This window comes from Zingiber officinale, chromosome 5A (genome assembly GCF_018446385.1).
Source record: "Zingiber officinale cultivar Zhangliang chromosome 5A, Zo_v1.1, whole genome shotgun sequence".
Classification (NCBI taxonomy): domain Eukaryota; kingdom Viridiplantae; phylum Streptophyta; class Magnoliopsida; order Zingiberales; family Zingiberaceae; genus Zingiber; species Zingiber officinale.
Window position 1 is genome coordinate 149,026,671 of NC_055994.1, and position 71,300 is coordinate 149,097,970.

The window sequence follows — 71,300 nt, forward strand, 5'->3', positions numbered from 1 at the left end:
TAATTTTGAATAAATTATATAATATAAAAATACAGGAAGGTGAGTCAGTCAGCCAGCTTCATGCTCGCATACAAGATATACTGAATGACCTCCACACAATCGAACAGAAGGTGAAAAATCACGACGTCATCAGGTATGCACTAAAAGCATTTCCAAGGAACACTTTGTGGGCATCCATGGTAGATGTTTACAAAGTATCCAAAGACCTTTCTTTAATTAGACTAGACGAGTTATTTTCAGAGTTTGAATTACATGAGCAGATTAATGCATTGCCGGGTGAGAAACGTATTGCTTTGATTGCAGGTACAAGCAGAAGGAGAGAACAAAAAAATCAAGTGTCGAACCGAACTCGAGTCTGAAGATGAATCAGACTCAGAAGACGATGAAATTACCGCCAAGCTCATAAAATTGGTACGAAAAATGTGCAAAAAGTAGAAGGTGACTCAATCGAATACGAAGGTTAAGTCTAGAGTTACATGCTACGGCTGTAACCAGAAGGGACACTACAAGCCGGAGTGTCCGAACCAGAAGCAACGACGAAGGAAGCCCTTGAAAGCAACGTGGTCCAAGTCCTCTAAAGAGTCCGACGAAGAAGAACACAAGCAAGCAAGTTACCTTACTCTATCGGTACAAGCGTACATTGCCGAAACCGAGTCCGAGTCTGATATCGAGAGCAAATCGAAAATCGAGTCCGAGAGAAATCACAGATCTGTATCTGTTCCCGAAGGATCTAATCACATTGTAAGCTTTTTTAATTTCTATTGAACAGATCCGTATCTGTTCAAAATAGAAGTAACTCAAGTTCAAGAACTTAAAGACATGTTGGAACGGTTCATCTTGGGTCTGTGGAATATACAAACTTAAATTCAACTTATATGTTGAAATGACTTGTGCTGATAATCTCAGGCAAACGCAGTTTTCTTAAAACAAATTTGTGTCTCACCTCCGACTATGCTTCGAGACTTTCTTAGGTCATTAGCCTCTCCCCAAGCATTTGTTCACATTATCAAAGCATGTGAATTAATATAAATCAACCAATTTGTCAAGAAATTCTCAATGTAAGACTAAAGTCTCATTTACAATGAAGTTTCTATCTTCTTCCACCTCTTCTACATTCACTCATATTCAACGAGTGTGCCAATCTGATCTAGTTTTGGTAGTTTGAAAAATATAGGTTTCATCCAACCATCATCATCTATGCTCGATCCTGACTGAATCACAAGACATCTCCAGTTTGAATCCAGATTTCAGCCTCATTCAAATCCTTCATCATTTATATACTTTCTACTCTTGGATAATATTTTTCCACCTTTGTTCTTTATCGTGTATAGATTATTTATATTTCTAGTCGAGGAGATGTAGGTATCTTCCGTTTTCCTTTTCATCATTGTGTATATCGCTTACCTTCATATCGATCTATCCCTCAGGCGGCCATCGAAGGCAATCTCATAAGATAAAATTAAACTTCAAATTGTTAGATCTAAGCTCTTCATCTATCAACTCTCCCACACTCATAGTAGTTTGGCTGTGTTCTAAAATCCCCTCAGTTGATCTAAAGCCTTTTTGTAGCAGTAGTAGAACTTTAGATCCTGCTGCTTATCTCAGCAATAATCTAATTTCTCTCTGTCAGATATTTTCTTTTTCAGGAGTAAGATCTTAAGGTGTTGCAATCAATATGACTTATTTCTTAATTATGGTGAAATAAGTATAGTAGTCATTGAAGTTTGTAGCTTGATTTTGTTTTCAGTCAGATTGTTGGTACGTAGATCACTATCAATTAGGGTTTGGAGTATTAATTAGGTGGAATTCATTGTTTGTACTCTTAATTCTCAAACTAATAAGGTGTTTAGGTAAAGGCAACAAATGTTAGGTGGTTGGTCTTGTTTCATTTCATTTCATGAAAATGACATAATTAAGATTTGCACAATAAACATGCTAACCAAATTCTACACATTTTAGGTAGACTTGTATGGCTTCAAGTAAGAATATCTAAATATTAAAAATATTTTTTATGCATAACTTAATTAAATAATAATTATAATAATAACAATAATAACATGAGAGAAGGAAAATTACTTAAATCTATTTATGACGTTAATGCCGCCGGCGAATGTACTGGAGGAGGTCGCAGCCGTCGTCGGGGCCGGTGCCGGAGGAGGGCGTGGCGGACTCGTCGACGGCCTTCATCCGCATCTCTACCACCTTCTTGTGGGAGTTGGAGTGGAGGGCTGGTACGAAGGTGGGACTGGCCGCCGGCCGGTACTCGGGGAAGAGCCGCCCGGTCTTGTAGCGGACGCCGCAGGCGTTGCAGAGCGTCTTTGGCCCTGTCGGCCCAGCGCGCCATTGCGGCGTCTTTTGTATCCCGCAGTGCGTGCACTTCCTCACGGCCGCCGGCGGCGCCGATCTCGTTTCCTCCTCTGTCCCGGCCGCCAGGCTCTTCGTTGTGAATTTTATCTTCTTCTTCTTCTGCGGAGCAGGGGAGGACTCGGACTCGCAGAAACTCTCGTTTGTGGAATGAGAGCGGGGAGGAGGGAGGTGGAAGGCGGTGAGGCGACGGCGGCGCGGGTTGCTGCGCGCGCGGGCGGGGAACGACCGGCCGCCGGAGTGCGAAGCCGAGGTCGAAGAGTAAGACGAAGAAGAAGACGAAGAGTAAGACGATTCACCACTGCAATTGGCGGCCGGTGCGAGGATGGAGATCGGACTGGAGTCTCGGAAGAAAGCATCGATCTTGGCGGCGCCCGGGAGCTCAATCTCCGCCAGAAGGGCATCGCACTCGTCAAGGAACGCCGGCGTCCAGTAATCCAATTCCTCATCAAACTACATAATCAAAACAAATATCGGTACCTCAAACCGAGCTTCGAATGTAAGATTCAAGAACCGCACCTGTTTTTGGTTACCGGAGGACTCGAGCGTCTCGTCTCCGGCGTCGGCCGCGGAGGCGGACGCGGCCGGAGGAGGAGGAGGAATCAAGGGAGGGAGAAGGAAGGCCCCTGTTTCATTACAGGGCTTCTTCACCATTACCAACGCATTCTCCTCCTCCTCGTTGAGGAAATCAAGCAAATCGTCGATCTGATCGAAGAGATCGCTCATCTCCTCCGGATTCGTCGCCCTGATGGCACACACTGTGCGAGATCGATCCGCCGATCTATGGATTTACTTGAGGATCTTAAACTTGGATGAAGCAGCAAAAGCTGAGCAGAGCAGAAACAGGGGAGGCAATTAATAGCTGCTCGCTGTGTCGGGGACGAAGGGGAGGAGGAAGGTCGCTAGATTCGGCGTGGTGACGTGGAGCTCTCCCATTTGTTGTACTGAAAATATTACATTTCACCTACACAATAAACCATTTTTTAAAACTACCCCCTTAACTGTAAAAATGCACTCCGAGGCAAGTTGTGACGAATTTTAAATAATTGAATGGTCAAAATGTAACAATAGAGTTCTAAATTTGAAACTAAGAGGGGGAAATTTAAAAAATGAAAAAAAATCAATTTACCCATAAATTATCTCTCCGTTAATTACGGCGCCAGTCAAGAGCCGGGCTCGGTGGAACTCGGACCGGTCATTAGCCGCAGCTAAATAAATAATTAAGTTGATAATAATCAATAAATTATCATTAGTAAGAGAGCAGTCGTAGGCAAGGATTTTATTATAACCCAAATTAAAGGAAATGGGTTATTGATCCAATCCGAAAACGGGAAGATGATTAATTAGGGATGTGGTTGCTGTATTGACTTGATGTAGATCGTGTCCCACTCTATAGAACAAGTAATGTCAATGTCGAAACAGGGAAAGGGTTTCTAACGTTGGTCCTCCGACACTTAATTAAGTCAATTACCGGAGCTGTAAATGAATGTGGAGCAATAGTAGGACAAGTGCAAACAGTGAATAACGCGCGTACTTCTGTTGGTGTATGAACTCCATTTATATAAAACCCTAGTGGGTGACGTGCACACTCCTCGAGGCGTGGGCATGTTCTTGTCCTATGAAAGGACCTGTCAGGAAAGTGTCTCTGACACCATATCTTAACATGACATGCATATCCCTGACAAGACAATGAAAGTTTCCGTCGTACGATCTGCTTGTTGATCATACCTTGTGTCAGCGACACTATCTCCCAAAAGGATATTGAGAGATACGATGATGATCCCGCTACTCGGGTGAGCGAGGTAGCCGCTCGGCTAGGGACTTCCCGCTCGGTCGGCCTCAACTATTCTTCTTTGCGACGATTGGGTATAGTAGACTGTCGCCTCTCGATCGGACAAGCGCTGCGGTCTCCTGGTATTCTGCCGCTCCGTACTGAGCATTTGACGATCTTGTCATACTATTTCGAGCTAGACGGGTGGGCAGCTCAGCCAAGCCTGTTATCGATCGGGACATTGTATGTCCGACCGACCCTTGTAGCTGACCTCCGCTTGACCACCGTAGGCGAGCCCTTTGACACCCGTGTATTGATCATCTTGACTTTGACCTCCACTTTAGCAGTTGACCCATATCGGACGGCCCCTTTTTATCATCACATCAATTATTATTATTATTAATTGAGATTTTGCTCTTAATTTTGTCGAAAATTATTTTTATTGTTGTTATTATGGATTAATTAAATAATGTTTAGTGACGGAGAGCATGTCATGTGCACGGCACGGCACATGGAGGCATGCAGGATGAGGTTTGCCATGTGATGTGGGAGGGTGGACAGGTCCCACTAGTTCTACTGCCTCACATGACATAGCCATGCTTATGCATCAAGGTGCTCATTAATTCCTATTATATTATTATTATTAATTCCTTTAATTTCCTTTTTGCTGTCTTCAATCATTTCTTGTAGATCCATCCACCAACCATTTTGTTGGCACATACAACAAGAGAGAAATTTTGATCTACAATTTTTATTACATTTTAAAAATAAATTATATATTCTGGAAAAATACTAATATAATTAAAATATTTATTTTTATAATTACCTTTCCATATCAAAAAATTATAAAATATGTTCTTAGACAAATAAAATAAAAGCCCCTAAGTTTTTATGACCTACAAAGGATCCAAGATCCAATCTGAATTTAAAAAAACCTTAATTATATGTATTGAATTAAACAGTGTCTCCTATGAAAGCGTCGGTGACCGACATCACACCAAGGTGCTATTGTTCATGTTTATATTTATAAAATAAGTTACTGCAAAGTATAGGGATGGAAATGTAAAATTGAAGTTATATTTCCTCTAAAATGGATATTTCCATGCAATTAGAGTGAGGGAGGGAGCTCGATTGAGAATTTTTAAATATCGAGTGTGAATGTAAAATTTTCCAATAAGAAGGGCTCGATGGAGCCATTTGCCATGGCATGTGCTCACTGCTCGCTTTAATAAATGGAATGGACCATCACTAATCTCGCTATAAGAGGAAGAATAATAAAAAATAATAATAATAAAAAATAATGATTAATTAGATTGGATAACGTTGAGCTTGGGACGATCGATCTGGTTCCATGGAAATTTTTCACCGACCATCAGGATAAATCAAGAAGCGCACGTGGCGATCAGTCTAGAAGCCTAGCATCCTTTGATTACGTCCTCTATTTGGAAAAAAAATTTCTATAAATACATCATAATTAAGATTCAAACGATAAATATCTAGACAATCTAGATCTCTTACCATTACACCAGGGCACTATAAGAGGAAGAACAAGGACCTTGTACTCTTTGTCTTTTGTTTCATCTATCTACACGATCATAATTTATTATATTTTTGAATATATAAAATATAATTATGATAATGTTGACGATATTTTATACTATCGGCAAGTGGAGATCACAAGTTACGAGTGTGTGATATTGAATAACAAATATGACCCAAGCAGATGGTGCAAGTGTAAAATTTATTTTTTAAAAAAATGTGGAGGATGGATGGCAAAGAGAACTTTACAATTGAGTAAATTATAATTACTCGTAGATACTACAACTCGTCCAAATATCTAAATTAACCCAACGCGATAAATAGGCTCACGAACCGGGCTCATTTAAGTTGAGAATGGACAATTTTTAAAATATTAAAGGTATTGCTTAAAAATATGTAAAAATTAGGAGTGAAAGGAAACTTTCCCTCTGTTTTAAATTTTTTGTTTCTTTCTTCCTTTTTCATTTTACTTTATTATTATTTATTATTTTCTTGTCGGTCGCCGGCGGCTCTCGGGTTCTCACCCGCGTGCTCGGAATCGATCGGCTGAGTAGGGTTTTCCTCTTACGATTTCCACCTCCACCGCCGGAGTCGGGTCCATTTCACCGAGATTGAGAGCTGAACTGCGTCGCCGAGGCTTCGAATCGCGCGTTTTCCAGAAGGAGGTGGCGGCGGCGAGTGACGCTGATGATTTTTGGATCTCGCTCAGATGACGATGATCTGGAACTTGGCTTGAGCGAGATGTTCTTGAGCCGGCCGGCGGTGGGGGCCTCGGTCTGCGCCTGCTTCAGTTCGCGTTTGGAGTCGCTCCGCTTGGCGTCATGGTCTCCACCAACGATTTCTCCTCCGTTATTGCCTTCTGGTAACTAGCCCTTCCATTGATTTCTGTCAAGCTTCTTAAATTTTTAGTGAAATTAGTCGCCCTCATCCCTGCTTAATATTGCACACCAATCATATTTTGCTCCGCTTCACAATTGCATCGGCCATTGGTTATTTTGCTGAATGGAGTACATGATTGTCTGAAAAAGAATCTTGAAATGGAGTTCTAGTTCTTGATCCGAATAGTGATTACTGGAATAAACAGGAAAGTACTCAATCTCAAACTCAGGGAGGAGAGTAGTCCGGTTGAGAGTGTAATTCTACCTTACAAGAGAACAGATCATACATACAAGGTGATCTTTTTTTTTTTTTTTTTGGCCCCTAATCATTTACATTAAGTGTGTGGTTTCTGATGATGTTGTAGATGATGATAAGACGAACTGTGTTTTCTGTTTTTATTGAATACGACAACCTTCTCAATGAGCAGGGAAAACCTTTTCCATTGACCCATGGTCATTGTACACACATGAACACTAACCTTTCTCCTTCATTCATAATACAAGAATTTATTTCCTAACAAGTAAATTATGTTGATCAATTATTTGGTTTTCAGAAAAAGAACAGGAAAAAAATAATTCCTTAATCATGTGGTCGCAGAGTACCAAATCTACTCTTCGGTCGGTGGATCGACCCAGCGGCCGTGGTCCTTTATGAGCTGGATTAGAGCATCAGTTGCTCCCTCCATTGCGATGCCTCTCTTCAGCACAGTCTGATACAAAAATAAGAAGAAAGAAACATGATATGAGTTTTAGTCAGTCATTCCTAAACAGCATCAACAATGGCCAAGGAAAGTGAATTGAAAGGTAACAGCAAGCTTTGCATGTTTCTTCCTCTTTTTCCTTAAATTTGTTTGAACTAGTTTAGTTGGATAGCTGTAATTTCACAAAGCAAAGCAGTTTGGATGTGATGATATTGTGGAGAAGACAGGTATTACCTTCCCAACATAAAGATCGATCTTCCCTGGAGCACCACCAACATAACCAAAATCTGCATCAGCCATCTCTCCTGGTCCATTCACAATGCAACCCATGATCGCAATCTGCAAAGAAGTTGATGGAGTGTCAGTTCTGAAAATGTCTAATTGGAATGGTTGAACAAACAATGCCAGCAGTGGGAATGGAGTTTACCGAAACACCAGGAAGATGTGAAGTCTTTGTCCTGATCTCAGCGCTTATATCTTGAAGATCAAAGAGTGTCCGTCCACAAGATGGGCAAGAGACGTACTCCTGAAATATATTGCAGGAATAGATGAGAAATTACGAAATATGAAAATAAACTTTTCGCATTGCAATTCAAAGTAATAGAAGGTTTGTGTGGATTGCTTACAGTCTTTGTGTTGCGCATTCTGCAGCCTTGAAGCAAGTTAAAGGATGTATTCCTTAGGAACTCAAACTCCTGCTCAGGAGCCTCAAGTAGGATACCATCTCCAAGCCCATCGACTAAAAGAGAACCAGCATTGCTCCCAGCCGTGATCACCAGATCGTCTCTGTCAATTGCAGAACAACAATGTGAATGAACAGATATTTTCCGCTTACAACCTTCAATAGGTTGTTATCAAGATTGCAATCTCACCCGTCGATCCCTTTAGGAAATTGGATATGGTGGATAACGGGGAAGTTAAGTGAACTTTCTTCTAGATACTCAAACAACCTGATAGCAGTAAAGAAATTTGGATTCATGTCAAAGGATGTACTATTCGTCTTGATAATTTATAGTCGCTAGCATCACTTACCTCCTTGCTGCATGAACTCGGCTGAGCTTCTCTTCGCTCAATGGAACATCATGTAGTAACATTGTGATATTATCAACATTCTTGATGATGTCTAGCTCCTCATATGGTTCATCCCCGCGAATAGTTACAGCTAACCGAGTATCTAGAAAACAAGCACATCTTTGAATTAGAACAGCATTGTGACAAAGAAGCATGGAATTGAATGATAAAATATGTCACCTCTTGGCAAAAGCTTGTGAGCACCAGTTGAAAGTTCGTCGAGGTTTACAAGGACAATTGCATTAGGAAGTGGTTTCTCCAGCTGCTCGGATAACGGAACTATGACACCCATGCTTATATCGATCAACCTTTTGAGAGCCAACCTCTAATCAAAGGTAACAAACATGAGTTAGTCCCACAAGATCTTAATCATTTATCATATTCACATTTCGAGAAAGCAAATTTTTAGCAATTGAGTGTTGAAAAATATGCAACTTAAATCTTCAAGTTCTAATGTCTAACAATTTTTTGGAAGACAACTTACAGCTTCAACATCATCTAGAGGAGGAAGTTCTCTCAAAAGAATAGAGTCCACAGTTGCCAGGTCCTGAAAATCTCAAAAGGTTAAGGTGATTCTTTGGACTAGTTTCAAGCATAGCATTTGCAATTCAGAATCACAAACCTTGAAAGGCATTCCAACCACAAGCTTTGCAGCAAGAGACTTGTAAAGAAGCTCCGGAGTCTGACAAAAGAAATTAGCAACGCGTGACGAACGGCAAAATAGATGCAAATATAACAAATGGGGTTGTTAGATGTTCATGATATTAAGAGATGACAATGATAAACCAAACTAAGCATTGAATCTGCATGATGCTAATATGTGGTGTGAAGGTGGAGTGATGAGTATTCAGCTCATGGTTCAAACTTTGACGGATCAGGAAAACTGGAGACTAATTCAATTCATCAAGTTGTGTTTTTCAAAACCACAAGAAATCACTCAGAATTGTCGGGGCCAAGCGTAGACTGAATTTGACGATGCCGACATTGCCATTCATTTTCTTAATATTACCAAGTGCAACACTACTGTATAAGGTATCCGATTGGCTATCTACCTTGAGCAGGTCCAAGGACACTGGCATAAGAACAGAACCATCACGATGAAGAACTCCACGGTAATCCACTTCTTCACCCTATCAAAAGAAGTGGCAAATTTCAGAAACTTTTCTATGGATGTCGATGCAATGAACCAAAGACATAATACTAATAAAAGATTGCTAACCTCTATCTGCACTGGAAGTTGACCTGTTCTTCGCTGGAAGTCAAAATACCTTCTATGTTTCTCCTCAAAAGGTGCCTAAACATTTTTGGGAGTCACAAAGTTAGTTTTGAGCACAAAAACCATTAGACAATTGCGCTTAGTTGGAATGACACATACAGTTCCTTTCTGAAGATTTGAAGCTTGCATTCCAAGGTTAGCCAACCGCTTACAAGGATCAATCTCTTTCTCCGGTGGTTCTGTCAAAGACACCCTGATTGTATCGCCCAAACCATCCTGTTGAGCAATGCAACCGATGTTAGAGCATATTAGCTTCACAAAATACGCAGGCATTCTGGAAAATAAAGGACTTTGAAAATTACAGACCTGAAGAAGTGTGCCAATACCGATTGCGGATTTCATCCTTCCATCTTCTCCCTCTCCAGCTTCAGTAACTCCTAAGTGGAGAGGATAATCCCAACCTTGAGCATACATCTCAGTAACAAGCAACCGATAGGCTTGAACCATGATAACTGGGTTACTCGCTTTCATTGAGAATACAAAATTATGGAAGTCTAGCTTCCGGCATATCCTTGCAAATTCAAAGGCCGATTCAACCTATTGCAGAAATATAAAGTTTTTCAGCATAGATTTGTTTGAAGAACCATGTTCGATGTGTAGCTTATGAACAAGAATACTGACCATTCCTCTTGGAGAATCTCCATAGTAGCTCATGATTCGATCAGAAAGACTTCCATGGTTTGTCCCAATTCGGATTGCTCGTCCATATTGCTTGCATTTCTCAACCAATGGAGTGAAGACCTGACCAGGTAGATGAACATTTGATGAACTTCACAGGATAGTAGGGTTCAGTAATCTCAGAAGGATTTCACGAGAAATTCATAAGTTTCAACTTTGAATCAGATTCAAATGGGACTATAAGTGGCAATTATCTGAACCTTTTCGATGTGCTCAAGCTCTTTTTGATATTCATCATCACTATACTCTAACTGCTCAAACTGTGCTCGCCTATCAGCTGTAAAGAAAGTGTTTCAGTATCAATTCAAAGTCAACAGTAACTTTCTTCTTCAAAGTAAAAACACAATAACTGACCAAAATTTCCAGGATTGACTCGAATCTTGTCGAAACATTCAGCTACCCTCATCGCAATTGCAGGTGCGAAATGAATGTCCGCCACAAGAGGAATATTATAACTGGGTTCAACGGAAATGAGAATGAATATGCTAATACGAGAAGGTTTTCTGAAGTTTCTACATTTGCCACGTGAAGCAGCAAAGTTAAAAATACGAGACCTACTTGTTTTGGACGAGTTTGTTCTTAATTTCAAAACAAGAATCCGATTCTTTCCTCCCTTGAACTGTTATTCGAACTAAATCAGCTCCTCTATCTGCAATTCTCATTACCTGGCAAGAGAACATACTTAGTTTCAGAAACACTGTACACAGAATAGCATCTAGTCAAAAGGCTTAATCTCTCAATTTTGCAGCTTTGGGTCTCAGCAAAACATGTCCGAGTCATAAATGGTTCGACCCGTTTATAAACAGGTCATATATGTTGAAAATATTGATCGGTTTGGATTAAACAGTTCGTAGGTCAATGAGGCACGATGATTTTTTATCACTAGAGATGTTTATCGCATTAACACTATTTCGCATTGCATGGGAAGGTGCTAATTTCCGCTAAAACGAAAATGCACAAACTCCCTAGAACATCAGTGAAACAAGCTAAAGGATAAAGAAATCTAAAACCTATCGTTATTCCTTCGATTGTCAGTTTGAACTATCTACAGATAAACTTATCCTTAGAAAAGTTATGATCAGTAAACTGTAAGCAAACCTCCTCGACGGTCTTGTCAACATCTTTGGTATCGGAAGTGGTCATCGTCTGAACTCGAATGGGATGCTCGCTGCCAAGGGCCACAGTCCCTACCATCACGGTCCGAGTCTTTCTCCTGACAGTCTTGTGTATGGATTCACAATACTTCCGCCTGGGAACTAGATTAGATAAAAAAGAAAAGAAAAGTTCAAACTTTTTTCCGACTAAGCATTTTAACCGACATGTTTACACATCAGAGATGGATAATAGGTAATATTACTTATGGTAGCTAACAATCATCGAGCACTTTGCAATTCAATTCATAGATAGAACAGAAGGAATGAACTCACTGGAAAACAGCACAAATGAAACAATGGCGTTCCATGTATCGTTAAGACTTACGATCGACTAATAGAAGCAGGGATCATATTTGTACCTAGGAGAGGACTTCCTTCTGAGGCAGGTTCCAGCTCCACAATGTCAGAGCCAGATTTTGAAGAATTTTTTATCACAGAAACAATTCGTCTCCGAGTCTTCATTCTTTGTTGCTCAGGGGCAAAACCAATCCTTGTGAAGTCTACACTCTTCGCAAGGCCAAGGCTGCGAGTCACACCGGCCATGGATGAAGGAACTGTTCCAGTGGCCATGATCTTTTTTCCCACTTCAAACCTGTGAGGAGAATTCTATTAGTTATGTCGATAGAATTCGATGAGCAATGAGCTAACATAACATAAGCAAAGATTGAGCAATCTCTATAAATGCAAATGCTTTAGCAATCCAAAGAGCAAAACAAGTGAAGAAGAAGAAGAAGACGACGAAGAAGAAGAGAAGGAAACGCACCTCACCAATTCCAAGGAAGAAGGAAGCTTTTGGTGCGCTTGAGTTGCAGTTGGGTCGATTGTGGCGATCGCCGCATGTTTATCACACAGACGCCGTAGGGATTCTGGCGTGAGGCGCATTGGCGTTGACCGGAGAAAAACCATGCAGGTCAACCCATCAGTCAACGCCGCCCTCGCAGCAGCAGCCTGGTTACGGGACCTGCGTCCCGTGACTCACGTTGGATTGATCCAGCACGCGAAGTTTGACCCGCAACAGCAGTGGGATCCTCTGATCTGATGAAGCGAAGTGGCGTAGCTCTTCCGGCAACCGAAATAAAGAAATTGAATCGTGACGTCGGCAGAGAGCGACGGCCGGGAGTAGGATATACCCCGACGTTTGTCTTCTCCGATCCCTCCGAAATAGCTGGAACAGCGCTGGAGCTGCTCGAGACATGCGGCCGTTGCTGACGCTCAGTTCCACCGGTGCGGCTGCCGGGACTCCGGCATCAGCGTAGAGCAGAGCAAGTGTTCGACGTAAGTACTGAATGAAGATCTCAATTAGTATGCACCATCTTCTTCATCGATATCCATACTACAAAACTACCTATAATTGGTCGTACATATTTGCCATGAAAAATGTTTTGATTTTGTTGAAAAATAAATCATTTATATTTATTTTCTTGGTGGAGTCTTGAATCTACTCTTCAGCTTGTGGATCAACCCAGCGGCCATGGTCCTTTATCAGCTGAATTAGAGCATCAGTTGCATCCTCCATTGCAATACCTCTCTTCACCACATTCTGCCACACAAAAATCATAAACATCTTGGAGATTTTAGTCTAAGAAATTGCGTAAAGTTATGGAGAGGCGATGATGAGATTTCAGGAAAGCAAGAAAGTGAAAGAACTGAGATGTTACCTTTCCAACATAAAGATCAATCTTCCCCGGTGCGCCGCCGACGTATCCGAAGTCTGCATCGGCCATCTCTCCTGGTCCATTCACTATGCAACCCATGATGGCAATCTGCAAAGGAGTCAAGGAGAGTAGAGGATTTGCCAAAGCATCTAATTGGACTGGTAGTGCAATTCCAGAACCAGGAAGAGTTAAGGACTTTACCGACACACCGGGAAGATGTGAAGTCTTTGACCTGATCTCAGCACTGACATCTTGGAGATCAAAGAGTGTCCTTCCACAAGACGGGCAGGACACATACTCCTGAAACATAGTTTGCGAAATTCAAATCACAATGCAAAGTAATCGTTGATATGTATGTATCGCTTACAGTTTTCGTGTTGCGCATTCTGCAACCTTGAAGCAAGTTGAAGGATGTGTTCCTTAGGAACTCGAATTCCTGATCAGGAGCCTCGAGTAGTATACCATCTCCAAGCCCATCAACTAAAAGAGAACCAGCATTGCTCCCAGCAGTAATCACAAGATCATCTCTGTCAAATGGAGGAGCAGCAGAATGAGAAATAGGTAACAATTACAAGTTCCAAAAATCACTCTACTATCGTCGAAGTCGCAATTTAACCTATCAATTCCTTTAGGAAATTGGATGTGGTGGATAACAGGAAAGTTGAGAGAATTTTCTTCTAGATACTCAAACAACCTGAAATGAAAAAGAAAATTGCAAGACTGTCAAATTGTTGTGAAGCTAGATGGCTATTTCTATATTATGAACATTTACCTCCTTGCTGCATGAACTCTGCTGAGCTTATCTTCACTTAATGGAAGATCATGTAGCAACATTGTGATATCACTGACATTCTTGATGATATCTAATTCCTCATAAGGTTCATCACCACGTATGGTTACAGCTAATCGAGTGCCTACAAAAAAGTACATCAGAAAGTTAAGAACAGCCTTGAATGAAAGAAGCAAAAAGAGTTTATTGATGACATCCATATGTTACCTTCTGGCAAAAGCTTGTGAGCGCCAGTTGAAAGTTCATTGAGGTTCACAAGGACAATTGCATTAGGAAGCGGTTTCGTCAACTGTATGGATAATGGAACTACAACACCCATGCTTATATCGATCAATCTTTTGAGAGCTAACCTCTGACAAAGTTAAGGAATATGAGTCAGACCACTAGATCCTCAAAGACTTGAGAACACACACAAAATCAACTAACTGAGAGCTTACAGATTCAGCATCTTCAAAAGGAGGAAGATCTCTAAGAAGAATAGAGTCCACTGTCGCCAGATCCTGGAAATCACCAAAAGTTCAGCACAGTCCTTGTAGGTGTTCTGAGTGAACTTCAAGCATGTAAGTCGCAGTTGATAACTACAAACCTTGAAAGGCATTCCAACCACAAGCTTTGCTGCGAGAGACTTGTAAAAAAGTTCTGGTGTCTGTTGAAAGAAAATTGCAACATGAGATAAAGGAAAAGGTAGATGCAGTATGCAAATAAAATAGACAATGCATGAGATACTAATTTAGTATTTGCCAAATTCTCAGATCATTAGATTAGCATAATCATCAATGTAGGTGTTCTCTGAAACTTGGAATCGACATAGTTTCTGAAAATAGTCAGAAGCAAATTCAGGATCCAAGTAGGCAAAGTATGCTGGTGCAACAGTAGTATAGAAAATATACAACCATACATAAGTGTATGGAAGTGGCATTTATTATCTACCTTCAGCATATCCAACGACACTGACATAAGAACAGAACCATCACGATGAAGAACGCCTCGGTAGTCCACTTCCTCGCCCTATACAAAGTGGCAAATTCAGAAAGCTTTCTTCACATGTTGATGTAACGAACTGAGTAGAAGTTCTAACCTCTTTCTGTACTGGAAGTTGACCAGTTCTACGTTGAAAGTCAAAATATCGTCTATGTTTTTCCTCAAAAGGAACCTAGTTTAAATTTTGTGCAGTAGAAGTTAGGTTTCAAAGGCAAAGGTCCATAAGAACAGTTAGACATGACATAATATAATGATTGCTCTAGCAGTTAGCTTTTAACCAAGGACTGGTGGAAAATGATAGATGGAAATAGCCATACAGTTCCCTTTTGAAGATTTGAAGCTTGCATGCCAAGGTTAGCCAACTTTTTACAAGGGTCAATCTCTTTCTCTGGTGGTTCAGTCAGGGACACCCTGATTGTATCACCCAAACCATCCTGTTGAAAAATAAAGGAAAGATGTCCAAGAACATAACTTCACTATCAATACAAAAATGCATTGTAAGTAACTTTATTTGATCAAGTATAACTCTTCCATTTGAACTCTGAACTTATATTCCTAAATTATTCAAGCAAAAAAAATCGACAAAAGAATGAATGTTTTCCACTAAACAAAGCAGGAATTATGCTTCTTTGTGTGTGTGTGTGGGTGGGTGGGTGGGTGTGGTAGCAAGTCCATTAATTGTATTGTTGGAACAAATCTGCATCTATAATTAGATTATTTTCTTTATCTTTCTTTACAATTTCACTAGGATATGATTGAATTCATATTCAACAGCTATGACAGAGCAATTGGCTGAGCGAAGCATCTCTTCTTAGGGTCCACAACTCGACAATGATTTAGGCTATCCATTTAGCCAAACCAAAACCTCACTTGAAATATAGTTTGAATTCTTCATTGTGGAACATAAAGATTTATCCAAAAGTGGTTGGTTGAAAGAAGGAACCTGAAGAAGAGTCCCAATACCAATTGCAGATTTCATCCTCCCATCCTCTCCTTCTCCAGCTTCAGTAACCCCTAAGTGCAGGGGATAATCCCAACCTTGAACATACATCTCTGCCACTAGCAAACGATAAGCTTGAACCATGATGACTGGGTTACTTGATTTCATTGAGAAGACAAAATTATGGAAGTCAAGCTTCCGGCATATCCTTGCAAACTCAAAGGCAGACTCAACCTGTTGCAAAAACAGAAAGTCATTCAATTTTTAGCTTCTTCTAGAAAAATAGTCAATTTGAAGCTTACAAACTAAAGTACCAACCATTCCTCTTGGAGAATCTCCATAGTAGCTCATTATACGATCAGAAAGACTTCCATGATTTGTCCCAATTCGCATTGCTCGACCATACTTCTTGCATTTCTCAACCAATGGACTGAAGACCTGAGATGGAAGATGAACAAAAGATGAAGTAAATATTGGGTAATATGTCTGATACATGGGCACTATAAAACAAGAAAAACAATAAAATATTGCAGTAAGAAATAGAATCACTAAATGAAGTGGGAGTCTCATAAAGTCCTCTAAAAATGGTGATGTAAAGGGTTTCAAGTTCTCAGATAGTTTTATGATACACAATGCAGAATACGATTAAAAAAAATCAACTTTGATCTAGATTCCAAATATAATTATTCAATTTGTTCCTAGAAGTAAATCCATTGCTGGATAATAAAGGAAAATATTTAATTTGCAATCTCACTAATGAACTTTTAGTTATTCAAAAAGCAGGAAAAAATTGGGCAAACTAATTCTCACAACCTGCTCAATATGCTCAAGCTCCTTTTGATATTCTTCATCAGTATACTCTAACTGCTCGAATTGGGCTCGCCTATCAGCTGCAGAAAATTGTTTTAGCTACACTGTTGCATTGGTGGCAATTTATTCTTCTAGATGTAAGTTAACTGACCAAAATTTCCTGGGTTGACTCGAATCTTGTCAAAACACTCAGCTACTCTAAGTGCAACTGCTGGTGCAAAATGAATGTCCGCAACAATAGGGATGTTGTAACTGGATTCATGGGAAAGACGATCATTATACAAATAACAGAAGGATTTTTTTAATGCTATGCAATTGCCACAATTGTGGAAAAGAATAAAAAATGCAGGACCTACTTTTTCTGGACAAGTTTGTCCTTAATCTCAAAGCAAGCATCTGCTTCTTTCTTCCCTTGAACTGTTATCCGAACTAAATCTGCACCTGTATCTGCAATTCTCATTACCTGGCAAATGCCATGTAATTAAGAGAAAGAAATGCATCTACTGGAGAGCATTAAGAGAAAGAAATTAAGGATTGATATAGAAACTGATGAGATAATAAACATGAATTTTATTATATGAAAAATGATAAACTGTTGACATCATCATTTTCATGATTACAAGATAAGAAATTATGCACACATATAAGATAAATGGGATACTTTCACTCTCTTTTGGTCAGTTCAAGATTAAAGAGGCATGAGAATAAATAATGTCTGAAGATTGCTAGCTCTAGTTGGACCAACTGTACCTTTTAGGTTAATTGAAAGATTTTTAAAAAATGGAAAATACATGAAATGCTAATTATAGTGGCAAGCCTTGATGAAGAAGATAAAAGAGAAAACAAACTAAAAGCTATCTCCATTCAATCAACTTTCAGCTCAAATAATCTATTGATAAGCTTAGACTAGAAATTTAAGCATTCCAGATAGGACTCAGTGTTAATCAATAGCAAAGTTTGGTCTTAGACTTAAGCAGACCTCCTCAACAGTCTTGTCCACATCCTTGGTATCTGAAGTGGTCATAGTTTGAACTCGTATGGGGTGCTCACTGCCTAAAGCCACATTCCCTATCATCACAGTACGAGTCTTTCTCCTTACAGTCTTGTAAATCGATTCACAATACTTCTGCCTGGGAACTAGAGAGACGGAAAACAGGAGTTAGTTCCATTAATAATCAGCAATTGATTTACAATTCATTTATAAAATCAATTATTCAACCAAAGTTATAGATTATCAATGAACGAAAGAATCCATTCCTAAACCAAAATCGGAACCAAATGCTAGGCTGCATTCACACAAACATGAAAATGGTCTCCATTTATCGAGTTGCAAGGGTACCGGATTTGATCAGTGTATGTAAGATCAGGACTTATGATGGATAATTGGCAATATGGACGAGAGCCCAATCATCTAAAGGCTAGGAGAATCATATTATACCTAGGAGTGGACTTCCTTCTGATGTAGGCTCCAACTCCACAATGTCTGAGCTAGATTTGGAGGAATTCCTAATCATAGACACATTTCTTCTCCGAGGCATCAAATTTTGATTCTCAGGCAGACCAACAATCCTGGCAAAGTCTACGCTCTTTGCAAAATAGAAGTGGCGATCCCTAGTCCACAGACCAGCCATTGATGAAGGAACTGTCCCGGTAGCCATGATCCTCAACGCCTTCTCTGTGGAAATGAAATCGTATTGACACCTTTTTGCTTTCTGCGTTCAATTACATCAGATGGAAAACAGTCCACAAGTCACTTCAAAAAGGAACACAAAGTGCTGATTTTAGTCTCACAAACTAATTGCACATCAACGACCACTTATGAAAAGTACTGGAAAAAAAACACAAATCCAGCGCCCAAAAGATTTTACAGATGAAAACTACAGCCAAAATTATCGTTGGAAATAAAACTGGCAGTTTCTTAATCACACGGTCTTAATTTTATGAAGTTCAAGTTCTAGAGAAATACTCCACTTCAGGTCAAAAATCGAAAGCAAATCAGGGAACTCGCCGAAAAAAAAAATGTTAAAATGTTAATCGAAAATCCAAACACCTAAGCTTCCAACGAGCGTTTAGAAAGCTAAAGGTGAAATTATTGTTAGAAATGAAGCTCAACAACTACGCAGCGACGGGGAATTACTTTTCACCCAAACAAACATAACTTTCCCGTCAAAAATCGAAGCGAAATCAAAGCACTCGCCAAAAAATGCAAAATCTTTTTTTCAAATCCGAACACCTAGTCTTCGACCGAGCCTAAATCTCTTAGATCAACGAGTTCCAAACTAGCTACTTCCAAAATCACAGCTCAATCCCGGAGAAAAGGAAGACGTATAAGAGGCGATGGATCCAGAGGCGCTTCTCACCGACTCCAAAGGAGAAGGATCGCGCTACGGTGAGTAGTCCAGGACCAAGGAGCTTCCTCCTCGCCCTCTTCCTCCTTCCTTGCGCCGCTCGGCCGCAGGTGCCAGTGCACTCAGCGAGTCGGTTTTCGCCCCAACCGCCTTATCAACCAACCAAACTCACAAATAATTCTTTTTTTTTATATATTTATTAAACCAAAAAAAAAAAAATCACCCTTCTCCTACATTTATTTTTCCATTTTGGTCCCATTTTTCTGCACAATAAAATACATTCACAAAATTTTAAATTATTACCAATTTTTTTTCTAAAATTAAGTGAATAATTATTTTTTAAAAAAGAATATTTTGACTATTTTAAAATTTTAAAAGAATAGGTGAATTAAAAACGTGATGTGTCAAGAATATTCTATGCGGATGCTCATTGCAGAATGCCACAAATTATTGTTTTTTCTCCTGTGGACTAAAATGATTTTAAATGATTTTTTAAAAATACTTCTAGGCAGAAAATAATTTTAAATTCACAGAGTTCTCTGGACAAAATTTGGTTGATTATTAGAGACAGAGCCGGTTGATAGGATCTCTGGGTGTTTGAATAATTAAATATATATATATTATAATAAAATAATATATATTATTGTTAATTATTTTTATTTATAACCTACTATAATTAAACCAAATGTTTATTACGATTAAATGAAATTATTATATAAAAAAATTGATAAATTAGACTCGTTGGACTAGTCTCACGAGCAACTAAGAAGTCTAGTCTCTTTTGATTGTGTATCCCATTTAGAAAAAAAAAATCATATAAATTCATCATATTTAGGGATAAAACCATGAATATCCAGTTGACAACTTGGATACCCTACGCATCATAGCCCGAGGGCTAAATGAAGTTATTATATGGTAGCACAAATGGTGGAATCCACCATCCAACGGCTCCATACGGTGGGTCCCATAGAATTTTTTCACCGATTACCAAAGTAAATCGGGAAGCGCTCAAGGAAAGCGACCCAGAAGCCCAACATCTTTTGATTGCACGTCCCATTTGGAGGAAAAATTCTCGTAAATTTACCATAGTCGGGGATAAACTACGGATACTTGGATGACAACCTAAATACTCTGCCGTCGTACCATAGCCCCGGGGCTAAATGAAGTTATTATATGATAGCAAAATATGGAATCTGTCATCTCAGCGACCCCACATGGTCGATTTTACGACCATCTATGAGGAGGTAAATCAGGAAATTATAGTTGGCAGCACGGAGGTTGACTTTTTTTCCCTCGATTTTGTTGAAATTTGAACTCTTATCTTATAGTAGCAATTCTAGTCTGTATTAGTCAACTCAACCTTATCTGAGGGCTAAATGAAGTTATTATAGCTAAATATGGAAATGGTTGTTCTAGTTAATTTTTAAAAAACATACCTTTTTAAAAAAGGCGCATTAAACTAAATAAATGAATAAGTTTGATAAAATATATATTAAATTTATTAAATATCCATGAATAAAAATTATAAATCATATTTGTTAATAAATTATAAATAGATAAAGAAATTCTTGAAATAATGAAACAAACTTTTAATACCAAACTTACTAACCAAATAAAAAATTTTAAATAATCAAACCATTTCAAATTAAGAGATTGATAACAAGAACTAAATCAAGATAAGCTCAAACCAACTTCAAACTCATAGAAAAAAAAATCAGATACAACCATATCAATAACTTAATTCATTTTAGACTCAACATAGTTTAATTATTTTATCAAATAAGCATAAATAACACACACTTTAAATTGACTAGACTCATTTACACCTGAAATTTACAACAATTTAGTAAATATAAGAAAATCCATTTCCCATGATTTACATTTTAAAAAAAATTATAGTTCAAAATTTTGATATAATAGGATGATAATATAAATTTTAAATCAATAAAACTTTAATTCATACTCAAGTGTTATTGATATACAGCTTTTTGCGGAGTGGCTTAAGTAAATTTACCCATGTGTTACTTGAAAAGTTCAAAGCTAAGCGCATAGATATATCAATTATTACCTACAATGTTCAGCCCCTTGTCCTTAACTACTGACTACTGTAACTAATTTCCAATTTTAATAATGGAGGAGTGCCAAGTCTAATCATCAAAAGTATAAATAAATACGGTAGGAGAAATTTTCAATATTAGAATTTAGGATTTAGGATTTAGAGTTTAGGGTTTAGGATCTTTCTCCTTTCAATATTTACATAAAGGAGTTGAAGTAAATAAAATTTTACATGCAGGAAGTGGAAATAAAATTTTTTATGAGTGAGAATTGCATGTAAAATTTAAGTTGTAATTGAAGATTTTTCTATACTTTACTCATAAAATAATTATTGATATTAGAGGATTTAATTTTGGATTATGATGATTTAATGATAGAAATGAATCCAGTTGTCCTTAGGATCCCTAGACATACATACATTTCAAAAAATAATAATATCTATAGAAAAGATTTGGAATGTTTTAAAGGCTCTAAATCATTAAGCAATTTATTCAAATATTAATGGTTAAGATAACAATCAATTTATTTTTCCACATTTATCATATTTATTTAGAAATAAGCATATCTAATATTTCTAACCTAGCCATCAACAAACAAAAAAACATAACAAATTTTATCCAAATTAACAATAATTTAAAAGACATTGATAATTTATAAAATAAAATAATTTATAAAGTTTGACTAAATATGACAACTAACGAATTTGCAAATCAATCCCTAGGGCCATCTCCTATACTCTGTACAATACAATAACTATGAAAAATGTGATTAAAAAAAGAATGTAAATTTCATCATCACTTTGAAAATTTTCAATACAAATTATGCACTCTTCGGTTAATTCATTTGACTCATTTTCTATGTATATGAATACAAGAAATATCTCAATTATAGGTTATTGTAGCCTTGTTGATGATGATATATTTGTTGTTGTGTCGTTGCATTTGAAAATGTAGTTTGAAATTCATTATACAATCGAATGCACAGTCAACGCAATCGATAGTATATATAGGGGTGGGGAAAATATTAAAAAAATTTATATTCACACGTACCATACAGAAATCTACCGAATTATATCAAAAGTTTACTATACCGAAAATTTTGATATCATATCAGTATGAAATTTAATAGTTTGATATTCGATATACCGTAACGATACCAAAATTTGAGTGTAGCAGTATAGAATTTATAACATACCAAAATTTCAGTATACTGAAGTTTTGGTACACCCAAATTTTAATATGCTATCAATATAATTTTAATTTTTGATACGGTAAATGATATGAGATTTCAGTACTGATATAACATATCAAACTAGTTCTAACCACACATAAGCTATATATTGTTATAACCATAATTACTACAATAACTATAATATAGGTTAAAATAGAATAATGTTTGTTTATGTTTCCAAGATGAACAAAAACAACAATAAAATAAAATTAAAGAACACAAAAAAATATATCATAATTACTAAATGCATGAAAAAAGATAATAAGTTATTTTAATACTATGATCATATTTTAAAATAACATTAAACCTGAAAATTTTCTCATCTTTATCAAAGTTATTTTTAAGATAACTGCAGTTTATATCACTTCCTAGTTAAAGAAAAGAATAAATAATATTAAATTTATTTAGAAAATTAAACCAATCTAATTATTGGATTCAAAACAATTATAACAATTTCGTATCAGAAATTGATAAGCATTTTAACTATAAAAACAAAATAAGATACCTATGTAATCCTAATCCCATAGACCTCTTAGTCGTCGTTAGCTGACGGTGCAACCACGAGTAACCTTGTGATTGCGTGTGGCATGTACTAGAGCTAGTTCAATATGGTATACCGATATTGAAATTTCATATCATATTTTGTACCGAATATTTTGATATACAGAAGAATCATATTGATACTTTACTAAAATTTCGGTAAACCAAAATTTCGATATATCGATTTTCAATAAGGTATCAATTGTATACCATTTACACTCAAATTTCGGTATTGATACGGTATACCAAATATTACACTAAAATGTTTAGTAGATCGGGTTTTCCTTTTTCAAATTTAAGCATGAACATTATAGACTAGATTAGCAAAATGTCACAAGAGGAGGTATGTTGATGAACCAATATCAAATAATAATGACATCAATTTTTTCATTAGATACCTTGTACTGAAAATTTAGATTATTTTCTTTACAATTCCACTAGGATATGATTGAATTCATATTCAACAGCTATGATAGAGCAATTGGCTAAGACAAGCATATCTTCTTATGGTCCACAACTCGACCACGATTTAGGCTATCCATTTAGTCAAACCAAGACCTCACATGATGTATAGTTTATATTCTTCATTGTGGAGCATAAAGATTTCCTGAAGAAGGGTCCCAATACCAATTGCAGATTTCATCCTCCCATCCTCTCCTTCTCCAACTTCAGTGACCCCTAAGTGCAGAGGATAATTCCAACCTCCAACATACATCTCTGCCACTAGCAAACGATATGCTTGAACCATGATGATTGGGTTACTTGCTTTCATTGAGAAGATAAAATTATGGAAGTCAAGCTTCTGGCATATCCTAGCAAACTCAAAGGCTGACTCAACTTGTTGCAAAAACAAAAAAGTCATTCAGTTTTTAGCTTCTTCTAGAACAATAGTCAAGTTGAAGCTTACAAACAAAAGTACCAACCATTCCTCTTGGATAATCTCCATAATAGCTCATTATATGATCAGGAAGACTTCCATGATTTGTCTCAAGCATTGACCATACTTCTTGCATTTCTCAACCAATGGACCGAAGACCTGAGATGGAAGATGAACAAAAGATGAAGTAAAGCGTGCATTTCTCAACCAATGGACCGAAGCCAAATGATATATTCTTCCAAGATGAATCATTGATGATTTAAACTGAAATTACCTCAACTTTCAAATGTTGAAACTTAATCCAACAAATTTGAATCTGCTACTGCTGAGAAGTTGAGCTTTGAATCTGATTTTTGTATCTCTGAAACTCTTTGGTTGTTTAAATTTTTTACACTCTTGATGAATTCGAATTTCTGAAATGGATTTCTAGAGTTCTTGAATTCAGATAGAAAAAAAAGGAAGTACTCTTGATTTCCATGTGTTAACCCAATGTTCTTAGTTTATATGTGCTCCTATGAAGAAAAAACATCATTTGGATTTCTATGTTTTTGATATCGAGACTAAATTCTAAACAAATTCTGAATTTGCTGTAGTGCAATAAGGCGGTACAAAAGAGGCTGCAGCTGGACAATTTAATGGTTGCACTAATGGAAAATTGAAACATATTTCATACAACAATAATATGTAACATCACTCACAAAGTTTATGTGATCACCTTTATATACCATCAATACATATTACATCCAAATTCAGATGTCATCATAACATATCGCAAGCATCTTATAATAATAATAATAATAATAACTAAATTTTACCAACTTAATAATAATTTATAAATCACTAATAAACTATAAAATAAAGGGAAAAGTTAACTAAATATGCCAACTAAATAACTAAATATAACAACTCAGTAATATCTACAAACTTTCTTCTACATTGTGGACATATTCTATACTATCAAAGCCAAGAGTCAATACAATCAATATCAAAACTATGATTACAAGAAAGAGTGTGAAATTCTTGACCATTTTGAAAGTCTTCAATACAAATTATACACTCTTTGATAATTCATCCGACTGATCTTCTTTGTAAATAGATATAAAAAATATTTGTATCTCATATTGTTATAGTCCCGTTGAACAAGGTAGATTTGCAACTGCTACATTTGGAGTTGTAGCTTGAGGTGCATTATGTGATCAAATGCACTTCTAAAATAATGTCCCTATTACACTGAGTAAAAGTACAATGCAAGTAGCACCTCCAATAATGAATAATAATGGAAAATACTTAATTCATGGTCAAACAATAACCTGCCAGAAATTATAAGGCAATAAATAACTAGAAAAAACTACAAATTAAAATTAATATATAAGAATATATAAAAAATTATAACATTTAAAAAATTACTAGCATATAACAATAAAAAAAATAACAAGATGATTAACTATAACATGCAATTTTTAAATAGCATCTAACATAGAAAGTTCGTCATCTAAATTATCTTTAAAAATACCTGTAATTTTAATATGTTAAATAAAAGAATAACTAATATAAATTTATAACTAATAGACTTTATAACATACCGAATATTCAGTATATCAAAATTTTGAAACACTATCGATATGATTTTAGTTTTCAATACAGTATATGGTATATTTAATAGTTGCACTACTAGGAAGTTGAGACATATTTCATACAACGATAGTATGCAACATCACTCACAAAGTTTATATGATCACCTTTATTTACCATAAATAAATATCACATCTAAAATCAGAAGCCATCCATACAAATCACATGAATCTTATTATAATAATAATAATAATAATAATAACCAAAATTTTCCAACTTAATAAAAATTTATAAATCACTGAAAACTATAAAATAAAAGGGTTTACAAAGTTAACTAAATATGACAACTAAATAACTAAATATAATCATTAAGTAATATCTACAAACTCTCTTTTACATAGTGGAGATATTCTATGCTCTTTAAGCCAAGAGTCAAAACAATCAATATCAAAACTATGATTACAAAAAAGATTAAAATTCTTGACCATTTTGAAAGTCTTCAATACAAATTATATACTCTTCAGGTAATTCATCCGACTGATTTTTTGTGTAAATAGATATAGGAAACATCTGGATCTCATATTGTTGTAGCTAGCCTCGTTGAATAAGATAGATTTGCGACTCCTACATTTGGAGTTGTAACATGAGGTGAATTATGGGATTGAATGCACCTCTAAATAATGTCGTTATCATCCTGAGTAAAAGTACTATGCAAATAGCACCTTCAATAATGGGTAATAATGAAATATAGTTCCAAAAACTACAAAATCCGACAATAAATGTTTAGAAGAAACTACAAAATAAAATTAATGAATAAGAATATATAAAAAATTATAACATTTAGAAAATTAGTAGCATATAACAATTAAATAAATAACAAGACGATTAACTATAACATGCAATTTTTAAATAACATCTAACATGCAAAATTCATCATCCAAATTATCTTTAAAAGTACTTGTAATTTTTAATATGTTAAATAAAAGAATAACCAATATAAATTTATAACTAATAGAATGTATAACATACCAAAGTTTCAAAATACTAAGGGTGTGTTTGGTACGCGTATTTTTCATTTTTGTTCTGAGAAAAACAAGCGTTTTCTGAAAAACGCGCATTTTCTAAAAAACGCGCATTTTCTAGAAAACAGAAAATGACTTTTTATCATTCATTGTTTTTTTAGAAAACGCTATCTATTTTTTTAGAAAACATACACGAAAAATGCAAACCAAACACCATTTTTCAGAAAACGCGCGTTTTTCAAAAAATAGAAACGGAAAATGCGCGTACCAAACACACCCTAAAGTTTCGGTATACCAAAATTTTGATACACTATCGATATAATTTTAGTTTTCGATATGGTATACAATACACGTAGGCTACGTTTGGTTGGGTGTAATGTAATCTAACTTGTAATGTAATGTAATGTAATCTTGATTACATTACTACGTTTGATAATGTAATATATGTAATCTTTGATTACAAGGGTGATTACATTCTTTTGTTTGGTGTCCATTATTTTTTATAAGGAATATAATTCGTATTATTATAATGACAAAAATATCCTGCGACCTCTACCGACGGCCGTCGCACCTCTGTCGAAGCTTGCGGCAACCGGCGACCTTCGCAGCCGGCAACCATTGTCCGTCGCCGCCCTCGTCGGCAATCGGCGGCCCGCCAGCAATCGAAGGCCGCCGCCGACAACCGGCGATGGCGACGTCCGGCGGCAGGTGGGCGGCGGCGGCGGCGGCAGGTGGGCGGCGGCGGCGGCGGCAGGTGGGCGGCGGCGGCAGGTGGGCGGCGGCGGCGGCGGCAGCCGGCGGGCGGGCGGCGGCCGATGGGTGGCGACGGGCGATGGTCGGTGGCGATGGGCGACGGCCGGCCATGGACTAGGGGTATATTCGGCATTTAAATTTTGGTTAAATTGTGACCTCGTAATGTAATCGGATTACATAGTATTTACTTTGTAATCCAGATTACAAAACTTCACCCTTTTTTGTAATCCAGATTATATTGCATTACAAGTTTAAAATCAAATCAAACAAAATAATCAACCTTGTAATGTAATCCTGATTACATTACAAGACAGATTCATCCTACCAAACGTAGCTTAATGGTTATACTAATGGAAACTTGAGACATATTTCATACAACAATAGTATGCAACATCATTCACAAAGTCAATGTGATCACCTTTATATACCATCAATATATACCATATCCAAATTCAGATGACGTCCATTCAAATCACATGCATATAATAATAATAATAAAAATAATAATAACCAATTTTTTCCAACTTAATAATAATTTATAAATCACTAATAATCTATAAAATAAAAGGGTTTACAAAGTTACTTAAATAGGACAACTAAATATAATAATCTAATTAATAGCTAGAAACTCTCTTCTACAATAGATATATTCTATGCTATCTAAGCTCAGAGTCAATACAATCAGTATTAAAACTATTATTACAAAAAAAGAGTGCAAAATTCTTGACCATTTTGAAAGTCTTTAATACAAATTAGACACTCTTTGGTAATTCATCCAACTAATCTTATGTGTAAATAGATATAGAAAACATCTGTTGGTCCCGGTAGCGGTCGACTAGAGAGGGGAGAATAGCCTTGTAAAAAATGAACTTTCCTTGAACTTTTATAGCGTAATTTAATATAATATACTTGCATAAATAGAATTAAGAAATTAAATAAAAAAAAAGAGGCACAATCGATTTACTTGGTTACAACCAGGAAAATTGTTAATCTAAGGAAGTTAAAAGCGTACTAAAATTTTCTTTCAAGCGGAGAAGTCTCTTTACAGCAATTTACACACTCAATTATAGAACAGAACTCAAGAAGATTCAATTACAAGTTTTATGTTTTTTTAATTAACATCTAACATGTAAAGTTCGTCATCCAAATTATCTTTAAAAATATCTATAATTTTTAATATGTTAAATAAAAGATTAAATAATTTAAATTTATAAATAATAGAATTTATAACATATCAAAGTTTTAGCATACTGAATTTTCAGTATACTAAAATTTTGATACATTATCAATATGATTTTAGTTTTCGATACGGTATATGATATACTTAATGGTTACACCAACGGGAAGTTAAGACATTTTATACAACAATAGTATGCAATGTCACTCACAAAGTCAATGTGATCACTTTTATATATCATCAATACATATCACATCAAAATTCAGATGATATCAATTTCATGTTATTATAATAATAATAATAATAATAATAAATATAACTAATTTTTTTCTAACTTAATAATAATTTATAAATCACTGATAAACTATAAAATAAAAGGTTTACGAAGTTAACTAAATATGACAACTAAATTCAGACGCCATCCATACATATCACTTGCATCTAATAATAATAATAATAATCAAAATTTTCTAACTTAATAATAATTTCTAAATCACTGATAAACTATAAAATAAAAGGGTTTATAAAGTTAACTAAATATGACAACTAAATAACTAAATATAATCATAAAGTATTACGTACCTACAAACTCTCTTCTACACATTAGACGTATTTTATGTTATATAAACCGTGAGTCAATACAATAAGTATCAAAATTATTATTACAAGAAAGAGTGTGAAATTCTTAACTATTTTGAAAGTTTTAAATGTAAATTACACACTCTTCGGTAATTTATCCAACTGATTTTCTGTATAAATAGATATAAGAAACATCTAGATCTCATATTGTTGTAGTCCCGTTGAAGAAGGTATTTGTGGCTGCTATATTTGGAGTTATAGCTTGAGGTGCATTATGCGATCAAATGCACCTCTAAAATAATGTCACTATCAGACGGAGTAAAAGAACTATGCAAGTAGCACCTCCAATATATAATGGATTATAATGAAAAATACTTATTTTCATGGTTAAACAATAAACTGCCAAAAACTCCGGCAATAAATGATAAGATGAAACTACAAAATAAAATTAATGTATAAAAATATATATATAATTATAATATTTAGAAAATTACTAGCAATTAATAATTTTTTTAAAAAAAATAACAAGATTAACTATAACATTCAGTTTTTAAATAACATTTAACATGAAAAGTTCGTCATCCAAATTATCTTTAAAAATACCTGAAATTTTTAATATGTTAAATAAAATAATAACTAATATAAATTTATAACTAATAGAATTTTGAACGTACCAAAGTTTCGGTATACTAAAGTTTTGGTATACCAAAATTTTGATACACTATCAATATGATTTTAGTTTTCGATATGGTATATGGTATAATTAATGATTGCACTAATGAGAAGTTGAGACATATTTCATACAACAATAGTATGCAATATCACTCACAAAGTCTATGTGATCACCTTTATATACCATCAATACATATGACATCTAAGTTTGGATGCCATCCTTACCTATCACATGAATCTTATAATAATAATAATCAATTTTTTTAACTTAATAATAATTTATAAATCACTGATAAACTATAAAATAAAAGGGTTTACAAAGTTAACTAAATATGACAACCAAATAACTAAATATAATCACTAAGTAATATCTACAAACTCTTTTCTATTTAGTGATCATATTCTATGCTATCTAAGCCAGAGTCAATACAATTAGTATCAAAACTATGATTACAAGAAAGAGTGCAAATTTCTTGACCATTTTGAAAAAATTCAATATAAATTACACAATTGTCTGGTAATTCATCCGATTGATCTTCTATGTAAATAGATGTAGGAAACATTTAGATCTTATGTTGTTGTTGCCTTATTGAAGAAGGTATATTTACGACTGCTATATTTGGAATTGTAGGTTGAGGTACATTACGTGATCGAATGCACCTCTAAAATAATCCCGCTATCACATTGAGTAAGAGTATGATGCAAGTGTCCACCTCCAATAATGAATAATAATGAAAAATACTTTGTTTTATGGTCAAATAGTAAACTACCAAAAACTGCATCATCCAACAATAAATGACTAGAATAAACTACAAAATAAAATTAATGTATAGGAATATTTATAAAAAAATTATAATATTTAGAAATTGCTAGCATATAATAATTTTTTTTAAAAAAATAACAAGATGATTAACTATAACATTCAATTTTTAAATAACATCTAACTTGAAAAGTTCGTCATCCAAATTATCTTTAAAAATGCATGTAATTTTTAATATGTTAAATAAAAGAATAACTAATATAAATTTATAACTAATAAAATTTTTAACATACCAAAGTTTTAGTATACTAAAATTTTAGTTTTCGATATGGTATATAGTATATAGTATTATATTTTAGTATTAATATAACATACCGAACCAATTATAAGCACACATAAACTAATATGGTTATAACCATAATTACTACAATAACTATAATATAAGTTAAAAAGAGAATAATGTTTGTCTATTTTTCCGGCTATAGATGACCAAAAACCATTATAAAATAAAATTAAAGAATACATCAAAAAATATCAAAATTACTAAAACTCATAAAAAATAATAATAAGTTCATTGGTGTAACATGTAACACAATTTTAATAATATGATTATATTCTAAAATAATATTAAATCTGCAAATTTTCTCATCTTTATCTAAGTTATTTTTAAGATAATTGCAATTTATATCACTTTTAGACTAGCTAAAGAAAAAATAACTAATATTAAATTTATTTAGTAAATTAAACCAATCTAATTATTGGATTAAAAATAATCATAAAGATATTTGTATCAGAATAAACTTTTTAACTATAGAAATAAAATTATATACTCATGTAATCCTAATCTCACGGATCTCTCAATCATCCTCAGCTCATAGTGCAACTGCAAGCAACCTTGTGATTTCCGCATGGCTATGATCTAGAGCTGGTTTAGTATGGTAAATTAATACTTAAATCTCATATACTGAAAATTTTAATATACAAAAAAAAAATGATATTGATACTTTACTAAAATTTCAATATATCAATTTTCAATAATTTATGGAAATAAACTGGATGAGAATGCTCACGAACCGTGGATGTACTACCACGCGTTATAGGTTAATCAGATTTAGTAAGCCTAGCTACGGATTTGAGAGAGATCCGATTACTCAGAAAGGAATATGTCGGTGGGGCCATATATGGGAAAATGGGATTCTCTTGTTTTGGATAAGACAGATAGGCTATCGCTGTGTCAAGTTTCGCTATGGATGCGTTCGGTTGACACGTGTCTTTTTTTTTTTGGCTTTATCCTTCCATAAGAATATTTATTAATTTGATAAGAGGATTGCCTTACTTATAAAAATAGATGTTCTTTTTTTTCTATTGAAACATAATTAATTATGAAAAGTTAAACTTAATTGAGAGATAGATTCTAATTTAGTATGAAACATGTAATTATAAAAGGAAAATATCGAAAATTTTAATATATTATATATATATTAATATTATACCATATCAAAATTTTTAATATCAATATCAAATTTATAATTTTATTTAAAATCTAAGTTTGGATGCCATCCTTACCTATCACATGAATCTTATAATAATAAAAATAATAATAATAATCAATTTTTGCAACTTAATAATAATTTATAAATCACTGATAAACTATAAAATAAAAGGGTTTACAAAGTTAATTAAATATGACAACTAAATAACTAAATATAATCACTAAGTAATATCTACAAACTCTCTTCTACTTTGTGGTCATATTTTATGCTATCTAAGCCCAGAGTCAATACAATTAGTATTAAAACTATGATTACAAAAAGAAGTGCGAATTTCCAGACCATTTTGAAAGTTTTTAATATAAATTACACACTTTTCTGATAATTCATCCGATGGATCTTCTATGTAAATAGATGCAGGAAACATCTAGATCTTATGTTGTTGTTGCCTTATTGAAGAAGGTATATTTGCGACTACTACATTTGGAATTATAGGGTGAGGTACATTACGCGATCGAATGCACCTCTAAAATAATCTCACTATCACACTCAGTACGATGCAAGTGTCACCTCCAATAATGGATAATAATGAAAAATGCTTGGTTTCATGGTCAAATAGTAAACTATCAAAAATTGCATCCTCCGGCAATAAATGACTAGAAGAAACTACAAAATAAAATTAATGTATAGGAATATATATAAAAATTATAATATTTAGAAAATTACTAGCATATAATATTTTTTTTAAAAAATAACAAGATGATTAACTATAACATTCAATTTTTAAATAACATAAAGTTTGTCATCCAAATTATCTTTAAAAATACCTGTAATTTTAATATGTTAAATAAAAGAATAACTAATATAAATTTATAACTAATAAAATTTATAACATACCAAAGTTTTAGTATACTATTAAAAAGGCTATAGATGACCAAAGACCATATAAAATAAAATTAAAAAATACATAAAAAAAAATATGTAACACAATTTTAATAATATGATTATATTCTAAAATAACATTAAATCTGCAAATTTTCTCATCTTTATCTAAGTTATTTTTAAGATAATTACACTTTATATCACTTTTAGACTAGCTAAAGAAAAAAATAACTAATATTAAATTTATTTAGTAAATTAAACTAATCTAATTATTGGATTAAAAACAATTATAAGGAGTTTTGTATAAATTGAAAAACTTTTTAACTATAGAAATAAAATTATATACTCATGTAATCCTAATCCCACGGACTTCTCAGTCATCGTCAGCTCATAGTACAACTACGAGCAACCTTGTGATTTCCGCATGACTATGATCTAGAACTGGTTCAGTATGATAAATTAATACTTAAATCTTATATACTGAAAATTTTAATATACAAAAAAATGATATTGATACTCTACTAAAATTTCGATATATCAAAACTTCGATATATTGATTTTCAATAACATATAAATTGTATAATATTTATAATCAAGTTTCGATGTCGATACAATACACTGAATACCGTACTAAAATAGTCGATAGATCAGATTTTTTCCTTTTTTAAGTTTAAGTATGAACATTATATACTAGATTAGCATAATGTCACGAGAGTAAGTATTTTGATGAAGAAATATCAAATAATGACATCAATTTTTTCATTAGACTACCTTGTACTGTAAATTTATATTCTCTACAATGTACATATCAATATGAAGATTTAACATATTCAAAGGATATTTATTCTCATTGACAATGTAATGAAATATTTCTTATGATTAAATGAAGTTATTATAAAAATAAATAAATCCAATTACCCTCTTTGACTAGCCTTGGGTGATCGGTCCGTAATTTCACCTTTTTTCTTTTAGTGCCCCCAGGGCGTAGCGCAGACGGTGAGCGCATGATATCTCTGGCGTAATGGTCAGGGGTCGATTCTAAGGAACTGACGACCTGGGGTTTACCCCGCTATACGCCTATGGTCTATGTATCTGCATAAATCTCCCTCTTGTTGAGAACTTCTTTTAGCGAAAGTTATTGTTTACTTTCTCGTGTTAGACAACGAAAATATTTCTTCGATTTGTTTCCACTAAACCTAACTTTTGCCTAGTTATCGAATCTTTCACCTTGGACACATATCCTCATACCATAGTGCCCACCCGAGATTGATCTCGCAAAACTTTTATTTCGAAAAAGATAGCTCAACACCTTAACTCTTCTTCTCGTTTTGGCCAATCATCTTCCTCACAATCAATGGATATCACTCTCTTTTTGCCTTCTTTACCCTTAGAAACTTCACCCCTACTTTTAACAAATATCCATCTATCTATCTATCTATTTCATCGAAAGTAAGTCACTCGCATCAATTGAGATATCCTCGGTTACGATTTGGGGAACCCAAGTCAACCCCACAAACACTTGTTCTTGTTGAACCTAACTCTCTATGGAGATATTCCAATCCAAGCTTTCACTGTCACTGGCTGTGTGCAGATGGAGATCGATAGCAGAATCTGTAACAGAAGCTGGCTGGTGACTGCTGACCTTCAATTCATGTCACAGTCTGGAAACTGAACACGAATCATCCAAGAAAAAGCATCTGTGAAATTCTCGATTATTTATTATGAAATTACAGTACCCGTTTGGTTCGTGATCTTCTTGAATTCTTTGTTATTTATATTGTGATCTTATGAAATTACAGTACCCAGTAGGGTTATTGAAGAATCCAACTTTTTTTTTGTTATGTTCTGTTCTTTGCCACTGGTGATCGCTCTGTTCATGGACTGGAACAATTGGACTTTGATTATGTGCACTATTTTGAGATGCCTGGAATTGGTCGAGGATGATTGTGGTGAACGATTAGGAGCTCCAGTTTACTCTGGGGAGCTGGTAGGGATGCAGGTGGAAGATGGAAGCGCCATGAATGATCTGGTTTTGGTACGCCGTGCCGTGGTGAATCTGGTCGAGAAACATCCGGTTGTTGCGCTCGGATTCGTCGTTTGCAGCAGCGCTTCCATTGCTGCAGCTGCTGCTGGCGTTGTTATTGTCGTCGTCGTCGTCGTCGTTGCTGCCGTCACCGGCGGCGGCGGGGATGACGGGGGAGGCGGTGTTCCAGTGGAGGGAGAAAAAGGGGTGCCACAAGGGGAAGGTGAGGTTGAGCTTGGTTCGCGGCGCGACGGCGAGGTGGGCGATCGGGTTGGCGGGCAGACCGACCTCGGCGGCGAGAAGCCCCTCGAAGAAGGTCTCGTCGTTCGCCATCAGGGCGTTGTAGTTGGTCGGCGCCGGTCGGAGCTCTTCCATCTACCCGCCCGACGCGGCACCCGCGACGCCGCCATCCTCAGAAGAGGGCCTATCACCGATGCTGCCGGTGTTGCTCTTCTTGTAGATGCGGCACAAAACCCAATCATCCAGCTACAACACAACACGACAAATCGATCAATCGAGCACCCAAGAAGCAATCGAGTGCGATTAAAATTTTAGGGTTCTACCCGGAGCGATCCGCCCCTTTCTTGTTGGCGACATGGGGAGGTCCGCTGCTCCTGTGGCAGTAGTGGTCGTCGACGAGACGGTACTCGTGCATGATCCAGTTGGTCTTGACGCCCTTCGGCGGCTTGCCGCGGTAGAAGACGAGGCCCTTCTTGACGCCAACCTTGACCTGGCTCCCGCCCGAGGTCAGTATCGGCTTGTCGGTGCCGGTGACCTTCCAGTATCAGGATGTCGCCGCCCGGTCCGGCCGCGCGCCGTTGGGATACTTCCGGTCCCTAGGGCTAAAGAAGTACCACTCTTGCTCCCCAAAACTGGTCTTTCCTGTGACAGTAATAGCGATCGTTAACGGTTGACCGAGCAAATCGAGCGAATGGGAGTGGAAATTGGAGACGAGGAAGGGGACGGGGTAACCTGGGAGCTCCCAGGGATCAAACTTATAGAGATCGACCTCGGTGATGATGGCGACGGGGAGGGGGGCGGAGGCCGCCTTCTTCTTGAGGTAGTGGAGGACGAGCTCCTCGTTTGTGGGGTGGAAGCGGAAACCCGGGGGCAGACGAGGATGCGGCGGCGGAATTGACGGCAGTGGCGGCAACGGTGGTTTCACGGCGGCGTCAAAGGCGGAGTCGGTGCTCTGCATCTCGATACAGAGCGAGAGGAGGAGGGTGACGGCCGCGAAGGTTTATAAAGGCATCGGGAGGTGGCCCCGACAAGCGGCGCGAGTCGTGCTAATGCGGACTCCGGCTGAGGGCGTGGGGACCACGGCGAGTACGGGCGGGCGAGGACGGTGTGATCAGGATGACGTCACGTGACGACTCGGGTGCCCAACGAACGTGACAGGTAACAGTTCGATTACGCCCTCGGATTTCTAATTATTCAAATATCCCAATAACGAGTGTTTCCTACTTTCTAATGGGCCTCTAAAGTATCGAACAGGCCCAATTATAAATGACCGTCCGTCCAATTGAAGCCCACGCGTTAACCAAAGGTCAATCTTATTGATAAAAGTCAAGCTTTACATTTCAATTTAAAGGATAAATTAAAAGTGCAAAATGAAAAAGGCAATCATAAGAAAAAGGCAATCATAAGTAACAGTTATATCAAGCAACGCGGCGGGCAGATTTAAGTGTTCCACGTGGAGCAGAGGAGATTATCTAGACCGTTTTTTTGTTCCAGAGCATGACCCCTTTAACCATATTAGTGGGATCCCCATTAATGTACCTACAGGAACCAACGGGTCTCCACGTGGAGGCCCAGTTGGCGGCGCTCCCGACCCGCGGCATGGCTTTGACCTTGTTGGAGACGTCAACGTTGAAGCTGGCGTCGCAGATGGTGCCCTCGCTGTCGACCCGCTGTTCATCGGCCTCATCTTGTCCATCGGATGCTCGAATCTCCTCAGGCCTCCCACGCTGTGGAACATGCAGCCTGAAAAAACCACAATTCACTCGCCGGATCAGTTTCATCGTTCGGTTTCCTTTTCCATATCAAGTATAAATAGGGAGCTCGTGAAATTGTCACCGGCGGGGAACGGAGCGTTAGACTCGCCGCAGCCGCCCTTCACAATCTCCACCTCGTCGCCTATCACCAGCAACCCGTCCGCCGCCACGCCCCAGTACAAAGGCACCCCGCAGTCGGAGCTCTGCCACCAGAAGTAACGCCCAAATTAAGAAAACACACGTACGCCCGTTTAATTTCTAGCTAAAATCAGTTTGCTTACCAGGGCGGCGAAGACGGCGCCGGTGGTGTTGTCGTAGACGACGAAGGCGAAGCTTCCGGCGATGTCCTTGAGGGCCTTGTCGGCCTGGTAGGACCCGCGGTCGCGCAGCGTGCGGTAGAGCTCGATCACGAGAAGCGCCTCGTCAGCGGGCTTACTGGAGAGGCCGTACTGGCGCACCAGCGAGGTCAGGTTGTGAATGCTCCCCACGAACACGCAGTAAACATTGTCGTAGCTACAGAACAATCTGCAGAGATACACCAAAATAGAACTTTAATTTCCGTTTATTTCAGATGATTTACGTACGATGTCAAAATCTCTCGTTTCGGGAACCTTCGGTGGAGGAAAGAGGGGCGGGGAGCGTGGGGACCGATGGAGGCGAGGGTGGCGCCGCCGGCGAAGGTGGTGCAGAAGGAGACGGCGGGGTGGGCGGCTTGGAAGTGGCGGAGGATCTTTTCGCGGCTCTTGGCGCAGCGCTGCTGGAGGCCGGGATCCGGAGAGACGAGCTCCGTCGGACGGCGAGCGAAGGTCTTGCGGAAGACGGCCAACATCTCTGTTTCCTCCAAAGGAAAAGGACCGGGAATGGATTTATGGAGTTGAGGATTGGGAATCGGATGATTATTTCATTATTTATAGAGTTTATGGATGGATTAAAAGGATAATTAATTTTGTTAATATAATAATTTATGGAAATAAATTGGATGAGAATAATCAGATTTAGTAATCCGATTACTCGGAAAGAAATCGTCGGTGGAGATATATGGGAATATGGGATTCTATTGTTCTAGATAAGACAGAAAAGTTGGCGCTGAGACCATCTAAGAGCATCCATAATGTTATAATTTTATAATATTCATCATCTTATCAAAGAAAATTATAAAATCCATTGTCACATATTTATTATAACAATATTTTTCTTTCACCCACATGTCTTTTAACATTTACACTCATTATTTATGGATCACACAATTCACTCAATCATTTTAAAATTATATCATATTAAAAAAAATATATTTTAAAATATTTAAATTATTTTTAATTTTATAATTCAAAATTAAAAATAATTTCGCTGTGGATTCATCACATGCTGTGTCAAGTTTCGCTGTGAATACATCCTTGACACGTGTCTTTTTTTTTTCTTTATCCTTCCATAAGAATATTTTATCAATTTGATCAACAGGATTGCCTTACTATTAGAAATATAATATTAACTATTTTAATTTTGTCAAGTGAAATAAATTAGTCAATTTTTTATATATTGATTAATATCTAAAAATCCCAAAATAGAGGAAGATGGATTAAAAAATTGATGTTCATCGTAATTGGTATTTTTTTTTTTTTTTTTTGACAAACTGTATGAGATTTATAGTATATTAAAAATTTAGGATACAATATGATGTCAATTAATTGATATTCATCTTAAGTTTAGTTTTTTAAGAATAATAAAATAGTAAATAATAATTTTTTTGAAAAATGTGGGTCGTGCAAAAATATGAAACGGTTATTGACAGTTTTTTTTTTTTTAATAGTGGAGAGGTATATAGGATTTTTTAATTTTTGACATAGTGTGGATAGTAGAGTAGCTAAGATTTTCACTCAGGAGGGGTAAAGTAATAGAATCGGCGAATGATGACGGTGATGCTGACAGCAAACAACGTGTCGGCTAAGCGAAATGAATCAATTAAGTAAATTTCACTTCAATTAAAAGGTATTTTTTTATGGAGTATCGGTGAAGTGACGACATTAGCCAAGTGAACACAACGACCATACAACAAATGATAGTGACGATGAAAGCAATCGGTGTCCGGCGATAGCGACTTGGGTTATAACGGTAGCAACATGTCGTGAAAGATTTTGTGGGTAAAATTAGAATTAGAAAAAAGAATATGAAAGAAATTATACGAAGAAAAAAATGACAAGAGGAAAATAAAAATTCGGGATTAGAGGAGGAAGAAGAAAAACGGATAAAGAAAAAAGTTGACCTGGGAAAAGAGGAAAATAGATTAGGTTGAAAGAGTTTTAATTGGAATTTTTTGCTAAAAAGATGAGAAAGTTTTAAAATTCATGACTATATATATATTTTTTATTTTTTTTCATAATATTAATATTTTCCTTGAATTTTAGGAGGTACGATCATATCCCTTAAATCTTATATAACTACGTCTTTGAGTGTAGATGTGACAACGAATAAGCTCTTTAAGAGTTTCAATGCGTGTGGAGGTCCTTGGTACAATACATTATATAATATAGTTTATATATATATATAATTCTCAAAGTCGCTGTCGCACATTGTTAAAAAATTAAAAATATTTTAAATAATAATATTTATAATATTTTTATAATATAATTCAATATAAATATATAGACTCATTTATCCTACAATTTCTTATATAAAATTATTTCTCTTTTCTATTAAAACTATTTTTTTAACTCAATTACTTTAAAATTTTCAATATAAAATTATTCTATCTTTAACTGTTTACTTGTTAGTTTTATTTTTTTTTATTTATTCAATATTTAACTCATTGAATTTATAAAAAGAATAGGTTTAATAATAATTTATTAAAAATAATAAAAAATAACATATAAAAGATGATATTTTTAAAGAGCTAGTTGGGTTAAACAAGCCCAAACTTATAGGGTTCAACATGCTAGCCAAGCTAGGCATATCAAATTGGATGACAATTTAATAAGTCATTGTTTGGCTAAACATGTCAACCGTATTTATTCATGATATATTTCATCTCTGTCAAATCCAACATAAGTTAATGCAAGTCGATCATCACCAACTCAAACAAGTACTCCTGTATCATAAGTATGATCATTTGTCATTACTTTTCATCTATCATATTTTTACAAATGGGACAAGAGGTGTCAATTTGACAGTCAATTATAAGTTAATCATATAATTTATTTTTTTTCATATAACTTAAGAAGGAATTATAAAAATTATCTGAGATGAATATAATTACTTTTTTTACTATAAAAGTGAATGGAATTGGAGGAGGGAACAGGGTCCCATCTAATGAGGTTATGTACGTCTTTGATGAAGAGCTTGGCTCTTGGCAAAGTACAAAGATCGTTGTTATCTGTGTTATAATGCTGAAATATGGAATTAATGGGAGAAGTTACACATTCATTGTACTATGGAATCAAATCAAGTTATTAGTTAGTCTGAAATAAATGCTGAAATATGGAATTGAAAAAAGTTACACATTGCACTATATAAGGAATCAAACCAAGTAAATTAAATTAGAAGAGACTGATTGATCAATTTACTTTCGAGAAAACCTACCGATGAGATTTGTCCGCCAATCAGGTTAATTATAATCAGCAGCTCCATTGCCCAAAACAAATATATATTCTTTACTGTTAACCATATATAAATAAATTTTATCGACTCAGACATCAAAACATTCAAGATAATAAGAGTTTAGGGTTTAGTAAATAAGGAATTGTAAATTGATCAACAAATCTATCTCATGTACAAAAACAATGTTCATTGTGAGTTCGATCAAAGTAAATAAAAATAAAAGAATAAACAATGAGAAAATGTTCATGTCATCAGCAATTATTCCGGCGTTGACGGCTCGGACGGGAAAACACAATTAAATTCGTTAATATTATACAATATTTTTCATATTTGATTTCTACAAATAAATTCCTTAACTTCCCCCTCAAACAATCCAAATGATTTAAAATACATCTTAGCATGGTCATAACAAAATATACTCTCGAGTTTAAAATTAAATAAGCAAGCTAGAAAATATGATAACTTTGCTTGGATTAGAAAGATGATACTTAATAGAAAGGTTGTAATATGTTTACTGGGCATCTATTGTATAATGCAATACACTATACAAAAAAAAAAAAAAAACCCTGCAAATAACAATGACATTCCCGACAGAATTCAATTCGATCGGTGATTACCGACTGAATAAAAATCAATCGGACAATTATCGACGGAATTAAATTCCGTCGGTGATTTCCGACTGAATTAAATTCCGTCAGATATTACCGACGGAATAGATATTTTAGTCGGTATTTACCGACTGAAGTTTATGTTCAGTCGACAAATCCTATACGGGTTCGGGTGTTGATGTTTACTGACGGAATGTTATTTCCGTCGGTAAATACAGTATTTGGGCGCTCCAATTCGATGAGTGCACAGGGTTAGAAATTACAGACGAAATACCAATTCCGTCGGAAATTACCGATGGAATTGGCATTCCGTCGGCGGTTACCGACGGAATTAAATTAGAGTAAAAATTAGGGCACGGGTCCAACTTGGTAAGTGCACAGGGTTAGGGTTTACCGACAGAATGCCAATTCCGTCGGAAAGAACCGACGAAATTGTCATTCCGTTGGAGATCACCGACGGAATTGGAATTTCGTCGGTAAATTAGAGTAAAAATTAGGGCACGGTTCCTCTTTCCTCTTCGCGCGAACTCGATCTCGGCCTCTCCTCTCCGCATCCTCGGCGACCGACAACCAGCAATCTCGGCGTCCAGCCTCGTGTCCTCTCCTGTTCTTGGTGATCAGCAACAGGCGACTCTGGTATGCTCCTCTCCTCCCTCTTCTCTTCTGTTTGACGCGCACGTCACCTACTATGCCGGCGCCTGCTCCCCAGGCGCTTGCTCGCTGCAAGTCGACGCCGCATGCCCCTGCTCGCGGCAGCCGACCGCCGTAGGGCCGACCGCGGCAGGTCGGCCGGCGCAGGCCCCTGCTCGCGGCAGCTGCCACAGGCCCCTGCTCGCAGCAGCCGCCACAGGCCCCTACTCACGACAGGCCGGGCGCCGCAAGCCCGTGCTTGCGGCTGGCCGCAGGCCGGGCGCCGCAAGCCCGTGCTTGCGGCTGGCCGCAGGCCGGGCGCCGCAGGCCCGTGCTCGCGGCTGGCCGTAGGCCTGTGCTCGCGGCTGGCCGCAGGCCCGTGCTCGCGGCTGTCCGCAGGCCCCTGCTCGCGACTGGCCGCAGCCTCCATGATCGCGGCTACCCGCAGGCCCCTGCTCGCGGCTGACCGCAAGCCCCTACTTACATTTCATAAATTAGATTTGTTTTACTTGCATTATCTTTTGTTTAGTAGACTTAGTTTCATTATATGTATTGTTATTTCATTTAATGAGCTTGGATGCAACAACATAGAATTTTGGTAATATGATACGTAGATCATGAGATGAAACTGAGCTCATAATGTTTTATTAGGTAACAATGTATATGAACAAAACTTGGATGTACAATCGATTAGAAAATGGATTTTTCAGTGTTGATTTTATTGCTGAAAGTCATCCAGAATGTATGAATGGTGTCGAATTACGATGTCCCTGCAGTCATAAAAATATCAAAATAGAGCTTTCCGTGATGAGGATACCGTAAAAATGCATTTATGCAGAAATGATTTTGTGCCAAATTACTACAATTGGTACTATCACGGAGAGCCTTATTTATATGAACCAATTGGGCCTTCTGGTGGTTCGTCATCTGGGACAACTGTTACCACTCCTGAAGCATCAACTAATATTGATATTACAATGCAATCAATGGTTAATGATGCGATGAATGAAGTTGATTATTCCAATATAGATGAAATACCAACACTTGAATATCAACAACTATATGAGATGTTAAAGGCTAGTGAAAGAGAAATGTGGGAAGACATTCCTTCCGGTCATTCACAACTATCCGCTACTGCAAGATTATTGAATATAAAAGTAAAATATTATTTTTCTGAAAGATGTTACGATGACAAAATTTATCTTATAGCTTACAATGTTGGCTGTGCACCTGAAAGGTAAATTCAGCAACTAAGATTTAAGAATACATAATCAGCAACAACTAATGAGATATGTGAAAATATGTCATAGAAAACTGCTCCTCATTTTGATGAGTTTGGCGAAATGAGAGGTGTCAGAATTAAAAGAACCACCACTGCTAGGTCCTGTAAGTGAATAAATCATGTCCTCTCAAGACGGTGCGATGATTAAGGCATGGGGTGTTGCCACATGAGGTGTTTGGATCAAAACTCAGCGCGTCCAAGCAAACCTTCTCTCATGCCTTGGTCACTTGCACTAATGGCTAGTAGACACTCGTGATTTATCTCCTCCGTGTTGACCTAAGAACGGATTAGCGGGGGCACTGGGGGTGAGTGAATCGTCTTTTTTGCCACATGCAAGTGAATAAACCATGGATTTACAAATCCAAAAAAAGAATATAAACAGGAGCACAGCATGTAGACAATTACAAACAACATAAACAAATTTCCTCAAGAATTGAGAATCTACTATGTGAATTTAGCACTTCAACAGCAGGACAAATGTATTCAGTATAACACAACCCAAGAGCATGATATGTCACCTCAGTGGTATTATGACCAGGGTAGTCATGTTCTTCAAGCCGAATGCAAAAGTTTAGCTTAGAGAGGAGAGGTATACCTGGAAGAGCAACATAGAGAAAGTAGCACGCCCATGGCGCGATGTGCTCTCCCCTCTTTCTTGAAGCACCTAGAAATATGTAACTTAAAATTTTAGTTGAATCATACAAAAAAATACAATAAAAAAGTATCAATACAGAAGATACTGAACTGAGGCAAAATAATGGCAATAAAATCATAAAATGCATAAACAGAAAAGTAAAATAATGAGGGGAGGCAACACAACTGCTGTAGATGAAAGAGTGAGACAATTGCCAATAACAATTGCTGCTGGACCTGGTTGCCCAGCGAAAAAAATAAACTACCAATCCAACAACTGCAGCAGTGACAAGAACCTTCAAAATGCAAGAAAAATCGCATGTGATAACAGACTTCTTTGCAACAATCCATTATATTTCAACAGCTCAAATAACACACCTGAGAGGAACCCAACCCAAAGACGTATTTCTTCATTGAGCTTAGTCTTTCAACAGAAAGCTGCAACAAAAATAAAAAATAAGGCATATCCTCAAACAAGTATGACACGAGATCAACCATTAGCATGTTAGCAATTGATGAAAAATAGAATTGAGACACTACCTCGAGTCCAATATTGAACAGCAAGAAAACAACTCCAAATTCAGCAATGGCCTTTGTCCCATGAACATTATGAGCGTGAAGGAATACAAAGAAAGTGTTTCAATCAACTTAGTTATGAAAGACCAATTTGATACAAGGCACCAAGCAAAAGACATTGTTTTATCTGAGACAACCACCATTAATAAATTTGTCAGTAGAAGGTCCTCACAGACTCAGCACAAACTTCAAGCATTGCACCAACAGGACAGTGCTGGGCTTACCTCCAGGTATTTTCTGGAATGCTGGTACAAAGATAACACTAGCTAGCAATAACCACAGCATGTCAAAGAGGGAGGCTTCTTCTTCGTTTATCTGAAAACATAAGTTAAGATTAAATATTTACACAAAATATTTATTTGTGAATGGTTAGTGCATTTCAATGAACTCCAAAAAATTAAATCAAATTTAAATAGATTATATCTGTAGTTAAAAATGGCATGCCTCTTGCTGAGGTAAGAGTTGAATAAGCTTCTTTAATGTTTTAGGGATCTTCCTTTTTGCCCGCATCATAGACTTGGAAGATGAGGCAACTTCCTCGATGGTGATTATATCTGGCTGCTGAAGCAGTTGTGAGGTCCTTTCTGCTCGACTACTTATAAAGAAAGCCCTGATACAGTAATGAGAAGAAAGTCACTAAACTCTGACAAATTATTTGCTCATAAGAAAGTAGAATGAACTAGTATTACAGAGTATGCACTAGTATTACAAGTCATATCACATCCTACAAGAGAAAAAAGTAATCAAGAAGAAAATTCCATCAGTTTAAGAAAAAACACTAATTAACTAAATGCTTTCATAAGAATAATAGCATAGTGTTCAAGTTTCAGTTATTCAATGAAATGATGTGTTTGTAAAACCACATCATACAAACCAAACAATTCCATCATACTTTCAAGGCCAAGAATGGAAACATAACTATCGCAAGTTCTTCTACATAATGCAACATACTAACAAAGAGATGATAGCAACTATATGTGGAATTGTTGATTTACTATACAATAACATGTGAACCTAGTTGAATAGATAACTTCCTAGCTCATGTGCTTCCTAGGACACAGCTGGTGCTACAGATTAAGATTTACTATATGTCTACATGGAGGAGCATCACAATCATGCCCAATTTAAAAAAAACATCTATCTTTTATTTGTTTGTAATAACCAATCATGCATCATGTTTGCTTTTGGAAGATAGATAATGTTGGAGCAATCTAGGTGCCTTATGTTTTGATGTTTGGGCAAAGATTCAAGTTAGGTTTATTGTTGTATTTGATATGCATTGTGAGTGTGCAAGATACAGGTACAACAAAGAAAGTCCAAGTGTGATCTTGGCAAAGGAGAAAAGCCCAAGAGGAGTCTTGGCGGTGTAAGTTCAAGTATGTAGTCTTGGCAACGTAAGTCCAAGTGTGACTTGGCAATGGTTGAAGTCCCGGATGTGAGGAGCCTCTTGGCAAAGGAAGACCCGGCAACTAGGACAAGGTCAAAGGAAGCTCCAGAAGGCAAGCCGTGAAGGATGGGGAGACATCCGAGGGACGCGAGGCTGATGGAGGAGGTTAAAAGGTTAGGTCTAGGTTGGTCGGGCAAAGACAAATGCTGAGTGAATGTACTAGGGCGGTCAAAATCTTAGGATTAGGGTTTTACCAGTTGACACTAGTCCAGGGCACAGAATATTTCTGTGTTCGACGGCTACGAAAATAGAGGAAGACCTGACAACTAGGACAAGGTCGAAGGAAGCTCTAGAAGGTAAGGCGTGAAGGATGGGGAGGCATCCGAGGGACACGAGGCTGATGGATAGGGCTGTAAAAAAAAACAAGCCGAGCTTTGGGGTGTTAAAGCTTGTTTGATAAGGTAACCAAGTCGAGCCGAGCCAAGCCGAGCAAAGCTTAAAATGAACCAAGCTTTTGAAATAAGTGTTCAAACTTGGCTTGGTTTATTTTTTATGAACTTGCGCTTGTTTGAAGCTTGGCTTGAGCTTGGTTCATTTAGATGTTATCAAGCTCTCAATTCAAGCTTGGCTTGAGCTTGGTTCGAGTTTGGTTCGTTTAGATGTTATTAAGCTCTCAATTCAAGCTTGTTTGATTGTTTGAAACTTTTAATTGTTTGATTGGTTATTGAGCTTGATAATTTAAATTTATTTATTTATTTATTTTATTTTATTATTTATTTAGCATATTGAAAAGAGTTTTATTAATAAATATAGTTCGTTAACATTGTTCACGAACATTAACGAACTGAACACATATGTGTTCAAGCTTGTTTGTTTAGTTTAACGAGCTGTTCAAGCTTGTTTGTTTAATAAATCTTATGTATATTGAACAAACATAAACTGGCTCTTACCAAGCCGAACACCAAGCTTGTTCACGAACGCTTGATTCATTTACATCCCTAACTGATGGAAGAGACTAGAAGGCTAGGTCTAGGTTGGTCAGGCAAGGACGAATGCTGAGTGAATGTACTCGGGACCAGTCGACTAGGCCAGGGCATAGAATATTTTTGTGTTTAACAGCTACGAAAATAGAGGAAGACCCGACAACTAGGACAAGGTCGAAGGAAGCTCCAGAAGGCAAGGCTTGAAGGATGGGGAGGCATCCGAGGGACGCGAGGCTGATGGAGGAAGCTAGAATGCTAGGTCTAGGTTTGTCGAGCAAGGACGAATGCTGAGTGAATGTACTCGGGGGTCAAAACCCTAGGATTAGGGTTTTACCAATCGACTGTTGGACCAACCGATTGAGCCAGGGCACAGAATATTTTTGTGTTCGATGGCTGCGAAAATAGTAAACCGGACCGTAGCAATTACTCTAGCAATCGACTGGTGCACTGTAGCAGTTGACTGGTGCATTATAGCAGCTGACTGATATAGAGTCGTTGGCAGAAGCGCGGATTCTGTGGAGTACCGTTGGCCAGCACCAGTCGACTGGTGCAAGGACTAGTCGACTGGTAATGGTAAAATCAGCTTGCTGATTTCCCTAAGCTCTTTATAATGGAGCTTGGGATGGCTGGCTTTAATGACGAAATTAGTGGTGGTTAACCCTAATTAGAGTCTCTAAGTGTTTTAGTGATCTAGTGTGGTCTTGTGCAAATTGTGGTGAAGTTTCTCCACCCATAAGGAGCTACGTGAGCTAGCCGAGGATTGATCCACCGACGGATTGAGGTTTTATCCACCTTACGAACACGTTGTGGAGTAGGAGTCCTAATTTCTGAACCACGTTAAACGAATGCGTATTTGTTTGCTTTCTTGTTTATTGTTTTCTAAGTTAGCTTTCCTTTTGTTTGTTAGTATTTTTGTTTCCGCTGTGACTAACAATTGTAGGAAGCTATTCACCTCTCCTCTAGCGGGCATCAAGGTCCCAACAGATAATTGTTTTGCAAGACAATTAGTAGAAGCTATTGGTAGTACAATCAAGTTACTTTTTTGCATAAGTAGAGTCCTCAAAAGTTCCCACATGATTCAGAAGCAATACCCGGAAAAATGCATCAAATTGCAGCTCTATGCTCCTCATTTTTAATACAAGATTTCTCTGGCAAAAGGGAACTTTGGATTGAAGAGATTAGAATTGAGCACAACTATAGGCTAAATAGCATGTAATAGAATCCTGAGTGGCAAAAGTTAATAAATTACCATGAAAAAACTCACCCCCATGCCAACAAAAGGTCAAAAACCATCCCAATAAGCAACTTGGGCACTTGGTTCTTTGCAAAATTAACAAGTCCATGGAAGACAGATGCAGGTGTGAACTTTTCATCTTCTATATCAAAAGAAAAGAATGATGCAGAAAAAAATCTTGACGACTTCTTTAACAATGCCTTGGAGGAATAAAGAGATGAAGGGTTATCCTTAATCAAGTCCTTCTGTTGTTCCTGTATCTTAGACTTCAACTTTTCCAGCTCCATATCACTATCTTTGACAGAATCCAAAATTTGTTTTCCATTTTCTTGATCTTCTACCAGCTATATCACCAACTAAGACTTTATCTCTTTCAGCAGTTCCATTGTCAATGGTAAGTGTAGATAAGTCCATCATAGAATGTGGCTCTTCGTTGACTAACTGGTTTTGAAAAGATAGTGATTGCTGGTCAGAAGCATTAGTAATAGATATGACTTTCTCAGCTCTCTGTAATGCCAACTCTGCATCATTAACACGTTGAGTAGCCTCAACTTCAAAAGCCACTGCTTTTTCAGCAAGAAGCATAATGTTCACCACATCCTCCTCAGCCTTTAACGATGCCAACTGAGCTTTCTCAGCAATCTCACGTAACCTGTCTACTTCTTTCTGCAGTTCCGCTTTCCTTATTTGAATATGTGTTCAATGACTCATTGCAGCTTTCCAAGATTTCCTTACAGCTCCTGATCTCTTCTTCAGCAGACAAATGTGCTTGTTTGTTGTTACTATTACCAGAAAGTCCTGTCGATATTCTCTGTTCCAAATGAGAATCAATAGATCCTAGTGCCAGCTGATGCCTAGCCTCAGCCATCGAAAGTGCCGTGGTAGCTTCCCGAACTGCTTCTTTGGCAATATCCTCTCCCGTAATGATATCCTGAATGATGGAAAGAGCAGAATTGACATCATCCTGAGTAGGTTCAGCTTCATCTTTCAAGGCAATTGCTATCTCTGATACCTTCAATGCCTTCTCCTCAAACATGGCACTGCTAAGCCTAGCAGCCTGCAACTCTTTTGATACCTTCTGTAGCAACTCCCTCAGCTCATCCAGCTGACAGGCGTCCTTTTCCTCTACCAGTGGACTAATCGACTTAGAATCGTAAACATGCTCTACTTCTGATTCCTCCATAGGAGACTCGTGTTCATCTACTAATTCACCTCCAATCACATCAGTATCCTCTCAGCTAACACCAATATATGCGATGGAATCGTTGGAGTGATTATTCAATAGCATGGGCCGCTTCAAAAGTTTCCTATGGTTAAAGAGATCGCTTCCAGAAACTCTCCTCTTTTGCGAGTCCGCGAAATCTCTCCCATACGCTCCCCCTCGAACGCAACGAAGCTCGCAAAATGAACCACAGAGTCGCGAACTAAATAGCGACTCCGACCTCTGTATGCGAACTTCCAATAACCCAAACCGATGCCACAATCGTGCGCCGTCGACGACATCCGAACGCCACAAGCTAAATCCATTCTAGGCTGCCGGACAAGCAAATCTGGCACCTCCCCCGCCTGTGGAACAAAAAGAAACCCCAATCATGAGCACAACACTGCCAAGACAACCCTCCCCTCGCAGAAAGAAAAACCACAATTAAATCATCCATACCAAACTCGGCCACACTTTCTCGCAAAACACCGAATAAGAAAGATCAAAGCCCTCGGCACGGGATGAGAGCAGGAGCGATGGCGGAAAGCGTAGATTCCGGCGGCGATAGTTCAGGAAAAGGCGGAGACTGCGAGTGGCGACGATCATCGACGGCGGAGAGGCAGAGTGCGTCGGCGGCAGGAGATCATTCGCCGCCGCGGGTGCCACGCGACGAGGCGGCGTCGGAAGTTGATGGAACGCAACGGCCCCTCGCTCCTCGAGAGATCGGATTCGGATATGGACTTCGAACCCGATCCCGAACCCGATCCCGAACCCGAACCCGAACCCGAATCCGAACTGAATCCGAATCCATCAAGTTGATGGGAAAAGACAATTTTATTTATAAACAAATAATAAAAATTATAAGGGCACCGTCATTTAACAAATCATCATATTGATACCCTTTTCAATTAACGTCAAATGAATACCATATTTAAAATAAACTACTCAAAATAATCCTGGATTAAATTTTAATATTTATATTGTAGCAACTAGTAGGTAATTTTTATACTATGTAGTAGCTAGCTACAAGTTGCTACATGTCATTATAATAACTATCTATTAATTTTTACATAGTGGATTATAATTAGATAATATTCATTTGAAATATCATAAATGTAGAGAGTTCTTCTAATTTATTTTACTCATTGAAATATTATTTTAATCATATTGTCACTCTTCGATAAACAAAATCAACATAAGTTAATTGTTGTTATAGAAGTTAATAATTAACTGTTACACATGGTTAAAATCCTCTTGCTCTGTTTGTTGATTGAAATGTTTTTTTAATAGGTTATCATTATTCAATAAGTAAAATCAACATAAGATAATGACATTATTATATAAGCTAGAAACCAACTGTTACATATTATAATAACTATTTACTATCTTTTATACAGTTGATCGTAATATGATAATATTTATTTGAAATGTAATGGATATCATGAAGTTCTCTTAGTTGGTTTTACTCAATTAAATATTATTTTAACCAATTTATCAGTTAACAACCAATTATTATACGTTATAGTAGCTACTTGCTATCTTCTATATATAATCGATCGTGATCAAATAATATTTGTTTGAAATACAGTAACTATCATGGAGTCCTTTTAATTTATTTTATTCATTGAAATATTATTTTAATTAAATTATCACTCTCAATTAAGAAAAATCAACGTAAGATAATAATACTATTACAGTAGTTAATAATTATTTATTACACTCTATAGCAACTATCAATCAGCTGCTACATATTATCGTAATTATCAACCAAATGCTATATATTGTAGCAGTATTTACTAATTGTTATAACCTAAATTTTAAAATTCAAGGATATTTTGGGTAATTTATTTTAAATGGACATCTATTTTATGTTACTTGAAAAAGGGATATCCATTCAAATGATGCATTTTATTTTTTCTAAAAAAAATCTTATTTATGTAATGTAATTTTTTATTGTTATAAAAAATATATTTAACATACTAACTGAAAGTAAAAGTAAATGCTTAATAATGTTTATATAAAAAAATTTTAAATTATGAAACTGAGCACTATATGAATTTATTTATATTTAATTAGCTTTAAAAAATTATAAATCAAATAAGTTTGAAATGGAAAAAAAAATTCTCCCGTGTGTTATTATGAAGCCTCTAAAGTATCGAACAGACTCAATTATAATTGACCGTCCGTCCAATTGAAGCCCACGCGTTAACCAAAGGTCTATCTTATTGATAAAAGTCAAGCTTTACATTTCAATTTTAAGGAAAAGCAATAAATTAAAAGTGAAAAAGCAAAAGGAAATCATAAGCAACACAATAATATCAAGCAACACGGCGGGCAGATTTAAGTGTTCCATGTGGAGCAGAGGAGATTATCTAAACCGTTTTTTTGTTCCAGAGCTTGATCCCTTTAACCATATTAGTGGGATCCCCATTAATGTACCTGCAGGAACCATCCGGTCTCCACGTGGAGGCCCAGTTGGCGGCGCTCCCGACCCGCGGCATGGATTTGACCTTGTTGGAGACGTCAACGTTGAAGCTGGCGCCGCAGATGGTGCCCTCGCTGTCGACCCGCTGTTCATCGGCCTCATCTTGTCCATCGGATGCTCGAATCTCCTCAGGCCTCCCACGCTGTGGAACATGCAGCCTGAAAAAACCACAGGATCAGTTTCATCGTTCGGTTTCCTTTTCCATATCGAGTATAAATAGGGAGCTCGTGAAATTGTCACCGGCGGGGAATGGAGCGTTAGACTCGCCGCAGCCGCCCTTCACAATCTCCACCTCGTCGCCTATCACCAGCAACCCGTCCGCCGCCACGCCCCAGTACAAAGGCACCCCGCAGTCGGAGCTCTGCCACCAGAAGTAACGCCCAAATTAAGAAAACACACGTACGCCCGTTTAATTTCTAGCTAAAATCAGTTTGCTTACCAGGGCGGCGAAGACGGCGCCGGTGGTGTTGTCGTAGACGACGAAGGCGAAGCTTCCGGCGATGTCCTTGAGGGCCTTGTCGGCCTGGTAGCATGGTTCGTCGGAACGGACGTGGAACGGCTGGAACGGCCGTTCCGGCACGGGAACGCCCCACAGCGTTCCAAAGTTCCGGTATATAACGTGGGCTGCTTTGGGACGTCGTTCTCCGGCGTTATAACGGCCGGAACGCCGGAACGGAACGGCTGGAACGTTTAGAACGCCTGGAACGGCCGAAATGTTTTAGCAGTGAGGGAGGGAACAGGCGAAATGTTTCAGTAGTGAGGGAGTGGCGGACGGACGGCGGCGACAGGGAAAGCCGAAGAGGGAAGAGAGGCGCGAGCGATGACGGCGCTTTAGGAAAATAGAAGAACGGGACTTGAAGAGAAAAATGAAAACAATTTCGGACAAAGGAAGAGAGAATGAGAGATGAGGGATTAAAAAAACAAAATCACCAGCTTTACCACGTGGGATCGTTACCCACAGTGTCCATTTAGTGGTTGTCATAAAATACTATATATATATATATATATATATATATATATATATATATATATATATATATATATATATATATATGTCGCGCCGCGACCGTTCCGTGAAATGATATTGGAACTGGAACGATAGAGCCCGTGACAGTTACCGCGACCGTTCCGACGAACCATGCCTGGTAGGACCCGCGGTCGCGCAGCGTGCGGTAGAGCTCGATCACGAGAAGCGCCTCGTCAGCGGGCTTACTGGAGAGGCCGTACTGGCGCACCAGCGAGGTCAGGTTCTGAATGCTCCCCACGAACACGCAGTAAACATTGTCGTAGCTACAGAACAATCTGCAGAGATACACCAAAATAGAACTTTAATTTCCGTTTATTTCAGATGATTTACGTACGATGTCAAAATCTCTCGTTTCGGGAACCTTCGGTGGAGGAAAGAGGGGCGGGGAGCGTGGGGACCGATGGAGGCGAGGGTGGCGCCGCCGGCGAAGGTGGTGCAGAAGGAGACGGCGGGGTGGGCGGCCTGGAAGTGGCGGAGGATCTTTTCGCGGCTCTTGGCGCAGCGCTGCTGGAGGCCGGGATCCGGAGAGACGAGCTCCGTCGGACGGCGGGCGAAGGTCTTGCGGAAGACGGCCAACATCTCTGTTTCCTTCAAAGGAAAAGGACCGGGAATGGATTTATGGAGTTGAGGATTGGGAATCGGGTGATTATTTTATTATTTATAGAGTTTATGGATGGATTAAAAGGATAATTAATTTTGGTGATATAATAATTTATGGAAATAAATGGGATGAAAATCCGATTAATCAGATTTAGTAAGTTTAGATATGGATTTGAGAAAGATCCGATTACTCGGAAAGGAATGTCGGTGGGGCCATATATAGAAATATGGGATTGTTCTGGATAAGACAGAAAGATTTACGCGAATCAGTATCCACAATATTATAATATTATAATATCCATCATCTCATCACAAAGTATAAAATCCATTGTCACATATTTATTATAACAACATCCTTCTTTCATTCACATGTCTTTTAACATTAACACTCATTATTTATGGATCCAACAATTCACTTAATAATCTTAAAATTATAACATATTAAATAATTATATTTTAAAATATTTAAAATATTTTTAATTTTATAATTTAAAATTAAAAATAATTTCACTATGGATTTATCCACATGCTCTCGCTGTGAATACGTCCGGTTGACAGTGATTTTTTTTTTTTTTACTTTATCCTTCCGTAAGGATATTTTATTAATTTGATCCAGAGATGGTCTAACTATTAGAAATATAATATTAACTATTTTAATTTTGTCAAGTGAAATAAATTAGTTAATTTTTTTTATATATTGATTAATATCTAAAAATCCCAAAATAGAGGAAGAAGGATTAAAAAATTGATGTTCATCGTAATTATTATTTTTTTTGGTATATTGAAATTTTTGATATAAACTGTATGAGATTTATAGTATATTAGAAATTTAGTATATTAAAATTTTAGGATACAATATGATGTCAATTAATTGATGTTCATCTTAAGTTTAGTTTTTTAAGAATAATAAAATAGTAAATAATAATTTTTTGTGAAAAAATGTGGGGTCCGTGCAAAGGTATGAGAGTGTTATTGAGAGTTTTTTTTTAAATTTTTTTATAGTGGTGAGGTATATAGGATTTTTTATTTTTGACATAGTGTAGATAGTGGAGTAGCTAGGATTTTTACTCAGGAGGGGTAAAGTAACAGAGTCGGTGAACGATGACGGTGATGCTGACAGCAAACAACGGTGTCGACTAAGCGAAAGGAATCAATTATGTAAATTTCACTTCAATTAAAAGGTGCTTTTTTTATGGAGCATCGGTGAAATGACGACATTAGCCAAGTAAACACAACGACCATACAACAAATGATAGTGACGATGATAGCAATCGGTGTCCGGCAATAGCGACTTGGGTTATAATGGTAGCAACATGTCGTGAAAGATTTTGTGAGTAAAATTAGAGTTAGAAAAAAGAATATGAAAGAAATTATACGAAGAAAAAAAATGACAAGGGGAAAATAAAAGTTCAGGATTAGAAGAGGAAGAAGAAAAATGGATAAAAAAAAAGTTGACTTGGGAAAAGAGAAAGATTGATTAGGTTGAAATGGTTTTAATTGGAATTTTTTACTAAAAAGATGAGAAAATTTAAAATTCATGACTATATATATTTTTTATTTTTTTCACCGTATTAATATTTTCCTTGAATTTCATGAGGTATGATCATACCCCCTGAACCTTATATAACTACGCCTTTGAGTGTAGATATGATAACGAATAAGCTCTTTAAGAGTTTCAATGTGTATGGATGTCCATGGTACATTTAATTATATAATATAGCTCATATATATATATATATATATATATATATATATATATATATATACACGATTATGCTACCCTGTGGACTATATGCTGCGGACAGCGCTCGTGGCAAACTCCACGTCACGCATTTTAATTTTCTTCTCGCCACGAGTCCCTGCAATCACACCGTTTTAATTTTCCTTCCCGACCCGACGCGGCGCCCCTCTTCCTCCCCCGACGCAACCCAACTCGGTGCCCTAGCAACCAGAGAAGCCCTCCTCTTCCTCCTCCCTCCCTGTTCCCTCCCTGTGCCCTAGCTCGTCGCTCTCCTCTTCCTCCCGACGCCGCCCCAACCGCAGATCCTCTTCCTCCCGATGCTAGGGCACTACTCGCCCCAGAGAAGCCCTCCTCTTCCTCCTCCCGACGCTGCCCCAACTCACCGCAGATCCTCTTCCTCCCGACGCTAGGGCACTGCTCGTGCCGCAGAGAAGCCCTACTTTCCTACTCCCGACGCTGCCCCCTGCAGAAGTAGAGCTAAGTCTTTGATCTGCAAGGTAACGTGTTGTCTCATTTAATGTGAAATAAGTGAGTATATTCCCTGTTTTGATTGCGTTTGGTTGTTGTCTTGATCTATCAGTTAGGTTCTCGAAGCTGACTATTTTTTCACACAAGGAAGATCTAGGAAGGTAATATATTATATCCTATCAGTGATTCTAGGAATGTTTAAGCAGAAATAAGCCAGTTTGTTTAGATGCGATCATTTCCTAGTGAATTTTGCTTCTTGTTTGTCTTTCAACATTGACAGTGTTGTGAACTGTGAAAAAGAAGATATTTTCCAATTCGGCCTCATTCTTCTAGAGATTGTCACAGGGAAACTTCTAGGGTCCAATACTCAGCTTGATTCTCTCAGAGCTAAGGTACATAAAATTCTCCTCTATGAGCTAAATTGGCATGGAGATTTTGATCTACAAGTGAAAAATATTACTGCTTTTCCGCTTCATGATTGGACCTATGCAGTGATGAATCATAAACAGGCTCTACTTCTGATTCCTCCATAGGAGACTCGTGTTCATCTACTAATTCACCTCCAATCAAATCAGTATCCTCTCAGCTAACACCAATATATGCGATGGAATCGTTGGAGTGATTATTCAATAGCATGGGCCGCTTCAAAAGTTTCCTATGGTTAAAGAGATCGCTTCCAGAAACTCTCCTCTTTTGCGAGTCCGCGAAATCTCTCCCATACGCTCCCCCTCGAACGCAACGAAGCTCGCAAAATGAACCACAGAGTCGCGAACTAAATAGCGACTCCGACCTCTGTATGCGAACTTCCAATAACCCAAACCGATGCCACAATCGTGCGCCGTCGACGACATCCGAACGCCACAAGCTAAATGTTGATACAGTCTGACCTGGATGTTGTTTTGCTGTTGACACTGATTTAAGTTTGTATCAGATATTTAACTCAGATTAATTACTAATCTAGGTTGACTTGGTTGACCTGATTCGGGAAAAAGTCCAAGTATGGAGACTTGGCACTGGAGAAGTCCAAGCAGGGAGCTTGGCACGAGTGGAAAGTCCTAACTGGGATGTTAGGCAGTTGGAAAGTCCTGGCGAGTGAAGCCAGGCAGTGGGAAAGTCCTAACTGGGATGTTAGGCAGTTGCAAGTCCTGGTGAGTGAAGCCAGGCAAGGGAAAATCCAGATGGATCAAGGGTGATCGGACATCTGGTGTTGAAAAGTCCAAGAAGGAAGCTTGGCATGCGAAGTCAGAGAGGGCTCGGTAGCTCGTTCTCTAGGACCAGATGAAGTCGGAGAGAGCTAGGGAGCTCGTTCCTCCGGACTAGGTCGAGACTGGCCCGGTAGGAATCGGATCGGTCGGCGGACCGATCCAGGTGAAACTGGACACACGGATCGGTGCACCGATCGGTGGATCTTATACTGATCGGTGCCGACCGATCAGGTGTCGATCGCTGCTGAGCGTTTGCGGTCGGTGCGGACCGATCGAAATCGATCGAGCCCATGTTTTGATCGGCGCGACCGATCGAAATCAATCGCAGCTCTCGAGATTTCATTGATCGTCCGGGACCGATCAGATTAGTCTTGATCGGTCCGCGATCGATCGCGCACCTTCGAAAGCGGCCGATCGGTGCGGGGACCGATCAGATTAGTTCTGATCGGTCCGCACCGATCGAGATGATCAGAATCATGGATCGGTCGCGGACCGATCCATATAACTTGTTTTGCATGCGCTTTCTCTTATTGTTTCTGATTCGCAATTGCTTTTACCTATTTCGTTTCTAACCATCTGCTGTAAGCTTTTTCGAAGTTACAGGTTACAGATTACTTGATGTTGGATGAATTCAAATTGAGGATCATTAGTAGAAGGCGACGAAAAAGCTTTTGCTGTGTCTCGCTGCAGACAAACCAGTTTTGGTAGCAACGTCTCGTTTGCGATCTGCTGGCAACCGTTTGGTCGAAATCAGCTTGACTTGTGCTGATAGGTTCAAGCTCAGAGGTACCAGTGGAAACGAGGATGCCATTGGTGGGAGCTGAGACAATCAGACAAGGAAGAAGCGTGATTGGCGACGTCGTGGACGGTTGCAGGGATTTGCAGGGATTTGCTACAGGTTTGGCAGAGATCCGTTACAGAGCAGAGAGGCATATGAAGCTGGAGAGGAGAGACTCTCGCAACAATGCTTTTTGGTGCTCTTGCTGTGAAAAACACTGTGGAGAAAAACTCTCTGGAAGATTGAAGCAGTGTGCTTGTTCTTCGCTGATTGTGGCTGTGAGCTTCCTTTGATCATTTCACTTGAGCCACTACTGTAAGTCTTGTGCTTAATTTCTTACTGCTGTTAAAGACTTTGTGGAGAGGTTACTCCACCGAGAAGGAGAATCCTTTAGCCGGAAGCTTTCGGTGTGATCTACCGAAGATCAAGAGGGTTCGTCCACCTTACGGACACGCCGAGGAGTAGGGCAAGTTATCCCCGAACCTCGTAAATCCCGAGTTAGTGTGTGTTTCTTGTTTTAGTTTTCTAATTCCACTGTGCTAACAAAGTTCTTGAAGTAATTTGTGTTTAGTGTTTTTCAAAGAGGCTATTCACCCCCCTCTAGCCATCTAAGGTCCCAACAAGTGGTATCAGAGCCTGGTGCTCTTCATTTCGGCTTAACAACCCGAAGAGCAAAACAATGGCCATGAAGGAGGGATTTAGCACCAACCGTCCACCTTACTTCGAAGGAGCAGATTTTCAATATTGGAAGGGCCGCATGGAGTACTACCTCAAAACCGACATAGCCATGTGGTTCTCAGTCAAGGAAGGTTTCACACCACCAAAGGATGAAGAAGGTAAGGAACTCGAGTCGTCAAAGTGGTCTACCGAACAACTCCGCAAAGCACAAGCCGATGCCAAGGCTATGGTCACCTTGCAATGTGGAATCGCCAAGGACCAACTCGTCAAGGTAGGTCCGTTCTCAAGTGCAAGAGACCTATGGAACAAACTCATCGAGCTCCAAGAGGGAACTCGAGATTCTCGGATTGCCAAGAGGGACCTATTCTTGAATCAGCTCCAAAATCTAACCATGAAGGACAATGAAACGGTGAGTGAACTTCATGGGAGATTCAAGGAGATCATCAATGGTCTCCACTCCGTGGATGAACGGGTAGAAAACCGTGACCTAGTAAGGTACGCTCTTAAATCTTTTCCTAGGAATGCCTTGTGGTCATCCATGGTAGATGCCTACAAGGTATCCAAGGATCTTTCCATTGTTAAACTAGATGAATTTTTCTGTGAGATGGAACTTCATGAGCTTGCTAACAAAGGTCAAAAGAGAAGGGTATTGCTTTATTTGCAGGACCAAAGAGCAAGGATGGAAGAAGGAAGAAGGAAAAGAAGAAAGAAAAGGAGATTTCCTCATCCACCTCTTCTTCCGAATCCGATGATGAAAGTGGATCATCATCAAGCGAGATGGCGAACTTCGTAAGGAGGATTATGAGAAGAGGCCGAAGATACAAAGGAAAAGGTAAAACTAATGATCAAAATTTTGATAAATCTAATGTTACATGTTATGAGTGTAGCAAGAAAGGACACATTCGGAGCGAGTGTCCGAAACTAAAAAGGAAGGAGGAACGAGCCAAAAGGAAGGAGGAAAGAGCCAAGAAGAAGAAGGCTCTCAAGGCCACTTGGGATGAGTCCTCATCAAGCTCATCGGAGGAAGAAGAGAAGATGGAAAAGAGCACTCGGCAATTGGCACTCATGGCAAGGGAAGAGTCAGAATCCGAGAGTGATGGCTCAAGCGCTTCAACCACGGCTTCATCATCTTCGGATGATGAAGAGGTAACCTCTTCTCATATAGAAAAGTGTTATAAAACTATCACTCACTTATCTACATTGCTTAAAAAGTCAAAAATAGAAAATAAATTGTTGAAAGAAGAAGTAAAAACCTTAAGGACCCTTAGGGAAGATGAGGTCGATGACCTACATCTAGAAGTCCTTGAGGATGAGAACAAGGCCTTAAAGGGTGAGGTTGAGAAACTCAAGAAAATGCTTGAGAAATTCTCAACTAGCTCTAAGACTCTAGACATGATTCTAAATGCCCAAAGGGCAGTTTACAACAAAGCCGGGTTAGGGTATCAACCCAAGGAGTCGAGTTTCATTTCTCTAATGTCTAGAACTCAAAATAGTAGATCACATGTTTCTAGAGTTCATGGAACTAGGAAAGGTATGACCAAGGCATGGGTTCCTAGGTCTTTCGTTGTAGAAGCATTAGGTCCCAAGATTTGGGTACCTAAAACCTCTATTTTTCGTGTATTGTAGGCATTGGTCGGGGGAGCATCTATCAACTTGGTTTGTTGATAGTGGATGCTCCAAGCACATGACTGGGAACAAATCACTGTTTACTACCCTTCAAAACAAAAGTAGAGGTAATGTATCTTTTGGTAATAATGGTAGCCTTAAGGTTGTAGGAATTGGAGACATTCATATATCCGAATGTCTTCATATCAAGAATGTCCTTCTAGTCAAGGGGATGACTTTTAATCTCCTAAGGGTCAGCCAATTGTGTGATACGGGTTACACAATTGAATTTCATTCAAGTCAATGTTTGGTTAAACACATTGACACACTTGACACGGTACTAGTAGGCACAAGGGTTGACAATATTTATCAAGTATCATTTAAAAGTGCTACTAATGCTTTGATTAAGTGTTTCATGTCGAAAGAAGAAGAGTCTTGGTTATGACATAGAAGATTGGCACATGTAAACATGAAGAACATCTGGAAGTTGGCCAACCAAGGATTAGTGCGAGGCTTACCAAGCATCAAGTTCCACAAGACCAAACTATGTGATGCATGTCAAAAGGGTAAGCAAACAAAAGCTGTCCATAAAGGTAAAAGCAATGTAAGTACATCTACTGCTTTAGATTTATTGCACATGGACCTATTTGATTGCAGTAGTGTAATATCATTGAATGGAAGTAGATATTGTTTGGTAATCGTTGATGATTTTACTAGATACACATGGACTTTCTTCTTGAAACATAAGGACTAAACTATAGATATTTTTATTTCCTTTTGTAGAAGAACTGAAAATGAAAAATCGACAACAATTAAAACCATTAGAAGTGATCATGGTGGGGAATTTCAAAATCATAGGTTTTTAGAGTTTTGTCAAGAAAAGGGATATAGGCATGAGTTCTCTACTCCAAGGACCCCACAGCAAAATGGGGTTGTGGAGAGAAAGAACCGAGTCCTACAAGAGGCTGCACGAAGCATGCTTAATGAGTACTCACTACCGAGCTACTTATGGGCTGAAGCTGTGAATACAGCTTGCTATGTGCAAAATCGAGTTTTAATACATAGGTTTTTAGGAAAGACTCCCCATGAACTTTGGTTTGGGAAACCGCCTACAATTAAACATCTTAGGGTGTTTGGTTGTAAAGTGTTTATCTTAAACACCAAGGACCATCTTGGGAAGTTCACGGCTAAGGCTGATCAAGGGATACTGGTCGGGTACTCTCTTACCAGCAAAGCCTATCGAGTCTACAATGAGAGGACTAAATTGATTGAAGAGTCCTCAGACGTAGCATTTGAAGAAATCCCTAAATCAAATGATCAATCAAGGGATGTAGGAGAAATTCAATTCGAACTTAGAAATCTAAGTTTGAATGATCAAAACATTGGAAGAGTCGAAGTTGACTCTGAAGATGATGAACAAAGGCAACAAAGAATTCAATCTGATCCTTTGCCAGATATTGAGTCCTTGCCTGTGCCTAGTGAGACCATTCATGAGGCACCATCAACACCAAGACAATCTAGGATAGCCTCTAGTCATCCCCAAGACCAAATTGTGGGAGACATTCAACAAGGGGTTAGGACTAGGTCATTCTTCAGAAATGAGTCTAATGAAGTCGCATTGATTTCAGAGATTGAACCGAAATTAGTTGATGAGGCATTGCACGATCCTGATTGGATCATAGCTATGCAAGACGAATTAGGTCAATTTGAAAGGAGCCAAGTGTGGGACTTAGTTCCTAGACCTAAGAAGACCACCATTATTGGAACTAAATGGGTCTTCAAAAATAAGTTAAATCAAAAGGGAGAAGTTGTAAGAAACAAGGCAAGACTTGTAGCCAAGGGCTATAGTCAAGTCGAAGGTCTCGATTATGATGAGACTTATGCTCCCGTGGCACGATTAGAGTCCATTCGTTTGATGCTAGCTTTTGCTGCACATAGAGGTTTCAAACTCTATCAAATGGATGTTAAATCTGCCTTCTTAAATGGCTTCATTAAAGAAGAGGTCTATGTTGAACAACCCCCGGGGTTTGTGAGTACCGAAGCTCCAAACCACGTATACAAGCTCAAGAAAGCTCTTTATGGGCTTAAACAAGCACCTCGAGCTTGGTACGAAAGGTTGTCAACATATTTACTAGAAAAGGGTTTTGTGAGAGGCCAAATAGACCCAACACTATTTCTGCGTAGAGATGGTGAAAATATTTTGTAGCCCAAGTATATGTCGATGACATAATTTGTGGCTCAAATAACAAGGGCTATTTGAATGAATTTATTTCTCACATGGAAAGTGAGTTTGAGATGAGTCTAGTAGGAGAATTGACATTCTTCCTTGGACTTGAAATCAAACAAACTCGAGATGGAATTTATGTCCATCGGGCAAAATACACTCAAGAGATGCTTAGAAAATTCAATATGAGTGACTCTAAGGAAGTGTCCACTCCAATGGCGACAAGCACTCGCCTTGACAATGATGAGAGTGGAAAACCAATTGATCTAACGCAATATAGAAGCATGATTGGTAGTCTTCTATATCTCACAGCTAGTCGACCGGACATACTTTTCGCTGTGGGCATGTGCGCTAGATATCAAGTCTGTGCCAAGGAATCTCATTTAATTGCAGTTAAGAGAATATTGAGATACCTTAAGGGCACAATTCGAGTAGGTCTATGGTACCCTCGCATGGAGTCTTTGACTTGATAGGCTATACCGATTCCGACTACGCTGGGTGCAAATTGGATCGGAAAAGCACTAGTGGGGGTTGCCAATTTTAGGTTCATCTTTAGTTAGTTGGTCAAGTCGGAAGCAACATTGTGTTGCTCTCTCCACGACCGAGGCCGAATATATTGCCATGGGAGAGAGTGTATCACAATTGTTGTGGATGATACACACCCTAGAGGATTATGGACTTTCTTATAAGGGTGTACAAGTGCTATGTGACAACATTAGCACGATCAACCTAACTAAAATCCATCCATCATTCTAGGACCAAGCACATTGAAGTGCGTCATCACTTCATTAGAGATCACGTAGCTAGGGGTGACATTGTGCTCACATATGTGGAGTCAAAGTCAAACCTAGCCGACATTTTCACCAAACCCCTTCCGGAAAATGAATTTAGTCATTTAAGGAGGGAGTTGGGGATGTGTTTGGCTCCTTAGGTCATTAGAACCTCACCATGATCAATAAGGACTATTAAAATGACAAGAGTAATTGGGAAACTGATTTGGGCAATTTGGGGACATCTCACACAAACGATAAGGTTTAACAAATTGTTTTTGTTTGCTAGAAATGGGGTGAGATGCTAGGAACAACCAAATTATTCAAAATGTATCATGCATCCCTTGAATAATTAGGTTGAAGAGACATTAATTGAGTATGGGGAAGACCATTACATAACTCATGTGTATTTGGTTCCTAGATCTTACTCATATATTCCAACCAAGGAAACTTGGTTGGACTTTTCCTTTTAAATCATGTAATCTTGATTGTTAGAATGTTTGATACCTTTGATCGATACCTTCCGTGATTTTGATTGAAACTAGGATAAGTCATTGAAATAATGATAGAAATTTGGACATATTTTGCTAAATTTGGGACTGAACATAACATAGCAAGGTTGAAGATTTAAGTCTTTAACCTTGAGTTGTCTATTTTGACAAACTTGAAACTTGTCTGAAATCTCAGTGTTTGTGGTCGAATTTGAAAGTCTCAGGTTATAAACAAATTCACACCATAAGAGGCCATCGTTAGGACATAGTTATGCTTGTAGATTCTCAGCGTTCTAGATATTGATTTTGAAAGTTTTACTGGAGAAACTTCTACGAACTATCAAAAATATCTAAGGATTTCGATTACTGAAATCACTGAAAACTTCAGTATCAGACACTGATCGGGCTACAGCCTGATCAGGAGAAGATGGATCGGTCGACAGACCGATCCAAAAACTTCCCAACCTTTCTGTTTGTAATCTGATCGGTCCAGGGACCGATCAGGATAATCTGATACGCTTAGGGCTCTTCTGATCGGTCCATAGACCGATCAGTGGTTCCATTGGTTAAGTCTGTGATTTGGGCTTACTGATCGATCTCTGATCCGTCTACGGACCGATCAGGAAGTTCCCTGATCGGTCCGAGGATCGATCAGCTTCGCACTTTCTGATCGGTCTACAGACCGATCAGGGGCTTCGGAAACCTTCTGATCGGACAACCGTCCGATCATTTCTTCACTGTACACCCACTCAACCCTTAAAACCTCCCGATCCCTCTTTTTCCCTCATTCACGCGAACCCTAGCCGTCTCTCCCCACCATTCCACTCTTTTTCCTCTCTCGTTGCACAGCAAACCCTACCCGAAGCTCTAACCCTCGAAGCCCTATTCTAAAGTTCAAATGGCACCAAGGTAACTTCTTGCCTCTCTAAAAACTTGGCTTTGTGTTTTCATTTCTCACTGAATCTTCTGTTGTTTTGTTGTCTCGGTTCTTCATTGTTGATGGCTCCAGTGCTCACTCAATGCCCCATTTTATCCCATTGTGACTCCTTAGGAAGAAACCCACTAATGGTGAGGGAACCTCTAAGGAACCTACCAAGAAATCCAAATCCAAAACTTCTCCTGCTCCCTCTCGACCACAACCAGCTAGTTCCAGTAGATTCCCAAACCGCCAGTCTGAGCAAGCTTTTCAACAAAGGACTTTCAAGTTACTCCCTTGTAGGTCTGTGGATAGAAAATTCATGGATGAATTTTGCCCACAAGTGTCCGAAATCATAGCATACTACAAACTCGATTCACTAGTCTACTTGGAACGAGATATCAACTATGACCTGGTCTCTGAGTTCTATAATAACCTTCATGAGACTAGTGATCAAGGTTTTAAAACAAGAGTTGCTAAGCGGACTCTTGATTTCAGTATCTCATCTTTCTTTGAGTATCTCGATTGTCGGAGGTGTTCCGGTGATGTTTTTTCGATATTTCCTGACTTACCAGAACAATTACTTCCACCGTTTGATATCTCACCTGACGACATATATGAGTACTTCTTCAGACAGCCTAGACAAGGGCTAGATGAGCTAGATGTTGACTTCCCTACTTTTGCAGCCTTGAGATTATCTCCTCAAGATTATATTCTTTTTAAAATTATCACGAACTGTCTTCTACCTATCACATCTAAACCATTATCAGAGATTCGACCGTATCATTGTCTGATGCTTTACGGGTTGCGTAGGCGTCTTGATTTTGATATCATGTCGAGTATCTACTCCTCGATCATATCATATTCTCAGCCTAGCGGCTTCATTATTTATATGCCTTATGGGCATATAATTACTGATTGGCTTGAGACCCTTCAGATTGATGTCTCTAAGGGTAGAATAATCAAAATGGTCAGGCAGGATTGTCGACTTGGGAAACGGGCATTTTCCAAGTCTGGAATCATAGGGCGAAATGGGGATGTTCAGTGGAAGGATGGGAGAGCCTTAGGTGAGTTACCACGGGGCCCTCCACGACAGGTTGCAGCTGCTCCTCCTGCTGACATTGGCGAGGCGGATCCTGATCTGCGCTGGCAGATCGCCGAGCTGGAGAGCCGCTTTGATCGACACGAGGAGATGGTGAATTGACTAGCGCTACGATGACCTGCGCGGGCATATTGACCAGCGCTTCGATGATATGCGCAGTCATCAGGTGGTGACGCAGCAGTTGCTACTCGGATGGATGGCACGATACCCGCCTCCGCAGTCTTACCCAGGCTATCCATCCTCCAGCGTGCCGTCTCAGGATTTCACCCTTCCTGCCGATGATGATGATGCTCCTCATGTTGAGGACGTTGATTGATGTAGTCTGTGTGTCACCTAGTCTGTATGTATTTTGGATGCTATGTGTTAGTCTGACCTGGATATTTATACTTCTGATGCTACTCATATATTTATGTTCCTCGGTTTTATATTTGCTTGCTCTCTATTATGCTTCATTGTCTCTGTTTTCTTTTATTATGCTGTTCCTATGCCATGATTTGATTGTATCTTTTGTCTATCTTATTGTCATATGGAAACCTTAGAGGGAACTCTAGGTTGGTTAAGAGAAGGCAGGGTGGATTAAGGGGGAGCCTTTTCGGTGTTTGACAAAGGGGGAGAGGATACCTAAGTTTAGAAATGTATGAAAGCTTAATTTTAGGGGAGAGGATAACGGGAAGGATCTTGATTCCCGTCATTGACTTGGTGGTGTATCCGTCTTAGGGGGAGGATTCCGATTTCCCTAAAATTATGGGTAAATGAGCACTTCTGATCTAAACTTAAATCGTGTTGTCAAACAACAAAAAGGGGGAGATTGTTGATACAGTCTGACCTGGATGTTGTTTTGCTGTTGACACTGATTTAAGTTTGTATCAGATATTTAACTCAGATTAATTACTAATCTAGGTTGACTTGGTTGACCTGATTCGGGAAAAAGTCCAAGTATGGAGACTTGGCACTGGAGAAGTCCAAGCAGGGAGCTTGGCACGAGTGGAAAGTCCTAACTGGGATGTTAGGCAGTTGGAAAGTCCTGGCGAGTGAAGCCAGGCAGTGGGAAAGTCCTAACTGGGATGTTAGGCAGTTGCAAGTCCTGGTGAGTGAAGCCAGGCAAGGGAAAATCCAGATGGATCAAGGGTGATCGGACATCTGGTGTTGAAAAGTCCAAGAAGGAAGCTTGGCATGCGAAGTCAGAGAGGGCTCGGTAGCTCGTTCTCTAGGACCAGATGAAGTCGGAGAGAGCTAGGGAGCTCGTTCCTCCGGACTAGGTCAGAGAGGGCTCGACCCGGACTGAGTCAAGAAGCTGGATCGGTCGGCGCACCGATCCAGGAAACTGACACCGGATCGGTGCGCACCGATCCGGTTTTATACCGATCGGTGCCGACCGATCGAGAATTGTCGATGGCTCGAGCGTTTCGATCGGTCTGACCGATCGAAATCGATCGATGCCCATCGTGATTTTGATCGGTGCGGACCGATCGAAATCAATCGCAGCTCATCGAGATTTCATTGATCGATGCGGGGACCGATCAGATTAATGCTTGATCGGTCCGCAGACCGATCTAGCCTCTGAGCGAAAGCTGATCGGTGCGGGGACCGATCAGGAAGTTCTGATCGGTCCGCGGACCGATCAGGAGATTCTGATCGATCTGCGACCGATCCACAGTATGGCTTGTTTTGCATGCGCTTTCTCTTATTGTTTCTGATTCGCAATTGCTTTTACCTATTTCGTTTCTAACCATCTGCTGTAAGCTTTTTCGAAGTTACAGGTTACAGATTACTTGATGTTGGATGAATTCAAATTGAGGATCATTAGTAGAAGGCGACGAAAAAGCTTTTGTTGTGTCTCGCTGCAGACAAACCAGTTTTGGTAGCAACGTCTCGTTTGCGATCTGCTGGCAGCCGTTTGGTCGAAATCAACTTGACTTGTGCTGATAGGTTCAAGCTCAGAGGTACCAGTGGAAACGAGGATGCCATTGGTGGGAGCTGAGACAATCAGACAAGGAAGAAGCGTGATTGGCGACGTCGTGGACGGTTGCAGGGATTTGCAGGGATTTGCTGCAGGTTTGGCAGAGATCCGTTACAGAGCAGAGAGGCATATGAAGCTGGAGAGGAGAGACTCTCGCAACAATGCTTTTGGTGCTCTTGCTGTGAAAAACACTGTGGAGAAAAACTCTCTGGAAGATTGAAGCAGTGTGCTTGTTCTTCGCTGATTGTGGCTGTGAGCTTCTTTTTGATCATTTCACTTGAGCCACTACTGTAAGTCTTGTGCTTAATTTCTTACTGCTGTTAAAGACTTTGTGGAGAGGTTACTCCACCGAGAAGGAGAATCCTTTAGCCGGATAGCTTCCGGGGTGTGATCTACCGAAAGATCAAGAGGATTCGTCCACTTTACGGACACGCCGAGGAGTAGGGGCAAGTTATCCCCGAACCTCGTAAATCTCTGAGTTAGTGTGCTGTGCTTTCTTGTTTTAGTTTTCTAATTCCGCTGTGCTAACAAAGTTCTTGAAGTAATTTGTGTTTAGTGTTTTTCAAAGAGGCTATTCACCCCCCTCTAGCCATCTAAGGTCCCAACACTAAATCCATTCTAGGCTGCCGGACAAGCAAATTTGGCACCTCCCCCGCCTGTGGAACAAAAAGAAACCCCAATCATGAGCACAACACTGCCAAGACAACCCTCCCCTCGCAGAAAGAAAAACCACAAATAAATCATCCATACCTAACTCGGCCACACTTTCTCGCAAAACACCGAATAAGAAAGATCAAAGCCCTCGACACGAGATGAGAGCAGGAGCGATGGCGGAAAGCGGCGATTCCGGCGGCGCCAGCTCAGGCGAGGGCGGAGACTGCGAGCGGCGACGATCATCGACTGTGGAGAGGCAGAGTGCGTCGGTGGCAGGAGCTCATTCGCCGCAGCAGGTGCCACGTGACCGGCGAGTGCCACGTGACCAATGGCATAGTCAGGATCTTCAACTGCCCGGGCTATTATTATTTTATGACTGTACTTTCATTTGCTATTCCTCGATGCACAAATAAAAAAATATCTTTTTGAATTTGGACACAATATATAAATTTAAAAATTATTAAGAAGTTAGATTTAAAAATTATTAGAAAGTTAGATTTAAACTGAATATATAAATCTAAAACTTATTAGGGTACTAGGTTTCATTGGATGGAAGCCTCTAAATTACTGGGCTATTGGATTTTATTGGGATGGAAGCTTAAAAATTATTGGGATGTTGGATTAGGTCCCAATATATAAGCCTAAAAGTTATTCGGTTGTTATGCTACACTGGACTAAGTCAGGTAAATCCCAACCCTGACTACGCCATTGCACGTGACGAGGCATCGTCGTTGGAAGTTGATGGAACGCAACGACACCTCGCTCCTCAAGAGATTGGATTCGAATATGGAATCCGAATCCGAATCCGAATCCGAATGTGATTGGAAAAGATCATTTTATTTATAAACAATAATAAAAATTAAAAGTACACCATCATTTAACAAATCATCATATTGGTGCCCTTTTCAATTAACGTCAAATGAATACCATATTTAAAATAAACTACTCAAAATAATCCTCCCAAGAGTGGCGGCGTTGAACTTACCGAGGTGGTCGTCCCAGTCTGTTGTACCATTATACTCTTCGATCGCTAGCGGAGCGTAATGCTTTGGGAGCGGGTCTTGTAGAATCGCCTTAGAGAACTGATGATTGATCCGCTCGAGGGATGACTCGGTTCGAGGCGCCTTTCCTTTTCTAGCATCCCGCACGGGCGCTTCATCGGATGATCCATGGTTGGCTTGGGCCAACTCGGACGTAGTCTGGAACAGGGCCCGATGGAAGGGAATAGGGGCAGCGGGTGCCTCTCCTGGCGTGTCGGTCTGCCCTCTATTCTGCGGCCACGTAGAAAATTGCTCCGGTCGATCTTCTAGTGCCGCTCGACCCCCTGATGCTGAGGTGGCCTGTTGTGCCAACCGCTTAGCATGAGCCTTTTGTTGCAGCTCCACTATCATCGCTGCTCGCGCCTGGATGAGTGCGTCGAGCTCTTCTTGGGAGAGCGTCACGGTATGTTAACGTCCAGCTTCTTCCATTGCCTCGGCTCCAGATTTAGGTGCGTTCCCACAAACGGCGTCAATTTGATTCTATCCGGGCGCTGAGTCGATAGACGCTGGGGGCGTGGCGCTCCTGTTGACGGCGTATGAACCTCTGACTGGTGTGAGCCTCCGGTGATAACCTTCAAACACAAAACCGAGCCGGGAAGGGGTTCCCGGCGATGACCCTCAGACGCTCAAGTCAGCTCCGGCGAGAAGAGATCGAGGCAGAATAACGAGCGTGAAGACTAGCTACAGTAGATGAGAATGCATACCTCCGTCGAAGCCTGAGGTCTTTATATAAGACCCTGGGAGGCACGTGCACGCTTCTCGAGGCATGTACATTTCCCAAGACATACCTCAAAATGAATGTGTCAAAAAAGTACGTCTGGCGCCATACCACAACTGTCCAAGCATATCTCTGCCCTGACAGTGAAAATTTTCATCGTACGATTCTTTGTCCAGTCCAGCCGCTAACCATGTTGTTCGTCTACGACACATGTCTCGAGAAGGATATCATTAGCTGTCCCCTTCGTCCTCTTCTGCACCTTTTGTCTGTTACTAGTCTGAACGGGAGAGATGCTTGGACTCACTGCCGTCCGGGAAGAGACATGTGTTGGTGCAATCGATCTCCAAGGTTTTAATGTCAAACAAATATGTTTTAAGTATGTTTAAGTATGAAGCTTGATCTAGTGAAGCCCTAGTTGTAGGCTAGGCAAGAGAAGTCCTAGTTGGAGGCTAGGCAAAGGAAGTCCTAGTTGTAGGCTAGGCAAAGGAAGTCGTAGTTGTAGGCTAGGCAAGGGAAGTCCTGGTTGGAGGCTAGGCAAGAGAAATCTCGATATATCGTGGAAGTCAGGTGGATAGATCTGGAGGACTTGATCCCTGGGTAGCCGAATACTGAGTCTTGGTGAGTGAAGCCAAGTGGAGAAAATCCTAAGGGGTGGTAACCTTAGGTTATGGTGAGTGAAGCCAGATGAAGTAAATCCTAGGGGGTGGTAACCTTAGGTAACGAGAAGTCTTGGAGGAGTGAACTCCAAGCAAGGCTGATCGGATGATTTCCGATCTACCACGCGCGGTCGACCGGACCAGCGGATCTCAGTAAATCTAGGTTTATGTTTACCATTGTTTTCTGTATTATTATTGTTGTTTGCTAATATAATATTGCAGGAAAAGTCTTAGTGAATCAGACGATCAGACATTGAACAGGCAAAAGTCCAAACAGGTCTGGAGGACCATGTGTTAGCAGGTAAGTTGAGGTAAGCAACTGGAGGAGCGACAATGAGGTCGAGTTTCTGAAGGGAACAGTCTAAGGTCATTGATCCAACTGAAAAAAACCGGGTAGGTTTTTAAGTTGAGATCAAGACAATTCTACTGTCTTATATTATTACTCATGCATTTTATAGTACTGTGCTAATATCTGTTTTGCAGGATTATTATCTAACACTATTTTGCAGGTTCGACCTGATTGGTCAATCGAACAGGAGGATCGATCGACCGAACCAGGTCAACTCAAAGTAGGTATTAGTTCAGACCAAAACAGAGTACAGTCCGATCAAAGCTTGATTGGTCAACCGAACAAGAGGATCTGTCGACCGAACCATGGTGACTCAGTACAGAACAGATCATCAGCATCGATCAGCAGAAAAAGGAAAAAGGCTAATCGATCGACTGAACCAGAGGATCGGTCGCCCGCTCCAATCAGTATTAATGGAGCATTAAATGAAGATCTCAGCAGATTTCGACAAACAGGGAAGGAAGCTGTTCGGTCGACCGAAAAAGAGGTTCGGTCGACCGAACCCTTAAAGAACAGTAAATGCAGAAGATCGAGCCAGGATCAGACTCCAGCCAGAAAGGAAGAGAGCGGGTTCGATTGACCGAACAGAGGGATCGGTCGACCGAACGACAGTGACACTTATAAAAAGGAACTCGAGATATGAGGCTTAATAGAACTTTCTGATTATAAAAAGGCTCTTCTCTGCACAAGCTGCTCATACTGCAAGATCACTACAACTCTTCAAGCTACTTCAGAAGTACCGACCGAGCATCCATTTTTACATCTTGTCGGTATATTATTTATTAAGCTTGCATTGTATTATTGCTTCAGTAAGATAGTAGGGTTGTTACTATCTTACTCATTTGTACGATCTACTTCTTCCCGAGGATTTCGGGAAGAAGGGTTATAGTGGATTGCCCATTGGTGCGGTCAAGGATCGCGGGTCTTCGAGTAGAAGTCGACCTAGATTCCGACCGAAGTAAACAAATCTATTCTCTATTCTTCCGCTGCTCGACTTTGGTTTTTAAAGAGAAAAGAAGAGTTTTAAAAGAGTACAATATTCACCCCCTCTATCGTACTCATCCGATCTATCAACATGTACTGGACTGAACGGAAGAGACGCTCGGCCCGTCGGTCACCCGGTAGT

General features: G+C 38.7%; 4 protein-coding genes, 1 long non-coding RNA gene and 3 pseudogenes across 8 annotated transcripts; 1 reads left to right on the forward strand and 7 right to left on the reverse strand.

Annotated features, from left to right (window-relative positions):
* Positions 1 to 1,882: 1,882 nt before the first annotated feature.
* Positions 1,883 to 3,211, reverse strand: LOC121983378 (GATA transcription factor 7-like). The gene is made up of 2 exons (XM_042536318.1): positions 2,884 to 3,211; positions 1,883 to 2,817 (listed from the first exon to the last, which is right to left on the reverse strand). The coding sequence occupies exons 1-2, from the start codon at positions 3,088 to 3,090 to the stop codon at positions 2,095 to 2,097; spliced, it is 930 nt and encodes a 309-aa protein (XP_042392252.1). The 5' UTR covers positions 3,091 to 3,211; the 3' UTR covers positions 1,883 to 2,094.
* A 2,909-nt stretch (positions 3,212 to 6,120) lies between these two features.
* LOC121982387 lies at positions 6,121 to 11,018 on the forward strand. The gene is made up of 4 exons (XR_006112090.1): positions 6,121 to 6,536; positions 7,151 to 7,356; positions 7,905 to 8,659; positions 8,811 to 11,018. It is a non-coding gene; the product is annotated as an uncharacterized LOC121982387 (long non-coding RNA).
* LOC121982384 (4-hydroxy-3-methylbut-2-en-1-yl diphosphate synthase (ferredoxin), chloroplastic-like) lies at positions 6,974 to 12,338 on the reverse strand. 2 transcript variants are annotated; one of them, XM_042535410.1, is made up of 20 exons: positions 12,196 to 12,338; positions 11,792 to 12,024; positions 11,377 to 11,534; positions 10,837 to 10,943; positions 10,633 to 10,733; positions 10,479 to 10,555; positions 10,222 to 10,341; positions 9,907 to 10,137; positions 9,700 to 9,816; positions 9,544 to 9,618; positions 9,377 to 9,454; positions 8,947 to 9,006; positions 8,809 to 8,871; positions 8,505 to 8,649; positions 8,286 to 8,427; positions 8,126 to 8,203; positions 7,880 to 8,039; positions 7,681 to 7,779; positions 7,488 to 7,592; positions 6,974 to 7,262 (listed from the first exon to the last, which is right to left on the reverse strand). In XM_042535410.1, the coding sequence occupies exons 1-20, from the start codon at positions 12,336 to 12,338 to the stop codon at positions 7,161 to 7,163; spliced, it is 2,394 nt and encodes a 797-aa protein (XP_042391344.1). In that variant the 3' UTR covers positions 6,974 to 7,160. The 2 variants fall into 2 exon arrangements, with proteins under 2 accessions (XP_042391344.1, XP_042391345.1); XM_042535411.1 differs by having other exon boundaries at positions 12,201 to 12,330.
* Positions 12,339 to 12,712: 374 nt separating this feature from the next.
* On the reverse strand, positions 12,713 to 19,125 carry LOC121982386 (4-hydroxy-3-methylbut-2-en-1-yl diphosphate synthase (ferredoxin), chloroplastic-like). Of its 3 annotated transcripts, XM_042535414.1 has the most exons (20): positions 18,969 to 19,125; positions 18,047 to 18,320; positions 17,588 to 17,745; positions 16,965 to 17,071; positions 16,760 to 16,860; positions 16,612 to 16,688; positions 16,117 to 16,236; positions 15,802 to 16,032; positions 15,176 to 15,292; positions 14,956 to 15,030; positions 14,808 to 14,885; positions 14,464 to 14,523; positions 14,315 to 14,377; positions 14,085 to 14,229; positions 13,860 to 14,001; positions 13,704 to 13,781; positions 13,455 to 13,614; positions 13,289 to 13,387; positions 13,091 to 13,195; positions 12,713 to 12,972 (listed from the first exon to the last, which is right to left on the reverse strand). In XM_042535414.1, exons 2-20 carry the CDS (start codon positions 18,264 to 18,266, stop codon positions 12,871 to 12,873), a joined length of 2,238 nt encoding a protein of 745 aa, XP_042391348.1. In that variant the 5' UTR covers positions 18,267 to 18,320; positions 18,969 to 19,125; the 3' UTR covers positions 12,713 to 12,870. The 3 variants fall into 3 exon arrangements, with proteins under 3 accessions (XP_042391348.1, XP_042391346.1, XP_042391347.1); XM_042535412.1 differs by having other exon boundaries at positions 12,713 to 13,387; XM_042535413.1 differs by having other exon boundaries at positions 12,713 to 13,387; positions 18,047 to 18,283; positions 18,969 to 19,121.
* Positions 19,126 to 34,319: 15,194 nt separating this feature from the next.
* On the reverse strand, positions 34,320 to 35,793 carry LOC121983379 (annotated as a pseudogene).
* Positions 35,794 to 36,300: 507 nt separating this feature from the next.
* Positions 36,301 to 37,411, reverse strand: LOC121980170 (annotated as a pseudogene).
* A 5,938-nt stretch (positions 37,412 to 43,349) lies between these two features.
* LOC121980171 lies at positions 43,350 to 49,125 on the reverse strand (annotated as a pseudogene).
* Positions 48,803 to 52,798, reverse strand: LOC121980172. Its single transcript, XM_042532133.1, has 7 exons — positions 52,581 to 52,798; positions 52,335 to 52,494; positions 51,632 to 51,715; positions 51,437 to 51,553; positions 51,086 to 51,334; positions 49,167 to 49,502; positions 48,803 to 49,072 (listed from the first exon to the last, which is right to left on the reverse strand). The coding sequence occupies exons 1-7, from the start codon at positions 52,796 to 52,798 to the stop codon at positions 48,803 to 48,805; spliced, it is 1,434 nt and encodes a 477-aa protein (XP_042388067.1).
* Between the last annotated feature and the right edge of the window lie 18,502 nt (positions 52,799 to 71,300).

What these genes read in the sequence shown, in the direction of transcription:
- LOC121983378 (XM_042536318.1), bottom strand. Translation starts at nt 3,090, where the DNA reads ATGAGCGATCTCTTCGATCAGATCGACGATTTGCTTGATTTCCTCAAC. An exon ending in CCTCCGGTAACCAAAAACAG is followed by an intron (nt 2,818 to 2,883) that starts GTGCGGTTCTTG and finishes TTGATTATGTAG; the next exon opens with TTTGATGAGGAATTGGATTA.
- LOC121982384 (XM_042535410.1), bottom strand. Translation starts at nt 12,338, where the DNA reads ATGGTTTTTCTCCGGTCAACGCCAATGCGCCTCACGCCAGAATCCCTA. An exon ending in CGAGTTCATGCAGCAAGGAG is followed by an intron (nt 8,204 to 8,285) that starts GTAAGTGATGCT and finishes TACTGCTATCAG; the next exon opens with GTTGTTTGAGTATCTAGAAG. An exon ending in TCGATCTTTATGTTGGGAAG is followed by an intron (nt 7,263 to 7,487) that starts GTAATACCTGTC and finishes TTTTTGTATCAG; the next exon opens with ACTGTGCTGAAGAGAGGCAT.
- LOC121982386 (XM_042535412.1), bottom strand. Translation starts at nt 18,266, where the DNA reads ATGGCTACCGGGACAGTTCCTTCATCAATGGCTGGTCTGTGGACTAGG. An exon ending in TGGTTGGAATGCCTTTCAAG is followed by an intron (nt 14,378 to 14,463) that starts GTTTGTAGTTAT and finishes GGTGATTTCCAG; the next exon opens with GATCTGGCGACAGTGGACTC. An exon ending in TCACAAGCTTTTGCCAGAAG is followed by an intron (nt 14,002 to 14,084) that starts GTAACATATGGA and finishes ACTTTTTTGTAG; the next exon opens with GCACTCGATTAGCTGTAACC.
- LOC121980172 (XM_042532133.1), bottom strand. Translation starts at nt 52,798, where the DNA reads ATGTTGGCCGTCTTCCGCAAGACCTTCGCCCGCCGTCCGACGGAGCTC. An exon ending in AGTCTAACGCTCCATTCCCC is followed by an intron (nt 51,335 to 51,436) that starts GCCGGTGACAAT and finishes CATGTTCCACAG; the next exon opens with CGTGGGAGGCCTGAGGAGAT. An exon ending in AGAAAGTGTGGCCGAGTTTG is followed by an intron (nt 49,073 to 49,166) that starts GTATGGATGATT and finishes TTTGTTCCACAG; the next exon opens with GCGGGGGAGGTGCCAGATTT.